The 72,089-nt window shown below is 49.5% G+C and overlaps 2 protein-coding genes across 5 annotated transcripts; both read left to right on the top strand.

The window, feature by feature from the left end:
* The first annotated feature begins 18,567 nt into the window (after positions 1 to 18,567).
* Positions 18,568 to 59,233, top strand: LOC149438178 (uncharacterized). Its single transcript, XM_089660138.1, is given in 14 exon segments — positions 18,568 to 18,890; positions 19,007 to 19,206; positions 19,296 to 19,493; positions 19,604 to 19,810; positions 19,890 to 20,096; positions 20,176 to 20,382; positions 23,076 to 23,217; positions 23,355 to 24,398; positions 24,401 to 24,565; positions 24,568 to 24,654; positions 24,657 to 24,901; positions 29,182 to 30,166; positions 30,219 to 32,212; positions 57,053 to 59,233. Coding segments are annotated over 14 exon segments (7,932 nt in total). The 5' UTR covers positions 18,568 to 18,616; the 3' UTR covers positions 59,030 to 59,233.
* On the top strand, positions 39,911 to 44,020 carry LOC149438179 (uncharacterized). 4 transcript variants are annotated; one of them, XM_089660122.1, is made up of 6 exons: positions 39,911 to 40,185; positions 40,301 to 40,559; positions 40,778 to 41,178; positions 41,268 to 41,492; positions 43,376 to 43,582; positions 43,689 to 44,020. In XM_089660122.1, the coding sequence occupies exons 2-6, from the start codon at positions 40,334 to 40,336 to the stop codon at positions 43,839 to 43,841; spliced, it is 1,212 nt and encodes a 403-aa protein (XP_089516248.1). In that variant the 5' UTR covers positions 39,911 to 40,185; positions 40,301 to 40,333; the 3' UTR covers positions 43,842 to 44,020. The 4 variants fall into 4 exon arrangements, with proteins under 4 accessions (XP_089516248.1, XP_089516249.1, XP_089516246.1 ...); XM_089660123.1 differs by having other exon boundaries at positions 40,877 to 41,178; XM_089660120.1 differs by having other exon boundaries at positions 39,913 to 40,185; positions 40,676 to 41,178.
* Positions 59,234 to 72,089: the final 12,856 nt, after the last annotated feature.

The following is a 72,089-nucleotide window of genomic DNA, read 5'->3' on the forward strand; positions in this document are numbered from 1 at the left end:
AGTCCTCTGACAGCCGGCACTCGGTGGCGTCTCCTGTGTGTGGAGTCCTCTGACAGCCGGCACTCGGTGGCGTCTCCTGTGTGTGGAGTCCTCTGACAGCCGGCACTCGGTGGCGTCTCCTGTGTGTGGAGTCCTCTGACAGCCGGCACTCGGTGGCGTCTCCTGTGTGTGGAGTCCTCTGACAGCCGGCACTCGGTCACGTCTCCTGTGTGTGGAGTCCTCTGACAGCCGGAACTCGGTGGCGTCTCCTGTGTGTGGATTCCTCTGACAGCCGGCACTCGGTCACGTCTCCTGTGTGTGGAGTCCTCTGACAGCCGGCACTCGGTGGCGTCTCCTGTGTGTGGATTCCTCTGACAGCCGGCACTCGGTCACATCTCCTGTGTGTGGAGTCCTCTGACAGCCGGCACTCGGTGGCGTCTCCTGTGTGTGGAGTCCTCTGACAGCCGGCACTCGGTGGCGTCTCCTGTGTGTGGAGTCCTCTGACAGCCGGCACTCGGTGGCGTCTCCTGTGTGTGGAGTCCTCTGACAGCCGGCACTCGGTGGCGTCTCCTGTGTGTGGAGTCCTCTGACAGCCGGCACTCGAAGGCGTCTCCTGTGTGTGGAGTCCTCTGACAGCCGGCACTCGGTGGCGTCTCCTGTGTGTGGATTCCTCTGACAGCCGGCACTCGGTCACATCTCCTGTGTGTGGAGTCCTCTGACAGCCGGCACTCGGTGGCGTCTCCTGTGTGTGGAGTCCTCTGACAGCCGGCACTCGGTGGCGTCTCCTGTGTGTGGAGTCCTCTGACAGCCGGCACTCGGTGGCGTCTCCTGTGTGTGGAGTCCTCTGACAGCCGGCACTCGGTGGCGTCTCCTGTGTGTGGAGTCCTCTGACAGCCGGCACTCGGTGGCGTCTCCTGTGTGTGACAACCAGCACTCGGCAGATCTTTATGGATCTCATTGGATTTCCTTAGTTCTAGTGATTCTATTTTTGTTTCTTATCCTTTATAATTATTTCTGTGATGATTTTACTGATTTCAATATTTATTTTGACAGCTGAATGTAAAAATAAAGGTCCGCAAAAAAAAAAAAAACTATGTGGGGTCCCCCCTCCCATCCACACCAAGCCCTTCGGGGGTCCCCCCTCCCATCCACACCAAGCCCTTCGGAGGTCCCCCCTCCCATCCACACCAAGCCCTTCGGGGGTCCCCCCTCCCATCCACACCAAGCCCTTCGGGGGTCCCCCCTCCCATCCATACCAAGCCCTTCAGGGGCCCCCCTCCCTTCCACACCAAGCCCTTCGGAGGTCCCCCCTCCCATCCACACCAAGCCCTTCGGGGGTCCCCCCTCCCATCCACACCAAGCCCTTCGGGGGTCCCCCCTCCCATCCACACCAAGCCCTTCAGGGGTCCCCCCTCCCATCCATACCAAGCCCTTCAGGGGCGCCCCTCCCTTCCACACCAAGCCCTTCGGGGGTCCCCCCTCCCATCCACACCAAGCCCTTCAGGGGTCCCCCCTCCCATCCACACCAAGCCCTTCAGGGGTCCCCCCTCCCATCCACACCAAGCCCTTCAGGGGTCCCCCCTCCCATCCACACCAAGCCCTTCGGGTCTGGTATGTATATTAATGGGTAACTCCACGCCGAAATAACAAAAAACAGTGTGGGGTTCCCCCAAAAATTCATACCAGACCCTTATCCGAGCATGCAGCCTGGCAGGTCAGGAAATGGGGGGGACGAGCGAGCGCCCCCCGCCCTCCTGAACCATACCAGGCCACATGCCCTCAACATGGGGGCTCACCCAAAGCACCTTGTCCCTATGTTGATGGCGACAAGGGCCTCTTCCCCACAACCCTGTCCGGTGATTGTGGGGGTCTGCGGGTGGGGGGCTTATCAGAATCTGGAAGCCCCCTTTAACAAGTTTAAAGTTCAACTTTAACAAACTTGACTGATTGATGTCACCAAGGAACCTTGATTAAGGTCATCAAGAAATCTTAACTGAGGTCACCAAGGAACCTGATTGATTGAGGTCACCAAAGAACCTTGATTGAGGTCACCAAAGAACCTTGATTGATCGATGGCACCAAGAAACCTTGATTGATGTCACCAAGAAAACTTGATTGAGGTCACCAAGGAACTTTGATTGATGTCACCAAGAAACCTTGATTGATGTCACCAAGGAACCTTGATTGATGTCACCAAGAAATCTTGATTGAGGTCACCAAGAAACCTTGATTGATGTCACCAAGAAACCTTGATTGAGGTCACCAAGAAACCTTGATTGATGTCACCAAGAAACCTTGATTGATGTCACCAAGAAACCTTGATTGATGTCACCAGGAAACCTTGATTGATGTCACCAAGGAAACTTGATTGATGTCACCAAGGAACCTTAATTGATGTCACCAAGAAACCTTGATTAGTGTCACCAAGGAACCTTGATTGGTGTCACCAAGAAAACTTGATTGATTGATGTCACCAAGTAAACTTGATTGATTGAGCTCACCAAGGAACCTTGATTGATGTCACCAAGAAAGAAAACTCCATTAGTGTAGCATCACTGATGTCACCAAGAAGAAAATTCCACAAAGTTAGAAAGCTAGCAAAACAATAAGTAGACTTTTTTCTTCAGAGCTGAAGCATCCAACCACTTAAGATAATAGCAAAAAACAGAAGCTTGCTGGGAGCAGAAGGGGTTACACAGGGACTGGCTTATAGGCGTTCTGTTTGCTCGTGTCCAATACTGCTGAAACTCAGTTCCCGGGTATCTGGTACAAGCCCTGCAGCCCATTGAAGACACTGGGACTTTTGGAGACATCAAGCCATGAACAACGCCATGGACTCTTGCCTCACAGAGGTATGCCTGGGCAGCCACACTACTATAGTTAGCTAGGGGGAAAGATGATGTTCATATTGAACTGTACACTGCAACCCATTCAGTGAAGGATCCTGGTCTGAAGGTATTCAAAGGGGTGAATAATGTTGGTTCTGGTGCATCTAAAGAACACGGGTGTGTATCGCACTGAGGGGTATAAAGTGACATTGTTATAAAAGGGTTAACTCGGCAAGACCAGGAGAGGAGTGTAGTTGCTATGGGTAACCAAGTGAAGGAACAAGCTACAAGCAACCAATTGTTAGGTGTGGTACCTGGTAAGGTGACATGTCCTCTGGTAGCGAGGGGCTCATTGTCTGGCTCCCTCTCTAGCGGTCGGCATCCAACAGAAACAAGATCCAAACTCCCCATTACAGAAATCTATGTCCTGGTCATGAGGTACGGGAAGGAAGGAGCATGCATGAGGTCCATGCTAGGTGCATGGTGGGACTCCATTCTGTTACTGGGAGTGAGGTAACAGAGGTACACTGGACTGGTGGAGTGGGCACAGGCTCAGCATGTCCCTCCTAATACAACATACAAGATACAGCATGTAGTGTCATGAGACAAGTCGCTTTTCAGAGGAACTCTGTGCTTTAATTCCCGCACTCAGTGAAGGTTCATCTCCAAGTCGGGGAACTGCCTTAGTGTTTGACTTTTCACATGACTGCGATCTCCACCTGGTCTCCGGACATCAATGAGCATGCTCCACCCGAAAGCGAGCAGGGCAAAGATGACCCTGCCCATAGGCGGCAGTATAACCTGCCTCCTGTGTCCCTCAATGGACAAGAAAGGAAAATACCTTAGTAGCTTAGAAGAAAGCTAGAGCCCCTGTCAGATTTTTATTCCTGTCTGCTCCTTGTAGAGTTCCCCTGACTTCCTGATTGGTAAATTGTTGTCAGGAGGACAGGAAGTGTAGGAAAATCTCTCAAAGGAGCCCCAGATAGTAAAAACCTGACAGGAGTTCCAATCCTTCCCCACTCCATCCACAATTAATGGTTTGGTCTCCATTTGTAATTTAAATCTGCTTGGCCCAGCCTACCTCTATGGTTACACCCTGAGTAGTAAGCCGGCCAAAACCCCGGACACCCCCCCACCCCCCACACATACATTCACCAGGATACAAATCATTGTCATGTATTGTGTGTTAGAAGGAACAGACACGTCTGATTGTGGACGGAGGTCTGATCTGACCCTATTTAATAAACACAACACAACTGACTCCATGTAAGTCGTCTGTCCAGTCACATCATTGATATATCTTGTCGTATACAATAAAGATTGTATCATTTGTGTCGGTGACTTTGTGCTGGGATAACATTGGTACTGTTGAAAATCTAAGCGGTTATATAATGGGGATAGCTGGATCTGTGAGGTGCATTCATAGGCTTGCTGAGTGGATGTTTATACAAGATGGCTGCCGGGCCCCTCATCCAGGAAAATGTCCCTTGGTGGGGAAATATCTTCTTATCTTCCAGGATTGTCCTCAGACACTCACTCATTACTCTTCTGGCCCCAGATAATATTAACAACAGAAAAATGACTCAAAATTCACCACAGAGAGGTTTCGCCCTTCTTATTGTACAAAAAAAATCAACAGGTTGAGTAGTTTGAGTCCCCCTAGAAGTCCACTTCCCCCTCGTACAGGAGGATTCCGCTGAACACTGTCAGAGGCTCATCAAAATGGGCCAACTTTCCGGTCACCAGGTCAATGCAGACGGTGTCACCCGCACTCAGCTTGTTTTCTACGAGGGGCTTCTTCTCCAGGCCTTCTGGTTGGTAGCCCTCAGAGTCCACCCTGGCAATGCCCAAGTTGGATTTGGAGAGCACAGCTTCAATCTTTTCATCTTTGTAGCTAGTCAAGATGGTATTAAAGAAGTACCTGCCTTCTATTGGGGCAATGAAGATACCTGGGAAGAAATTGAACATGGCTAGTTTGAGATGGGAGACCTGAGACCTAAAACCTTTTTTAGAGACAGGAGACCTGAGACCTAAAACCTTTGTTAGAGACGGGAGACCTAAGACCTAAAACCTTTTTTAGAGACAGTAGACCTGAGACCTAAAACCTTTGTTAGAGACGGGAGACCTGAGACCTAAAACCTTTGTTAGAGACGGGAGACCTGAGACCTAAAACCTTTGTTAGAGGCAGGAGACCTGAGACCTAAAACCTTTGTTAGAGACGGGAGACCTGAGACCTAAAACCTTTGTTAGAGACGGGAGACCTACGACCTAAAACCTTTGTTAGAGACAGGAGACCTGAGACCTAAAACCTTTGTTAGAGACGGGAGACCTGAGACCTAAAACCTTTGATAGAGACGGGAGACCTGAGACCTAAAACCTTTGATAGAGATGGGAGACCTGAGACCTAAAACCTTTGTTAGAGATGGGAGACCTGAGACCTAAAACCTTTGTTAGAGACAGGAGACCTGAGACCTAAAACCTTTGTTAGAGACGGGAGACCTGAGACCTAAAACCTTTGTTAGAGACGGGAGACCTGAGACCTAAAACCTTTGTTAGAGACGGGAGACCTGAGACCTAAAACCTTTGTTAGAGACGGGAGACCTGAGACCTAAAACCTTTGTTAGAGACAGGAGACCTGAGACCTAAAACCTTTGTTAGAGACGGGAAACCTGAGACCTAAAACCTTTGTTAGAGACAGGAGACCTACGACCTAAAACCTTTGTTAGAGACAGGAGACCTGAGACCTAAAACCTTGTTAGAGACAGGAGACCTGAGACCTAAAACCTTTGTTAGAGACGGGAGACCTACGACCTAAAACCTTTGTTAGAGATGGGAGACCTGAGACCTAAAACCTTTGTTAGAGATGGGAGACCTGAGACCTAAAACCTTTGTTAGAGACAGGAGACCTGAGACCTAAAACCTTTGTTAGAGACAGGAGACCTGAGACCTATAACCTGTGTTAGAGACGTGAGACCTGAGACCTAAAACCTTTGTTAGAGACAGGAGACCTGAGACCTGAGACCTTAAACCTTTGTTAGAGATGTGAGACCTGAGACCTAAAACCTTTTTTAGAGACAGGAGACCTGAGACCTTAAACCTTTGTTAGAGATGTGAGACCTGAGACCTAAAACCTTTGTTAGAGATGGGAGACCTACAACCTAAAACCTTTGTTAGAGACGGGAGACCTGAGACCTAAAACCTTTGTTAGAGACGGGAGACCTAAGACATAAAACCATTGTTAGAGACGGGAGACCTGAGACCTAAAACCTTTGTTAGAGACGGGAGACCTGAGATCTAAAACCTCTTTTAGAGACGTGAGACCTGAGACCTAAAACCTTTGTTAGAGACGGGAGACCTGAGACCTAAAACCTTTGTTAGAGACAGGAGACCTGAGACCTAAAACCTTTGATAGAGATGGGAGACCTGAGACCTAAAACCTTTGTTAGAGATGGGAGACCTGAGACCTAAAACCTTTGTTAGAGATGGGAGACCTGAGACCTAAAACCTTTGTTAGAGACGGGAGACCTGAGACCTAAAACCTTTGTTAGAGACAGGAGACCTGAGACCTATAACCTGTGTTAGAGACGTGAGACCTGAGACCTAAAACCTTTGTTAGAGACAGGAGACCTGAGACCTGAGACCTTAAACCTTTGTTAGAGATGTGAGACCTGAGACCTAAAACCTTTTTTAGAGACAGGAGACCTGAGACCTTAAACCTTTGTTAGAGATGTGAGACCTGAGACCTAAAACCTTTGTTAGAGATGGGAGACCTACAACCTAAAACCTTTGTTAGAGACGGGAGACCTGAGATCTAAAACCTCTTTTAGAGACGTGAGACCTGAGACCTAAAACCTTTGTTAGAGACGGGAGACCTGAGACCTAAAACCTTTGTTAGAGACAGGAGACCTGAGACCTAAAACCTTTGATAGAGATGGGAGACCTGAGACCTAAAACCTTTGTTAGAGACGGGAGACCTGAGACCTAAAACCTTTGTTAGAGACAGGAGACCTGAGACCTAAAACCTTTGATAGAGATGGGAGACCTGAGACCTAAAACCTTTGTTAGAGACGGGAGACCTGAGACCTAAAACCTTTGTTAGAGACAGGAGACCTGAGACCTAAAACCTTTGTTAGAGACGGAAGACCTGAGACCTAAAACCTTTGTTAGAGACGGGAGACCTGAGACCTAAAACCTTTGTTAGAGACGGGAGACCTGAGACCTGAGACCTTTGTTAGAGATGGGAGACCTGAGACCTGTGGTGGTTTATGTAATCATTTATTCTAAGTACGTAGGGCGGTGTCAGGTCCCTTTAACAAAATATTGCAGTGCCTCCAGCCGTTAAAATACGGCAAATATTTAAGAAACCAATAGTTTGGACAACTTAGAATTTCCTTCTTGGGATAATATCATTTTTCTTAAGTAACAGCCCAAAAGTCATAACATATCCCCCTTTTGAGATACAAACTCGTATAGAGAGGTGTATGTATTGCAAATCGTGAGTGTGACTTTTGATTACAATGACCGTTGATCTTCTCCGGTGACAAGTTAGCTTTCTTGATAGTCATTCAGATGGTGTGATTGGGTAAAGGGTAATTGTCTTGATGGTACTTTTGGAATTATGTGGCACTTTAATGATGAACATGGCAGTGGGCAATGCTGGGTTTATCGGTGAATGGGAATCTGGGCACTTCTTGGACAAATATTCCTGATGACGGTCCTGGTCTGGCGATGAGGCCAGCCTGCCCTGGCATACACACCCACATCAGGGTCCATAGGATCCTCCGCATGACGGGTCTTTGGTACGGTCTCGTAGGCGGGTTTCTTCCTCTGGATTGGTCCTTAGTGGTCTGGTTTCGTGTCTGGGACATTAGGTTGTTGTCTCCGGATCGATCATTGGCGGTCTGGTCCTTCCCTCAGGACATCAGGTAGTCATCTGATCTTCCCTCTAGGGTCTGGTCATTGACACCTCCGATCGCTGGTCTGGTCATCGTCTGGGCCTTCATTACTAAATGATGGAAAACGAACAGTTTAAGTACCGGATATACATCTGATATGACTTGACCCCGTAAGGCAAATGGTGAATGTACATTTTACAGGAAATTCCATAATGACTTCAATATCTCCAGGTAGGAACTGGTGGGTTAGTCTTCTAACAACTGCAATTGTGACTTTGGATGGCAAGCACGTAATTGATTGATGTGCACCCATCTCTCACTGATCTCACCATTCCGGGGAATACGTCATTTATACACCACCGGGGAAATCTTGTCAACAATGGAGAACGGACCTTTCCAAGACGGAAGGAATTTCCGCTCCTTGATCTGGTCTCTTGCAAAGTTGTATAGATAGACCTTGTCACCAATCTCATATTCCTTCTCGGAGGTTTGGAGATCATAGTATGTCTTAGCTCTAGTTGCGGCTCTTTACAGATTTCGCTGGGCAAAGGTGAAAGCATATTGCAGATGTTTACGTAGATCCTCTATGTATTGGTGTGTGGTGGTGGCATTGATGAAATGTTGATCTGTAGTGCGATACAACAAGTGCTGGGGCAGTACCATCCGTCTACCTGTCATCAGTTCAAAGGATCCCTGAAGAGATGGGTTTTCAGGGTGTGCCTAAAGGTGAGGAGGGTAGGTGACAGTCTGATGGATTGGGGTAGTGAGTTCCAGAGGATGGGGGAAGTCCTGGAGAAGTCCTGCAGTCGGAAGTGGGAGGAGGAGACCAGGGAGCTAGAAAGTAGGAGGTCTTGTGAGGAGCGAAGATTCTGGGTTGGGTGGTATTTGGGTATCAGGTCGGTGAGGTAGTTTGGGGCGGAGTTATGACCATCCCTTTCCTCTATGCTGCTTTTGGAGGTGCACAATTGCTTCTCGATCCTGAATGAACTTTCACTGGATATCAGAGTCCTCATATTTTCAGGATATGTTTGAGCCGTGTGCTGGCAAACAGTGGAGGCAGTTTGTGTTTTGGGCAAAAATTGAGAGCTGGCAGCCATATCTTACCTGTATTTGCCTTATTTTTGTGTTTTGTCAAATAAAGACTAATTTTTGGTGTCACGAATCGCAAGATCGCCGCCACCAACATGCGACAATCCCACGGCCGCTGCCACCAATATGTCACTGTCGCGGCGTCAGACCCCAGACCTCCTCACCAAACTCGTGACCGAAGGACTGGCCGATCCAAACCGCGATGTGACATGCGTAACAATGCAACGCCCAGCTGCACCCTGCACAACGCAGCTAATTGGACACAATCTGTGTACCGGCAGCCTGGGAGCGATTGGTACTGGGTCAGGTTAATTATGCAATTAACCCTTTACACTGCCACCACCTCCTTTTTGATTTGAGAAAGAGGAAACTCAGCAATACACTAGGATGATTGGTTAACCGTCAGTATCCCGCTATCTCTACAGACCGGTTATACAGAGGGTTAATTACTCATAGTAGCGTCTCTTTAAAGGCAGGGATCCATAAATTACATTCAGAAGCTATAAAAACAATTCAACACTTTTAGAAAGTGAGATTTATTACTAAAAGGTCAAAAGGGTGCAGTAGAAATATCTACAAAAAGAAGATGTAACCAATATATATATAAATAAATATACAGAGCACTACAGCCCTGCAAACAGATAACAGAAAGAAGTTTAGTTAAGTGAGTACTTAAAGAATGACCCTGATGAAGTCACGTGGTACTCGTGACGCAACGCGTTGGTACGCCTATCGTTAGTTCCGGGACGCGGTGACGTCCTTTCTGGCGCACCTGCCATATTGGGACTCCATGAAGCCACATGCTATGAGGACAGCTGGCGTTTTCTGATACCTGCTAACATGTAAGTGGGTATTTATTACTTGGATTGAATAAAGGTAACATATTACACTATGGAGCGTATCTATTTGTGTCTCTGGAACCTAAAGGGACGTGAGATATTACCAGAATGGTGGAGTGCAGGAGAAGGTCTGGTCATAACCCTGGCTATTAACCATTACAGTCCAAATTGGAAAGGTGATCCTTGGGAGACCGTTGGGAGGCTATTACAAAGCTGGCTGGCCCTTGTGGTCACTGCAAGGAGGTGAGGGGACACCTAGACCATTTTGGGATCCTTGGCACATATGGCACCTTGACATTTATGAAGTTCTTCTCACTTGTGTGTAAAGTGGACTGATATATCACCATTTGTCACTGATTAAGTGTGGAACACTTACACGAATGATGACTAATTCTATGGTGGGATTCACCGATGTGGATTTCTGGACATTGTGTGTTTTTACTTCTGATCTTTACGGTAACCATGTGATTATGGTATATTCCTCGTCATCACAAATGATTATTTCATTCCTGGTACAAGCATATATGCCAGCTGTATGATTTGTTTGACTAGAATATCAGCGCTACACCATTTATTATTTATTTAAGTGAGTACTTGCCAAACAAATGCTTGGGGTTAAGCAGCTTCCAGTTCTATGAGCGCAAGGATGCTTTCTGCGTCTCGACTGCTCGTTCTCGTTGACTCGTGGCAGGAGACTTTGCTTTTTGTCTGCAGATCTTGTACCGCAGACCGTTCCCTCTCTCTAACTTCAAGAAGAGACGCAGCTCTCTTTATCTAAGACAATCCCTGGAATGTTCCTATCACAGCCAAACCAATACCTTATTTGGCAAAAGGATTATTAGGCAGGCTCAACGTCCTATGCTGCTTGCGTTCCTGAGGGGGGGGGGGGGGAATGAGGGGATACATGAAGCCTCCAAATGCTGGCATAGGAGAGAAATACCCAAAATGTATAAGTTTGGGAGCAGAATGGATGACCTGCACCTCTCCCTGTGTGCATGATTGTGACATTTGGTGTCTTAAAAAAGTGTCCTATCCTCTCGATTCTATTCCCGAGACTTAAGATGGCCAGATAATATGCAATGTGATGAAAAGTCAGTGCAATGTCCTCCACACGCAGCTAAAGTCTGTCATAGGAGGACCTACCAGAACAAGGCATCCATATAGTGGGCCAGGCCCATACACTACATCATGGAGGCTTGCTATGAAGGAACGTTCACGATTGGATACCTGAGATCATGCGGTTTGTGTCCAAATATTTCTGCCCATTGCAGCGTATTGACTATTGCAGCTCAACATAGATCAGGCATACAGAAAAGTGTACCTTGTCCATAGAATGGCCACTGGGAGGTCCTATCTGGGCACACAGATCTGGCCTATGCATAGTTGGGGAAAATGAGAATTCGGATGCTTTATAATACGAAGGGTTAGTTCACGTTTGCTTCAGGGGAAACATTACCAAGAATTGGGGATTTTTTCATAGAAAAACGTATCCGATCCCTAGATACATTGAGGTACATAGCAGAGGTTCAAGATATTCCATAGAAGAAGTTATTGTTCTTCCTAACTATACAGGTGGCACAGACACAAGCATACACCCAGGGCCACTGTTGGATATCACGGGGCCCCGTACAGCATACCTGACAGCCCCCCACCGCCAGAGAAAATATCCAAATTATATATATGGTAAAAATACACATTTTCTTAATGGACATAATCCCAAACAAATTCCTGTGAAATCTAAATGATAAAACTGTACTGAGTTCATAAATCAAGCTGTGTGTGTAATGGAGGTCTTGGGGCTCATTCACATGGGTGCTGTGGCCTGTAGAGTGGGAATCAGTGGTTGGTTTTTGTGGCTGTCGCCGTTTGCAGGCAACCGATGTTACACAATGGAAATGCTGCAGGTCAGAATTTGACAAGCATATGGGTGCAGGTGTACAGCCCTGAACACAGCCAGTGAGCATTCAGGGCCACTTCCGCACGCCTGCACACCTGTCAGATGACAACCTGTGTTCATACAGCTGCTGTGTCCCCATAGTGTAACAGGTGGCTCCACCCACATGAACAACCCACTCATTCATGCTGTACAGGACAGAGGACCTGTGTGAATGGGGCATTTGTGTTTTCTTTTCCTCAGCTCATTAATTTCAATGGGCTGCCTGATGTGTGGGAACATGCAGAGATACTGCAGGCGTGTTATTTTCAAAGTGTGTTGCACCTAACCGCACAATAGTGTGGTGCCATGCGTTTTGGTGGCTGTGAATGGGTCTGTTTTTAATAGACGTATGTAGGTACAATTTCGTTTTCATCATGGTACCTGCGCACATCTGCAAAGGGCATTGCATTTCTTTGCTGTGCTGGAAAATGTGTGTTCTTGCATGCGTTTCTGCACCACCAATGGTGTGAACAAGTCCTAAGGGCCAGTTCACACTATAGAAACAGTCTAGATGTGTTCCTGATGCGTTTTTGCATGCCCTTTTGACATGCATGTTTAGTGTGTTGCAGTACATTTTGGATGCATTTTGGACACGTTGCATTGCATTTTTGTATCCCTTCCAGTTAGTTTTTTCTACTTTCTTTTTATTCAATTTTGTAACGGAACCGGAACCCAGACCACACTGAGTTTTTCCGTTATACCACAGCCTCCCTGTCCAAACACCATCCACGGACCACACCCTCGAAATCCCTCAGGAAATACACAGCAACCAGCTCTTCTTAAAACAGGAAGCCAACACTACTTTATTTTACACAATAACAGGATATATACAGAGGGCGGGAAAACAACCAAGAACAGGAAATACATCATCACCCCTCCCCATCCCACCAAGACACAGAACAATGGGATGAAGCACATGGCAAAGGACATTGACCAACCCCCACACCAATACACAAACAGTACATCCCATAATAGTTGGCTGGACAGGAAGGCACAGCACAATGGGGGGTAGCACATGGCAAAGGACATTGACCAACCCCCACACCAATACACAAACAGTACATCCCATAATAGTTGGCTGGACAGGAAGGCACAGCACAATGGGGGGTAGCACATGGCAAACAGACAATGGACAGCCATGTGGCCTAGACAAAGGACAACACACAAATGCACAATACTGGGACATTCACATGTACACCCTGTACCCCTTAAACATAGAATAGTTACATGATTACAGAGAAGGAAGATATATCATTATATTGGGAACTTAGAACTAGACATTCCAAATTATTTGAGATATAAGTGTGAAAATGTTTAACATTTGACAATAGAATGTATGACATTCATTAGTAAATGCATTAGTTGTCTGATCATTTTGGAGAAACAGCAAAAAAAAAAAAATATAGATGTGCTTTTTATTTTACATTCTAAGTATTCTCATATGCAAACATAAAAACGCCAAAGCCCGCGCTTGTGCGCCATCTAGCGAACATATCCGGTATTGCACTTAAAAATGTGCCAGACGCGATTCCACATTTACTAACAGAAAAGTAGACGCTTTTCAATGAGATTGCTAGACGCTGCTCAGAAGACTGACAGGTCTTAATTGATTTAATTGAGTCTGCCTGAATGGTCAGAGTCTTCTGGTAGACTCAATTCTTAGTAAATCAGGGCCCTATTGTCACCGGATCATCTTTATTGCAGTCTACCAAAGCTCTCTCGTGTGTGGCCAAGGTATCCCCCATGTCCGCAGGGACCTCAGTCTCCACTTTGGACTTTCTGGCTGTTTTTGCTCAGATATCGATGCATTCTGCCCTCAAAGGCTCTAAATGGTCCCCTACAGATTATGTCTGTGATTGGTCTAAAACTTCTATTCATGCTGGTCATGTTGACCTTGTCACTGTCTCTGAGAATTCCAACAGTCTCCCTCTGGTTGGGGTCATTGCAGTCTCCTGAAGTGGACACAGATTTACCGGGGTTGTTTCAAACCTTATAGATGTACTACCCATCATCTGGAGAATCAGCCTCGTGTTCCAGGCCTTGGGGTTTTTTAGAGGTCACTGTTGGGCAAAGTTGCTCATTTCCTTTAGGGCAGGGGTGTCAAACTGGCGGCCCTCCAGCTGTTGCAAAACTACAAGTCCCATCATGCCTCTGCCTTTGGGAGTCATGCTTGTGACTGTCAATCTTGCAATGCCTCATGGGACTTGTAGTTTGGCAACAGCTGGAGGGTCACCAGTTTGACACCTGTGCTTTAGGGATTTAATTCCTCCCCTTATAAGTCAGAATCATTCTCCCTCCCTCATCTTTCAGGGTGTGTAGGGTGCCAAGGGATTACTCTCATAATTTACACTCCCTTTTTCAGTTGTAAGTCAGTCCTTATCAATCCTTCATGCCTGGGAGCCTGAACTTGGGGCGAAACATCCCAATGGTCTCTGTAGACCAAGTACTTCCAGATATTATCTGTCTGCCTTTTTGTCTGAAAGGGGCAGTTTATTCCCTTCACCATGAAAGTCTTCACTTGCAGGGGTGTCCCCATGTCTGGGGCTCCAATCTGTTTCCTGAGAACAGTTCCCGTCTCATCAAGCATCCCCTCCATGACTTGGTACTCTGACATGAGCTCCACTGGAAATCCCTCACGTGTTGAAGAGTCTTCCCCTATGGAAAGGTCTGGGAGTTTTCCCTGTGGCAGGTCTAGTGGCCTAGTCCCTATGCTGTACTACACTGAGAGTGTTACGTTTCACTATGCTGTCCTCCTCGGAGATAAGAATTTGCCGTCTGGTTCTCTTCTGATTCAGTACCTGAAAGCTGTTGATTGATCACCTGGCAGGAAGATTTAATTGCTGGATGTCCCTGTGCTCTCCACATTGTCAGCAAGAAGATCATTCTGGGGTCCTGCTGCTAGTTCCCCCAGCAGGTAGGGAGTCTGCCTGGAGACCTTTGTGGGACCTGGTCACTGGAGGGTAAGTTCTCATTTGATGACAGATGTGCAGTTCCTCCAGACTCCTTCCCTTGCTCCTGATCCTAATCAGGTAGACAATCTAGGATCCCTTCCCCCCTTCCCCTCTCCTCAGCTGAGGATGCTTTGTTGGACCATGCTCCATGATTAGATGTAGGCAGTTTTGGGGCAGTGGTGGGTGTTTAGGTATATGGGTCCCTGTGCATCCTTATGACCTGCTGCTGTTTTGTGCCCCATATGGGTTGTGCCATATTTCTTCTCTCTTCTTACCCCTGTGGAGGTGTCTGGGCACTTTTTCCTCTTCTAGTCAAGCCCTTAGGTACCCTTAGAGTTCTTTCCTACCAGCCTTCAAGAGCTGGCTGGCTGTCTGATATGAAGGACGGGACATTCTGGGTAGTCTGTCTCTCTCTGATATGAAGGACGGGACATTCTGGGTAGTCTGTCTCTCTCTGATATGAAGGACGGGACATTCTGGGTAGTCTGTCTCTCTCTGATATGAAGGACGGGACATTCCGGGTAGTCTGTCTCTCTCTGATGTGAAGGATGGGACATTCCGGGTAGTCTGTCTCTCTCTGATGTGAAGGATGGGACATTCCGGGTCGTCTGTCTCTCTCTGATATGAAGGACGGGACATTCCGGGTCGTCTGTCTCTCTCTGATATGAAGGACGGGACATTCCGGGTCGTCTGTCTCTCTCTGATATGAAGGATGGGACATTCTGGGTCATCTGTCTCAGTCTCTGATATGAAGGACGGGACATTCTGGGTAGTCTGTCTCTCTCTCTGATATGAAGGACGGGACATTCTGGGTAGTCTGTCTCTCTCTCTGATATGAAGGACGGGACATTCTGGGTAGTCTGTCTCTCTGATATGAAGGACGGGACATTCTGGGTAGTCTGTCTCTCTCTGATATGAAGGACGGGACATTCTGGGTCGTCTGTCTCTCTCTGATATGAAGGACGGGACATTCTGGGTCGTCTGTCTCTCTCTGATATGAAGGACGGGACATTCTGGGTAGTCTGTCTCTCTCTGATATGAAGGACGGGACATTCTGGGTAGTCTGTCTCTCTCTGATATGAAGGACGGGACATTCTGGGTAGTCTGTCTCTCTCTGATATGAAGGACGGGACATTCTGGGTAGTCTGTCTCTCTCTGATATGAAGGACGGGACATTCTGGGTCATCTGTCTCTCTCTCTGATATGAAGGACGGGACATTCTGGGTAGTCTGTCTCTCTCTCTGATATGAAGGACGGGACATTCTGGGTCATCTGTCTCTCTCTCTGATATGAAGGACGGGACATTCTGGGTAGTCTGTCTCTCTCTCTGATATGAAGGACGGGACATTCTGGGTAGTCTGTCTCTCTCTGATATGAAGGACGGGACATTCTGGGTAGTCTGTCTCTCTCTGATACGAAGGACGGGACATTCTGGGTAGTCTTTTTCTCTGATATGAAGGATGGGACATTCTGGGTCGTCTGTCTCTCTCTGATATGAAGGACGGGAGATTCTGGGTAGTCTGTCTATCTCTGATATGAAGGACGGGACATTCTGGGTAGTCTGTCTCTCTCTGATATGAAGGACGGGACATTCTGGGTCGTCTGTCTCTCTCTCTGATATGAAGGACGGGACATTCTGGGTCGTCTGTCTCTCTCTCTGATATGAAGGACGGGACATTCTGGGTAGTCTGTCTCTCTCTCTCTGATATGAAGGACGGGACATTCTGGGTAGTCTGTCTTTCTCTCTCTGATATGAAGGACGGGACATTCTGGGTAGTCTGTCTCGGTCTCTGATATGAAGGACGGGACATTCTGGGTAGTCTGTCTCTCTCTCTGATATGAAGGACGGGACATTCTGGGTAGTCTGTCTCTCTCTCTGATATGAAGGACGGGACATTCTGGGTAGTCTGTCTCTCTCTGATATGAAGGACGGGACATTCTGGGTCGTCTGTCTCTCTCTCTGATATGAAGGACGGGACATTCTGGGTCGTCTGTCTCTCTCTCTGATATGAAGGACGGGACATTCTGGGTAGTCTGTCTCTCTCTCTCTGATATGAAGGACGGGACATTCTGAGTAGTCTGTCTTTCTCTCTCTGATATGAAGGACGGGACATTCTGGGTAGTCTGTCTCGGTCTCTGATATGAAGGACGGGACATTCTGGGTAGTCTGTCTCTCTCTCTGATATGAAGGACGGGACATTCTGGGTAGTCTGTCTCTCTCTCTGATATGAAGGACGGGACATTCTGGGTAGTCTGACTCTCTCTGATATGAAGGACGGGACATTCTGGGTAGTCTGTCTCTCTCTCTGATATGAAGGACGGGACATTCTGGGTGGTCTGTCTCTCTCTCTGATATGAAGGACGGGACATTCTGGGTAGTCTGTCTCTCTCTCTGATATGAAGGACGGGACATTCTGGGAAGTCTGTCTCTCTCTCTGATATGAAGGACGGGACATTCTGGGTAGTCTGTCTCTCTCTCTGATATGAAGGACGGGACATTCTGGGTAGTCTGTCTCTCTCTGATACGAAGGACGGGACATTCTGGGTAGTCTTTTTCTCTGATATGAAGGACGGGACATTCTGTGTAGTCTGTCTCTCTCTCTGATATGAAGGACGGGACATTCTGGGTAGTCTGTCTCTCTCTGATATGAAGGACGGGACATTCTGGGTAGTCTGTCTCTCTGATATGAAGGACGGGACATTCTGGGTCGTCTGTCTCTCTCTGATATGAAGGACGGGACATTCTGGGTAGTCTGTCTCTCTCTGATATGAAGGACGGGACATTCTGGGTAGTCTGTCTCTCTCTGATATGAAGGACGGGACATTCTGGGTCGTCTGTCTCTCTCTGATATGAAGGACGGAACATTCTGGGTAGTCTGTCTCTCTCTGATATGAAGGACGGGACATTCTGGGTAGTCTTTTTCTCTGATATGAAGGATGGGACATTCTGGGTCGTCTGTCTCTCTCTGATATGAAGGACGGGACATTCTGGGTCGTCTGTCTCTCTCTGATATGAAGGACGGGACATTCTGGGTAGTCTCTCTCTCTCTGATATGAAGGACGGGACATTCTGGGTAGTCTGTCTCTCTCTCTGACATGAAGGACGGGACATTCTGGAGTACCTATCCTAGAGGAGATTGGATGTTGTATGATCCTGACCCTGTTTTAGCAGTAGATGACCAATAGCTGATGAGACAGGAAAATCTCATATGCGCATGTTTGACGCACTTCTGGTGAGTGCGCATTCTTTATATTGTATCCACTGTGTGGCACACTGGACCCTCGCCCCCACGCACTCTATTAGGATCTACTGGATCCCCACGTGGGCAATTTTTCAGCTATTTGGGACATTTATCCACTTAATTTCACCACAGTGGGAATGACAATTTTGCACTATTTTGCACTTGAATATATTGCTACCATACACTCTATGTTTTTATTCCATTTTGTCTATTTTTTATACATATCTAGCACTGCACCTTTATTTATTGATATTTTTTAAACAGTTGGTTACATAAGAGTTGGTTTATTGTTTCTTACTTTTTATTAGTTATTTTGGCTCCTCCCTGATATCTCTGTAAGGTAATACAATGCAGGAATGGGTATTAGGGGACATTTCTCGGGGCTGCAGTTCCTCTGATCTCCACAAGATGGTGATCTCATTTCTACTACCCAGACTGGACTTCTCTATGGAATACAGACAGGAAGTGATGTCAGGAACAGACAGGAAGTGATGTCAGGAACAGACAGGAAGTGATGTGGAATAAAGACAGGCTGTGCCATTCGGTGTGAAGGAGATCGGAGACGTTGCAGGAAGTAGCAGCAGAGGAGGTAATAAGATGTTATGTTCTATTTACACCCAGTAACCCCCCGTCATGTCCGTTATCTTCCTCCATAGTCATGTCTGTCCTCTTTCTCCATCTTCACGTCCGTCCTCTCCCTCCATAGTCATGTCCCTTCTCTCCCTCCATAGTCATGTGCATCCGCTTCCTCCAGTCATGTCCGTCCTCTTCCTCCATAGTTATTGTGACGTCTTTTTTCTCCAGCAGATTATACACATCAATATTTAGAAGGACACAAGGACCTCTACAAGGACGTCATGATGGAGGACCACCAGAGAGGACACAAGGACCTCTACAAGAACGTCATGATGGAGGACCACCAGAGAGGACACAAGGATCTCTACAAGGACGTCATGATGGAGGACCACCAGAGAGGACACAAGGACCTCTACAAGGACGTCATGATGGAGGACCACCAGAGAGGACACAAGGACCTCTACAAGGACGTCATGATGGAGGACCACCAGAGAGGACACAGGGACCTCTACAAGGACGTCATGATGGACAATCAGCCGCCCCTCACATCACCGGGTAAGAGGAGACTTTATTGTAAAGGAGAGAGCAGTACGGAGGATCCACCTAGATCCCCCATCATCTGATAAACACATAGAAACAATGGATTCAGTCAGTGTGTGTGTTTCCTACAGATGGATCCAGTCATGGGAACCCACCAGAGAGATGTCCCCGTCCTCTGTATTCCCGGGATTCCACACAGGAAGGTCACACCATCCCTCACCATCATCAGGTAGATGGATCCAGTCATGGGAACCCACCAGAGAGATGTCCCCGTCCTCTGTATTCCCGGGATTCCACACAGGAAGGTCACACCATCCCTCACCATCATCAGGTAGATGAGGAACAATCACTGATAGTATCATTAGGATCTGTACATTATCTGCATTGTTACCATTGATGTCATTTTTATTATATATTCAGAGTGGAAACCTGAGAGATTCTACAGTTGAGGTTAAAGAAAAGATAAAAGAGGAGGAGGATGAGGATGGGGGGATAGAAGAGTCAGAGATTCCAGAAGGACACAAAGATCTGTACCAGGACACCATGGTGGAGTCATCCAGCTACAGGAATCCACCAGAGAGATGTCCCCGTCCTCTGTATTTCCGGGATTCCACACAGGTAGGTCACACCATCCCTCACCATCATCAGGTAGATGTGTATAAATCATAACTATTAGTGATTGTTCCTCAAGGGTGTTTGTTACATTGAATTTATTTTTGAATGTTTAGATTGGAATCCTCGGGGATGATAATATTGATGTTAAAGAAGAGTATAAAGAGGAGGATGAGGAGTATGGAGTGATGGAGGAGTTTTCAGAAGGACACAAGGATATGATGGAGCCACCTAATACCAGGAACCCACCAGAGAGATGTCCCCGTCCTCTGTATTCCCGGGATTCCACACAGGAAGGTCACACCATCCGTCACCATCATCAGGTAGATGATGACAATTATTGGTAGGTGGGATTTATACTCGGCATGTTTGTTACAATGAATGTTTTATTATATCTCTCAGAGTGGAATCCTCGGGGATGAGAATATTGATGTTAAAGAAGAGTATAAAGAGGAGGATGAGGAGGATGGAGTGATGGAGGAGTTTTCAGAAGGACACAAGGATATGATGGAGCCACCTAATACCAGGAACCCCCCAGAGAGATGTCCCCGTCCTCTGTATTCCCGGGATTCCACACAGGAAGGTCACACCATCCGTCACCATCATCAGGTAGATGATGACAATTATTGGTAGGTGGGATTTATACTCGGCATGTTTGTTACAATGAATGTTTTATTATATCTCTCAGAGTGGAATCCTCGGGGATGAGAATATTGATGTTAAAGAAGAGTATAAAGAGGAGGATGAGGAGGATGGAGTGATGAAGGAGTGTTCTGAAGAACATAAGGATCTCTATGAGGACTCCATGATGAAGCCATCAAGCCCACCGGAGAGATGTCCTCTGTATTCCCGGTCTTCCACACAGGAAAGCCACAACTATGCACACAATTACAAGGTTGGTTTGATGGAGGATCTAGGCCATGAAAGGGACTCAGCCATGCCAGACAATGTGTGGATCCTACATGATGACGTTCTCTCTGTGGTCTTGCATTATTGAAGTGGCTGAGAACCCAAATTCCAAAAACACAATTTGTTTTGCTTAGTTTAGTAGATGATGTAGTTATAACCTAAATCACATGGTGTGTATCTCTCAATAATGCCTCCTCAATCAGTTGTAGGCCATGTTGAGCTGAGTCCTTCGTTTTGAGTCCCTCTCAGTCTGTGGCATGGTGTCACATGTGGTGCAGCTATTTCCACCATTGGCTTCTCTTCTCCCGGTAGAATTTGAAGTTTCCTCCTCTCTTCTATAGATGTGAAGTCCGGGATGAGAGCAGAGAGTCTCTGGAAGTGAGTGTCCCTCACTGATGAGTACTTGGGGCACTGTAGCAGGAAGAGGTCCTTGTCCTCCAGGACCACCTATTCACATTGTAGCAGGAACGGTCCTCATCCTCCAGATTACCCTGGTCAGATTGCAGCAGGAAGTGGTCCTTATCCTCCAGAACCCCCTATTCACATTGTAGCAGGAACGGTCCTCATCCTCCAGATTACCCTGGTCACGTTGTAGCAGGAAGTGGTTCTCATCCTCCATGACATCCGGTCAGATTGCAGCAGGAAGTGGTCCTTATCGTCCATGACATCCCAGTCACATTGTAGCAGGAAGTGGTCCTCATCCTCCATGACACCCGGTCAGATTGTAGCAGGAAGTGGTCCTTGTCCTCCAGAACCCCCTGGTCACAATGCAGCAGGAAGTGATCCTCATCCTCCAGGACCCCCTGGTCACATTTTAGCAAGAAGAGGTCCTCATCCTCCAGGACCCCCTAGTGACATTGCTGGCACAGTCTACTCTCCCTGGACTTGTAGGTCTGTCTGTGCCGTCCTGATTGGATTTTCAGGCTGTGGGCACTCTACCGGCTCAGGGTCTGTCTGTCTTTGGGGTCTTGTAGCACCTCCAGGTACAGGGTCAGTTTGTAGTCCCTCTGTAGTGACTGGTATACCGTTTCTTGGAGTTGGCTCTTTCATTTCTTCATTCCTCAACATATGTTTTGGGGAATCCTTCATTATGTCTTTATTTGAGATTTTGTCAGGCCGTTTGTTGGGTGTTTGGGGAGGACAAGGCGAGTTGTTGCAGGCCACATGGCTTTGACTGGTCATTATTGGTCAGTAGGGCCTTATGGTGGTACAAGTTAGGACTGCTGTTTTGTAGATGGCCCCAGTATGATAGCGCCCTCTTCTGTACTGCGAGAAGAAAAGGAACTCTGCCCAACTCTGACCAGCAATCACCGTTGGAGGTGCTCTGGTGGACTTGGAGGAGGTGCTTGCAGAATTCTAGATGGAATATTTCTGACGGGCTGAAGTCCCATTTGGATTGGTCTGGGTAGGTGAGAAGACCCTCAATCTTCACTGCTATAAAGAAGGATTGGGGTGATGACTCTATCAAAGATTCTAAGCCAGACTCTTCCCGGAGGTTGAAGGTGGTACAGCTGTCTCCTGATGGCGTAGGAGGTTCTCATGCCTTGTCTTTCAGGGACTCAATGGCTGGCTTGAAATTCTGTGTGTCCCTCCCCCTCTCTCTCCTCCCCCTCTCCTCCTCCCCCTCTCTCCTCCTCCCCCCCTCTCTCCTCCTCTCTTCTCCCCCTTCCCTCTCTCCCCCTCTCTCCTCCTCCTCTCTCTCCCTCCTCTTCTGTCCCTTCTCTGTCTCTCTCCCCTCCCTCCCTCTCTCCCCCCTCTCTCTCCCCTTTCTCCCCCTCTCTTCACCCTCCCCCCCCCCCACCCTCTCTCTCCTCTCGCTCTTTCTCCTCTCTCTCTCCCCCTTCTCTCTCTCTTCTCCCCTTCTCACTCTCTCTTCCCCCCCCTTCTCCCTCCCCCCTTCTCTCTCTCTCTCCCCCCTTCTCTCTCTCTCCCCCCTCTCTCCCCCTCTCTCTCTCCCCCTCTCTCTCTCCCCCTCTCTCCCCCCCTCTCTCTCCCCCTCTCTCCCCCCTCACTCTCCCCCTCTCTCCCCCTCACTCTCCCCCTCTCTCCCCCCTCACTCTCCCCCCTCTCCCTCCCTCTCTTCTCTCCCTCTCTTCTCTCCCTCTCCCCCTCTCTTCCCTCCCCCTCTTCTCTCTCCTCCCTCCCCCTCTTCTCTCTCCTCCCTCCCCCTCTTCTCTCTCCTCCCTCCCCCTCTTCTCTCTCCTCCCTCCCCCTCTTCTCTCTCCTCCCTCCCCCTCTTCTCTCTCCTCCCTCCCCCTCTTCTCTCTCCTCCCTCCCCCTCTTCTCTCTCCTCCCTCCCCCTCTTCTCTCTCCTCCCTCCCCCTCTTCTCTCTCTTCCCCCCCCCTCTCTCTCTTCCCCCCCCCTCCCTCCCCTTCTCTCTCCCTCCCTCCCTCCTCTCTCCTCCCTCTCCCCCTCCCCCCCCCGAGGTGCAGAGCAGCAGCAGACATGCCTCCTTCCCTCCTCCTGTATATATCTCATTATACAGGCTGTCAATCAAGGGCGTGGCCTCAATATTGCGGAGAGGATTGCTGATGGCAGGCTGCTCTTCTACCAGCCACACTACACACCAATGGCTTGCGCTCTTCTTCTTTATTACATTTTATCTTCTATTTTTCTTTGCTTTTTGCAGGTTTCCAGCCACTTTCACTCTGATATTTCCTCTCCTTCTCTTGATGTAGAGTGGAGATCCAATCGATATAGAATTTGAGGTGAAAGCAGAAGAAGAAGAGGCGTATGTGAGGGATGATCAGCAGTCTATGGAGGAGGATGGAATAACGGGGACATTTATAGAGGAGGACACTCCTACAGAGATCAGCACAGGTGGGTCATGAACACTAAATCCATTCCTCCACCCATACTGCTCACTGATTGGTCCAGATGATAAACCTCTCATTGGATCTTTCTCTGGTTTGGGGGAACCAATCAGCTCCTGTCTAGTAATCCTCTTTGTATTTTAGTCCATGGCCGGGAGATGAGGAAAACCTCCGAGGATTGTCTCACTTTGTCTCCAGACTGGAAAGTAGAAGATGAGGACATCACACAGTATAGTCCAGGAGAAAACCCGGCTCCCTCCAATGTCCATCCGGCACCACCCAGTGTAGATGGACCATCGGATTCCTCGTATCCTGAGGAACCTCAGACTGTGCGGGACCGGGCCGCCCTTCCAACAGGGAAGAGCTTGTCCTGTACTGAGTGCGGGAAATGTTTCCAATATAAATCCCGTCTTAATGTGCATATCAGATCTCACACGGGAGAGAAGCTGTATTCCTGTCCTGAGTGCGGGAAATGTTTCCAATATAAATCCAATCTTAATGTGCATAAAAGATCTCACACCGGGGAGAAGCCATATTCCTGTCCTGAGTGCGGGAAATGTTTTGTAGAAAAATCAACACTTATCATACATCAGAGGTCTCACACAGGGGAGAAGCCGTATTCCTGTCACGAGTGTGGGAAATGTTTTTCAAAGAAGTCCTATCTTCACTCACATCAAAGATCTCACACGGGGGAGAAGCCGTATTCCTGTCCTGAGTGCGCGAAATGTTTTTCACAGAAGTCTCATCTTTACTCACATCAAAGATCTCACACGGGGGAGAAGCCATATTCCTGTCCTGAGTGTGGAAAGTGGTTTTCAGATAAGTCCAGTGTTTACACACATCAAAGATCTCACACGGGGGAGAAGCCGTATTCCTGTCCTGAGTGCGGGAAATGTTTCCAATATAAATCCAATCTTATTGAGCATAGAAGATATCACACGGGGGAGAAGCCGTATTCCTGTCCTGAGTGCGAGAAATGTTTTGTAGAAAAATCAACACTTATCATACATCAGAGATCTCACACAGGGGAGAAGCCATATTCCTGTCCTGAGTGTGGAAAATGTTTTTCAAAGAAGTCCCATCTTCACTCACATCAAAGATCTCACACGGGGGAGAAGCCGTATTCCTGTCCTGAGTGCGGGAAATGTTTTCAATATAAATCCAATCTTATTAAGCATAGAAGATATCACACGGGGAGAAGCCGTATTCCTGTACTGAGTGCGGGAAATGTTTTGTAGAAAAATCAACACTTATCATACATCAGAGATCTCACACAGGGGAGAAGCCATATTCCTGTCCTGAGTGCGGGAAATGTTTTTCAGTGAAGTCCTCTCTTTACAAACATCAAAGATCTCACACGGGGAGAAGCCGTATTCCTGTCCTGAGTGAGGGAAGGGTTTCCAATATAGATCCAATCTTATTGAGCATAGAAGATCTCACACAGGGAGAAGCCGTATTCCTGTTCTGAGTGCGGGAAATGTTTCCAATCTAAATCTAAACTTAATGTGCATGAAAGATCTCACACGGGGGAGAAGCCGTATTCCTGTTCTGAGTGCGGGAAATGTAGCAAAATCAACACCTCATACATCACATGTCTCACAGGGGAGAAGCCGTATTCCGGTCCTGAGTGCGGGAAATGTTTTTCATATAAGTCCTATCTTTCCAGACATCAGAGATCTCACACGGGGGAGAAGCCACTTTCCTGTCCTGAGTGAGGGAAATGTTCCTCACTGAAGTCCTGTCCTCCAGTACATCAGAGATTATATCGTGGTAGACAGATCAGACCGGGGTCAGTCCTTATTGGGGGGCGGAATGGGGAAAGATGGGGGGAGGGCTATGGCAGATGGTAAGAAGGTTCCCATGTTACAACCAGTGGAATTGGTACCATTTGTATGAAAATAAAAAATACACAAAATCCGTGTGAACAAGGTGTCAGTGAAGGAGGTGTCAGTGAATGAAGGAGGTATCAGGGAATGAAGGAGGTGTCAGAGAATGAAGGAGGTGTCAGAGAATGGAAGTGTTTTTTCCCCAATGCCAGAAGTCTGCCCAGCACAATAGGTGAGTTGGAAGGTTTGGTGAATGAAGAGAACTAGGATTGGATTGGTATTGCTGAATCTTGGCTTCATTCCTCACATGACTGGGCCATTCATATTCCTGGCTAGGTTCTCTTTCGGAGAGACGGGGTCATAGAAAAGGGGGTGGAGTCTGTCTGGAAAAGGAAAGGGGGTGGAGTCTGTCTAGAATAGGAAAGGGGGTGGAGTCTGTCTAGAATAGGAAAGGGGGTGGAGTCTGGAATAGGAAAGGGGGTTTAGTCTGTCTCTGTGAGAAGTGATCTCAGCGAGTGTGAGAGGACCTAGGTGATGGAGAGTGTGATGAGGCTGAAGTATTATGGGTGGAGCTGCACATGGGGGCGGTACTACAAAGGTCATCATTGGAGTTTGTTATAGGCCTTTCAGTGTTAATGAGGAGGTGGAGACTCAGCTCCTCCCACAGATGGCAAGGGCGGGGACAGTGATAATAACGGGGGATGGTAACTACCTGGAAACTGACTGGAGTAATGGGACTGCAGGAACAGTTAAAGGACAAAAATGTATAAACCTACTACAGGACAATTGTATGGTTCAGTTCATAGAGGCCCCAACTAGGAATGATGCTCTGCTGGACCTGTGTCATAGAGGCCCCAACTAGGAATGATGCTCTGCTGGACCTGTGTCATAGAGGCCCCAACTAGGAATGGTGCTCTGCTGGACCTGTGTCATAGAGGCCCCAACTAGGAATGATGCTCTGCTGGACCTGTGTCATAGAGGCCCCAACTAGGAATGATGCTCTGCTGGACCTGTGTCATAGAGGCCCCAACTAGGAATGATGCTCTGCTGGACCTGTGTCATAGAGGCCCCAACTAGGAATGATGCTCTGCTGGACCTGGTCATAGAGGCCCCAACTAGGAATGATGCTCTGCTGGACCTGGTCATAGAGGCACAAGCTAGGAATGATGCTCTGCTGGACCTGTGTCATAGAGGACCCAACTAGGAATGATGCTCTGCTGGACCTGGTCATAGAGGCCCCAACTAGGAATGATGCTCTGCTGGACCTGGTCATATAGGCCCCAACTGGGAATGATGATCTGCAGGACTTGGTCAGAGAGGTCTTAACTAGGAATGATGCTCTGCTGGACCTGGTCATATAGGCCCCAACTGGGAATGATGATCTGCTGGACTTGGTCAGAGAGGTCTCAACTAGGAATGATGTTCTGCTGGACCTGTATCATAGAGACCCCAACTAGGAATGATGCTCTGCTGGACCTGGTCATAGAGGTCCCAACTAGGAATGATGCTCTGCTGGACCTGGTCATAGAGGCCCCAACTAGGAATGATGCTCTGCTGGACCTGGTCATAGAGGCCCCAACTAGGAATGATGCTCTGCTGGACCTGGTCATAGAGGCCCCAACTAGGAATGATGCTTTGGTGGACCTGTGTCATAGAGGCCCCAACTAGGAATGATGCTCTGCTGGACCTGGTCATCTCCAACCATGCAGAGATTATTATGAATGTCCATATAGAGAACATCTGGGTAGCCGTGACCATAACATGATCTCATTTATTAGCTGTAAACAGCGAGCACATACGGGGAGAATAAAAACGCTGAACTTTAAGAGAGCTAATTCTCCAAGGCTGAGATCTGCTCTCCAAGACTTAGACTGGGAGGAATATTGGCATGGATGAACACAACACAGAAATGGGAGTTCTTCACAAAGACTGTATGACCCTGATTTACTATTGTGGCTGGGCGCATTTCTGTGGACGACCGTCTACTTTTACCCCGCTAAGAGATTTACTATTGAGCAGCGCCCATAAATAGACGCCAATCGAATTTACTAAGCAGACACACACCAGGAATCAGACTCACAAAGCAGACTTGGTAAGAGGCACGTCTGACACCATGAAAGATCACTGCAGAGACCTTCACATGGAAATTTGCTTTGCCAGATATCAGGACTTCACTTCAAACAATATCTGACATTTCAAATAAAATGTAAAATGTGTTTTTTTCAGCAAATCGACACAGTGAGGAACTAGACGCTCGTGCAGCTTATTTGGCGGATATAACTGAGCATGTGCAGAACACGTTAGACGTCCTCTGTGGGCGCTTGCTTTTTAGCAGCTCTTCAATAATAAATCTCAGTGTGGAGTCCTCTGACAGCCGGCACTCGGTCGCGTCTCCTGTGTGTGGAGTCCTCTGACAGCCGGCACTCGGTCACGTCTCCTGTGTGTGGAGTCCTCTGACAGCCGACACTCGGTGGCGTCTCCTGTGTGTGGAGTCCTCTGACAGCCGGCACTCGGTGGCGTCTCCTGTGTGTGGAGTCCTCTGACAGCCGGCACTCGGTGGCGTCTCCTGTGTGTGGAGTCCTCTGACAGCCGGCACTCGGTGGCGTCTCCTGTGTGTGGAGTCCTCTGACAGCCGGCACTCGGTGGCGTCTCCTGTGTGTGGAGTCCTCTGACAGCCGGCACTCGGTGGCGTCTCCTGTGTGTGGAGTCCTCTGACAGCCGGCACTCGGTGGCATCTCCTGTGTGTGGAGTCCTCTGACAGCCGGCACTCGGTGGCGTTTCCTGTGTGTGGAGTCCTCTGACAGCCGGCACTCGGTGGCGTCTCCTGTGTGTGGAGTCCTCTGACAGCCGGCACTCGGTGGCGTCTCCTGTGTGTGGAGTCCTCTGACAGCCGACACTCGGTGGCGTCTCCTGTGTGTGGAGTCCTCTGACAGCCGGCACTCGGTGGCGTCTCCTGTGTGTGGAGTGCTCTGACAGCCGGCACTCGGTGGCGTCTCCTGTGTGTGGAGTGCTCTGACAGCCGGCACTCGGTGGCGTCTCCTGTGTGTGGAGTCCTCTGACAGCCGGCACTCGGTCACGTCTCCTGTGTGTGGAGTCCTCTGACAGCCGGCACTCGGTGGCGTCTCCTGTGTGTGGAGTCCACTGACAGCCGGCACTCGGTGGCGTCTCCTGTGTGTGGAGTCCTCTGACAGCCGGCACTCGGTGGCGTCTCCTGTGTGTGGAGTCCTCTGACAGCCGACACTCGGTGGCGTCTCCTGTGTGTGGAGTCCTCTGACAGCCGGCACTCGGTGGCGTCTCCTGTGTGTGGAGTCCTCTGACAGTACCAGTGCGAACTACTGGAGGTCCCACCCACAGACTGGACTCGACATGTGGTAGGGCTGCTTGACGGAGGGGCTGCTGAAGCCTACCGAATGATGGACCCCCTCAAGAGACGGAACTATGAGGAGATAAAAAGGGCCGTACTGGACTACTCCGCGGTCTCATCGGAGTCATTTCGGGCCCAGTTCCGGACTACCCCCCGCCTCCCAGAGGCCTCCTTCAAAATGTTTGCACACAAGTTGTCGGTAGCCTGCCGCCGGTGGCTGGAAGGGGAGAAGGCAACCTCCCCTGAGCAGATCATCCAGGCCATCCTGAAGGAACAATTCCTTTTTAAGTGCCCCCCCGAGCTCCGACAGTGGGTGCGTGAGCGGAAACCTGCCACCCTGGAAGAAGCTGCAGCCTTAGCGGAGGAGGCTCTCCTCAATAACCTGCAATGGAAGAAGCCTGCGGCCGAGGCACCCCAAGCGGCCAGGATGACCCATCCTACACCGGTGCCCTACATGCCTCCCGATCGCCGGATGGCCCCACAAACAGTGCCAGTGCTATGGCCCTTACTACCACCTCGTTCAGCCACCTCACAACGGGGCCCCAGACCGGCCTTAGATAGGCGATGCTTTGGCTGTGGACAGATTGGTCACTACCAGGCCAGCTGCCCCGCCAAAAAACAGAGTCTCAGGCCTAGCTTGCCCCGGCCAGTGAATTCTGTGGATCTGTACCAAGCTCCCGAGGACTTGCCACCACCCCCTTCAGACTGGGATCTCGCGCCCGCGGACAAGGACACCCCCCCATGAGTCTTTGGCCTACAGCCGGTGGGGGCCCCTACCCAGAGCCTCCAAGGAAAGCACTTGCAAGAGGTCACTGTGGATGGACAAAGGGCCGTGGGCTTCCGAGACTCAGGGGCCTTCCTCACCATTGTGGACCCCCGAGTGGTGCACCCTGACGCTGTACAGCCTGGCCCTGGGATAGTGATTCAACTAGCAGGGGGCACCAAACGCTTCATCCCTCTTGTTACCGTCAATCTGGACTATGGCTTGGGGCCTAAACGCTGCAATGTGGGTGTAATGGGAGGACTGTCTGCAGATGTGCTTCTTGGGAATGATGTGGGCAATCTTCAATGCCACTTTGTGGGAGCCGTCACACGAAGTCAGGCCTGCCGGGAAACCGCTGAGAGGAAGGAGGCACCCCAGAATGTGGACGGACCTCCGCTGCCCGCAGTGAGTGACTCAACTGTGACTGCTGACAATGCTGGGGAGACATGGGACTGGGACAAGTTTCAAGGGGACTTAGCCACCGACCCTACTCTGACTGGTCCGGGGACCGACGAAAAGAGAGTGCAGGAAAATGGGTTGCTGTACCGAGTGGTGGAGACCGACGCCGAAGGGGGGCCCCAGACCGTGGCTAAACATCTGATAGTTCCCCAACAATTCCGGACCCAAATGCTACACCTTGCTCACGATATTCCCATGGCTGGGCATCAGGGAAAGCTACGGACCGAAAGGAGGTTGGCCCAGGCCTTCTATTGGCCTGGGATGTCCCAATCAGTAGCTCGCTACTGCCGTACCTGCGATACCTGTCAGCGACATGGAAGAACAGGTGGCCTGCGGGCCCCCCTACAGCCCCTACCCATTATTGAGGAGCCATTCCAACGAGTAGCTATTGACATTCTGGGCCCCTTAGCTCGCCCCAGCAATTCTGGAAAGCGGTACATCCTGACCATCGTGGACTATGCTACTCGTTATCCCCAAAGCAGTCGCCCTGTCCAGCATCACAGCTCCCAAAGTTGCAGAAGCCATGGTTACCGTTTTCACCCGAGTGGGTTTCCCTGCTGAAATCCTGTCAGATCAGGGGACTCAATTCATGTCAGGCCTTGTTCAGTCCCTCTGGCAGACCTGTGGAGTGCGGACCATCCGGACAACCCCCAATCACCCCCAGACCAATGGACTGTGTGAACGCTTCAACGGGACCCTGAAGGCCATGCTACGGGCCTTTGTAGATCTAGAGCCAGACTGGGAAAGATACCTGCCCCACCTCCTCTTTGCCTACCGGGAGGTGCCGCAGGAATCTACCGGATTTTCCCCCTTTGAACTGCTGTATGGGCGGAAAATCCGCGGCCCCCTGACCCTACTGAAGGAATACTGGGAGGGTCAACTACCAGATACCGGGGTCCCTGTGGTGCCCTATGTCTTGGAACTGCGTGAAAAGATGGGACAACTAGCCGGCCTAGCAGCTGACCATCTCCAAGCAGCCCAGGTCCGGCAAAAGACATGGTATGACCGCAAGGCCCACACCCGGGAGTTTACTGAAAACCAACAGGTCCTCATGATTGTCCCAAATCCCCAGAACAAATTGCAAACCACATGGGAGGGCCCCTTCCGTGTCATTAGGAAAGTGAATGACACTAACTATATTCTTGGGCTAGATGATCGGGGGAGACGGCAGAAAACGGTACATGTCAATATGATCATGGAGTACCATGACCGAAACCCCCTTGTTATGGCTGTCTGTCCAATACCCTCTGAGGAGGAGGAAGAGGCCGTACCGGACCTCCTGGAAGCAGCACGCCATCCAAATGATGTGCACCAGGTGCCCCTGAGTCTGCAGCTGAACCCGGGGCAACAGAGGGCCATGAATGCTGTCCTGGGCCAGCGCAGTTCCGCTTTTTCGGCCTGGCCTGGAAAAACTACTATCACCACTCACCATGTGGAGACCCTGGGAACCCGGCCCCTCCAACAAGCCCCATATTGTGTCCCCAAAGCCGTTAAGAACACTATGAGACAGGAACTGAATGAAATGCTGGATCTGGGAATTATTCAGCCCTCCCAGAGCCCCTGGGCCTCTCCTGTTGTTCTTGTCCCCAAGAAAGATGGTAGCATCCGCTTTTGTGTTGCCTACCGACGCCTCAATGACCACACGGTTAGTGACGCCTACCCGATGCCCCGTATCGATGACCTACTGGACTGGCTGGCTGGAGCCCACTATGTCACTACTCTGGACTTGAGCAAGGGCTACTGGCAAATCCCCTTATCTTCAGAGGGTCGGGAGCGCTCTGCCTTCACCACCCCCTTCGGCCTGTTCGAGTTTCTCAACATGCCTTTTGGCATGAAGAATGCTCCTGCCACCTTCCAGCGTACGGTGGACCAGCTGCTGCGGGGCTGTCATGACTTTGCCTGCGCCTACCTGGATGACATAGCCATCTTTAGTGAAACATGGGAAGACCACCTCCAGCATGTGAGCTTTGTCCTGGACCGAATTGCAGGGGCCAACCTCACCATTCCACCAGACAAGTGCCAGATGGGGATGGCGGAGGTGCAATATTTAGGACACCGGGTGGGAGGGGGTAAACTGCGCCCAGAACCGGCTAAAATAGAAGCCATTAAGGAATGGCCCACCCCCCAGACCAAGAAACAGGTTATGGCGTTCCTGGGCACTGCTAACTATTACCGCAAATTTGTTCCTCATTTCAGCACGATTGCGAAGCCCCTCACAGATCTCACCAAGAAGACCATGCCCCGGATGGTAACCTGGACCCCGGCCTGCCAGACCGCATTTGATCGGCTGAAGAAGGCCCTTTCCCATGACCCCGTCCTAGCAGCGCCCAATTACCATCGAAGGTTCCTCGTACAGACAGACGCCTCCACTTATGGGCTGGGGGCCGTCCTCAGCCAGGTAAATGAGGAGGGGGAGGAGCACCCTGTGGCCTTCCTTAGCAGGAAACTATTAGACCGGGAGGTGGCCTATGCCACCATAGAGAAGGAGTGCCTGGCCATAGTGTGGGCGTTGAAGAAACTTCAACCCTATTTGTATGGCCGGGAGTTCACCATCCTCACGGACCATAACCCCCTCACCTGGCTGAATCGGGTCTCCGGGGATAATGGCCGCCTCTTACGATGGAGCCTGGCCTTACAACCTTACAATTTCGATTTCCAATACTGACGGGGAAGCCAGCACCACAATGCAGATGGGCTGTCCCGTCAGCAAGACCCCCAGTAAATGCAGTCCACAAGTGCCTCTACGGGAACCTGTTGAGGTTCCCCTGGCGGCACTTGTAGAATGGAGGGGGGAGGGGTTGTCACGGAGCTGGTCCTTTCTTCCCCATCCTCCAGGTTTGCCGGCTGCCACCCTTCTGTCCCATCCATGCTGGGACTTCTAGTCCTCTTTGTCCCTGACACAGGCAGACCTCAGCAGCCCCTCACCCCCCTGGCTTGCAGCCTGGCCTCCTGCTGAAGGAATCCACAAACAGGCCATCTCCTCCCTTCCCCCTCATGCACAAATTCCTGGGCTCCCTGGGCCGGTCTGGAGACCAGAGACAGGACCCATTGCCATGCTAACCCGATAGGAAGTGTCAAGTTACCAGCTCTATACTTAAGGGTGAGCAGGAAAACCCCCATTGTGTTCTCCTGGCTGTGTGTGTGAGGGAAGGCTATGCTGAGGGCCAGCTTCTCTCATCCAAAAATCCCCCGTCCTCCTCCTCATCTCCTGGACTGTCTGTGCTGCCTGGGAGCCCTGCACTCTGGAGGGATCTTCTGCTGTCCCCGTGAACCTGCCTGGCTGGATCTATCCCCTGCCTGGACTTAACCCCTTGTTCTCCGTGAACCTGCCTGGACTTAACCCATCCCTGCCTGGAGCCTCCTGTGTGGACTAACCCTGTGGATTACATTACCCCTGTTGTTCCATATTGCCTTACAGAGAACTGTACTGTGTTGCTGTGTCTGGTGTGGATCTGTGGACTAAAGGAACTGTTGTCTGTGCCCCAAAAACCTCCCCAATAAAAGCATGTTGGGTTCCGTGCAATCTGTCTCTGTGTGCTCTCTGGTTCTCTTGACAACATACACATTCAGGACAAGTCATTTGCAAAACATAAAACCCGTAACTACCAGTCCATACACTTACCACCTGGACCTCGGTGTCACACAACAAATTATCTTATACTTTACGTGACAGAAAGATAAGCAACAGAATTTTGGCAGCCCAAACCTACCAGTGTCAATATTTTCTTATTTCTTGGACAACCCGTGTCCCTAGACATCCAATGTCCTCAAAAGTACTTACCAAAAGTACCTGTATTCACCAAAAGTACATACACATTTTCTGGACAACCCGTGTCCCTGGACATCCAATGTCCTCAAAAGTACTTACCAAAAGTACATACACATTTTCTGGACAACCCGTGTCCCTGGGCATCCAATGTCCTCAAAAGTACTTACCAAAAGTACCTGTACTTACCAAAAGTACATACACATTTTCTGGACAACCCGTGTCCCTGGACATCCAATGTCCTCAAAAGTACTTACCAAAAGTACATACACATTTTCTGGACAACCCGTGTCCCTGGACATCCAATGTCCTCAAAAGTACTTACCAAAAGTACATACACATTTTCTGGACAACCCGTGTCCCTGGACATCCAATGTCCTCAAAAGTACTTACCAAAAGTACCTGTACTCACCAAAAGTACATACACATTTTCTGGACAACCCGTGTCCTTCAGTACTTCCCAAAAGTACTTATGCCGGCTGGCAATCTTTTACACTATAACCCTTTCATTAAAACATACTTCCAAAGTATGTGGGCATCGGAACTCAGCCAGAGCCTAGTCACGGTAAATATCAGAACATACAACTCAAATACTTACCGGATAGGATGACTCTCCGATCCCGGGATGAGCCCCCAATCTGAAAGGAATTTGTGCTTCTAATCAATCACTGGTAGGTTTCGGTTCCCCCATTAGGCCTAAGAGACCGTGTTCTGGAATGAGAGAAATTAGCATGCGCACACAGGTTTCCAGAAGACGATCTGAATCGTTATTCGTAGGTTCTTCCTCTTATATTGTAACAAAGAAAACCATACAATAGAATTTCGCTAGATACTTGTCAAGGCTGTGAACATGATTTTTCTCAGGCCTTGAAATCAGTTACAAGTAACCAACAGTTATTTTCCCATAAGACAGAAGTATTGGACTTTTAACTATATCATAGCAGAAACAGGTGCTGTTAGTACAAAGAAATAATTGGATACTTTCCCCGCCTCTACCAAGGCTAAGCTAAGATAAAAAACTAAAGAATATTGTGAGTGCAGTTCTATAATACATAGAGAGCTTTTACATGCACATCTTCATATTTTCATTAACTCATTCTGGGTATAATACAAAAACAATTAATAATACAAAAAACAACATGGAGTGATACATTTCCCTTCAACCTCAATTAGGTTTTCTTGCTGACCTTAATCAAGGTTCCTTGGTGACATCAATCAATCAAGGTTCCTTGGTGACATCAATCTATTAAGGTTCCTTGGTGACATCAATCAATCAAGGTTCCTTGGTGACATCAATCAATCAAGGTTCCTTGGTGACATCAATCAATCAAGGTTCCTTGGTGACATCAATCTATTAAGGTTCCTTGGTGACATCAATCAATCAAGGTTCCTTGTTGACTTCAATCAATCAAGGTTCCTTGGTGACATCAATCAATCAAGGTTCCTTGGTGACATCAATCAATCAAGGTTCCTTGGTGACATCAATCTATTAAGGTTCCTTGGTGACATCAATCTATTAAGGTTCCTTGGTGACATCAATCAATCAAGGTTCCTTGGTGACATCAATCAATCAAGGTTCCTTGGTGACATCAATCAATCAAGGTTCCTTGGTGACTTCAATCAATCAAGGTTCCTTGTTGACTTCAATCAATCAAGGTTCCTTGGTGACATCAATCAATCAAGGTTCCTTGGTGACATCAATCAATCAAGGTTCCTTGGTGACATCAATCTATTAAGGTTCCTTGGTGACATCAATCAATCAAGGTTCCTTGTTGACTTCAATCAATCAAGGTTCCTTGGAGACATCAATCAAGGTTCCTTGGTGACATCAATCAATCAATCAAGGTTCCTTGGTGACATCAATCAATCAAGGTTCCTTGGTGACATCAATCTATTAAGGTTCCTTGGTGACATCAATTAATCAAGGTTCCTTGGTGACTTCAATCAATCAAGGTTCCTTGGTGACATCAATCAATCAAGGTTCCTTGGTGACATCAATCAATCAAGGTTCCTTGGTGACATCAATCAATAAAGGTTCCTTGGTGACATCAATCAATCAAGGTTCCTTGGTGACATCAATCAATCAAGGTTCCTTGGTGACATCAATCAATCAAGGTTCCTTGGTGACATCAATCAATCAAGGTTCCTTGGTGACTTCAATCAATCAAGGTTCCTTGGTGACATCAATCAATCAAGGTTCCTTGGTGACATCAATCAATCAAGGTTCCTTGGTGACATCAATCAATCAAGGTTCCTTGGTAACATCAATCAATCAAGGTTCCTTGGTGACATCAATCTATTAAGGTTCCTTGGTGACATCAATCAATCAAGGTTCCTTGGTGACATCAATCAATCAAGGTTCCTTGGTGACATCAATCAATCAAGGTTCCTTGGTGACATCAATCAATCAAGGTTCCTTGGTGACTTCAATCAATCAAGGTTCCTTGGTGACATCAATCAATCAAGGTTCCTTGGTGACATCAATCAATCAAGGTTCCTTGGTGACATCAATCAATCAAGGTTCCTTGGTAACATCAATCAATCAAGGTTCCTTGGTGACATCAATCAATCAAGGTTCCTTGGTGACTTCAATCAATCAAGGTTCCTTGGTGACATCAATCTATTAAGGTTCCTTGGTGACATCAATCAATCAAGGTTCCTTGGTGACATCAATCAATCAAGGTTCCTTGGTGACATCAGTCTATTAAGGTTCCTTGGTGACATCAATCAATCAAGGTTCCTTGGTGACATCAATCAATCAAGGTTCCTTGGTGACATCAATCAATCAAGGTTCCTTGTTGACTTCAATCAATCAAGGTTCCTTGGTAACATCAATCAATCAAGGTTCCTTGGTAACATCAATCAATCAAGGTTCCTTGGTGACATCAATCAATCAAGGTTCCTTGGTGACTTCAATCAATCAAGGTTCCTTGGTGACATCAATCTATTAAGGTTCCTTGGTGACATCAATCAATCAAGGTTCCTTGTTGACATCAATCAATCAAGGTTCCTTGGTGACATCAATCTATTAAGGTTCTTTGGTGAACTCAGATGATATCGATCAGCTATCCTGATCACTGATTTTGAAGCCAGACCCTCCTGGACTGTACATGTAAGACTTGCCTGGAATGTAACCTTTGGGCACTGGGCTTTTCATTGTGGTGCTCTCCAGGACAGGGTGTACTGTGTTAGTTAGCTGAGGAGTGCTTTCGGGTCCAGAGCTGTCCTGTGGTCACAGGTGTGACCCTGTCTTTGAAGACTCACTTAGTAAGCAGAGCCAGTTGTGATGAAGCATTGATGGCCACCATTTTAAATTTCCCACCACTTTTTAACAGAGTAAGAGTTAAGGCCAAGGAATCAACTGCTGGATCATCACGTGGATCTCCCTTCCTACACTTACTTGGTCACCCCCGGCCACCTGAAACTCTCAGCCCCAGATGCCTGGGTTTATGAGACTTAAAACATTGCCTCACGTTGGGCCTAGTTGAATTACTGCTGTACAAACACATGTCTTCACTAAGACAGCCAGGACTGTCCCACTGCCAAGGATGAACTCAGCTTATAGTCCTAGAGTGCGTCCTGCCCAGAAGGAATTGACACCTGTAATTCAGAATCTTGGACCCCTATTGTCACTGGATCATCTTTATTGCAGTCTACCAAAGCTCTCTCGTGTGTGGCCAAGGTATCCCCCATGTCCGCAGGGACCTCAGTCTCCACTTTGGACTTTCTGGCTGTTTTTGCTCAGATATCGATGCACTCTGCCCTCAAAGGCTCTAAATGGTCCCCTGCAGATTATGCCTGTGATTGGCCTAAAACTTCTATTCATTCTGGTCATGTTGACCTTGTCACTGTCTCTGAGAATTCCAACAGTCTACCTCTGGTTGGGGTCATTGCAGTCTCCTGAAGTGGACACAGATTTACCGGGGTTGTTTCAAACCTTATAGATGTACTACCCGTCATCTGGAGAATCAGCCTCGTGTTCCAGGCCTTGGGTTTTTTAAAGGTCACTGTTGGGCAAGGGTGCTCATTTCCTTTAGGGCAGGGGTGTCACACTGGCGGCCCTCCAGCTGTTGCAAAACTACAAGTCCCATCATGCCTCTGCCTTTGGGAGTCATGCTTGTGACTGTCAATCTTGCAATGCCTCATGGGACTTGTAGTTTGGCAACAGCTTGAGGGTCACCAGTTTGACACCTGTGCTTTAGGGATTTAATTCCTCCCCTTATAAGTCAGAATCATTCTCCCTCCCTCATCTTTCAGGGTGTGTAGGGTGCCAAGGGATTACTCTCATAATTTAGACTCCCTTTTTCAGTTGTAAGTCAGTCCTTATCAATCCCTCATTCCTGGGAGCCTGAACTTGGGGCGAAACATCCAAATGGTCTCTGTAGACCAAGTACTTCCAGATATGACGTGTCTGCCTTTTTGTCTGAAAGGGGCAGTTTATTCCCTTCACCATGAAAGTCTTCACTTGCAGGGGTGTCCCCATGTCTGGGGCTCCAATCTGTTTCCTGAGAACAGTTCCCGTCTCATCAAGCATCCCCTCCATGACTTGGTACTCTGACATGAGCTCCACTGGAAATCCCTCACGTGTTGAAGAGTCTTCCCCTATGGAAAGGTCTGGGAGTTTTCCCTGTGGCAGGTCTAGTGGCCTAGTCCCTATGCTGTACTACACTGAGAGTGTTACGTTTCACTATGCTGTCCTCCTCGGAGATAAGAATTTGCCGTCTGGTCCTCTTCTGATTCAGTACCTGAAAGCTGTTGATTGATCACCTGGCAGGAAGATTTAATTGCTGGATGTCCCTGTGCTCTCCTCATTGTCAGCAAGAAGATCATTCTGGGGTCCTGCTGCTAGTTCCCCCAGCAGGTAGGGAGTCTGCCTGGAGACCTTTGTGGGACCTGGTCACTGGAGGGTAAGTTCTCATTTGATGACAGATGTGCAGTTCCTCCAGACTCCTTCCCTTGCTCCTGATCCTAATCAGGTAGACAATCTAGGATCCCTTCCCCCCTTCCCCTCTCCTCAGCTGAGGATGCTTTGTTGGACCATGCTCCGTGATTAGATGTAGGCAGTTTTGGGGCAGCGGTGGGTGTTTAGGTATATGGGTCCTTGTGCATCCTTATGACCTGCTGATGTTTTGTGCCCCATATGGGTTGCCCCATATTTCTTCTCTCTGCTTACCCCTGTGGAGGTGTCTGGGCACTTTTTCCTCTTCTAGTCAAGCCCTTAGGTACCCTTAGGGTTCTTTCCTACCTGAAGAACGGGACATTATGATTCGTCTGTCTCTCTCTGATATGAAGGACGGGACATTCTGGGTAGTCTGTCTCTCTCTCTGATATGAAGGACGGGGCATTCTGGGTAGTCTGTCTCTCTCTGATATGAAGGACGGGGCATTCTGGATAGTCTGTCTCTTTCTGAAAGGAAGTAAGGAAGATTCTGGGTAGTCTGTCTCGGTCTCTGATATGAAGGACGGGGCATTCTGGGTAGTCTGTCTCTCTCTGATATGAAGGACGGGACATTCTGGGTAGTCTGTCTCGGTCTCTGATATGAAGGACGGGACATTCTGGGTAGTCTGTCTCTCTCTCTGATATGAAGGATGGGACATTCTGGGTCGCCTGTCTCTCTGATATGAAGGATGGGACATTCTGGGTCGTCTGTCTCTCTCTCTGATATGAAGGATGGGACATTCTGGGTCGCCTGTCTCTCTCTGATATGAAGGATGGGACATTCTGGGTCGTCTGTCTCCCTCTGATATGAAGGATGGTACATTCTGGGTAGTCTGTCTCTCTCTGATATGAAGGACGGGACATTCTGGGTAGTCTGTCTCTCTCTCTGATATGAAGGACGGGACATTCTGGGTAGTCTGTCTCTCTCTGATATGAAGAACGGGACATTCTGGGTAGTCTGTCTCTCTCTGATGTGAAGGACGGGACATTCTGGGTAGTCTGTCTCTCTCTGATATGAAGGACGGGACATTCTGGGTAGTCTCTCTTTCTCTGATATGAAGGACGGGACATTCTGGGTAGTCTGTCTCTCTCTGATATGAAGGACGGGACATTCTGGGTAGTCTGTCTCTCTCTGATATGAAGGACGGGACATTCTGGGTCGTCTGTCTCTCTGATATGAAGGACGGGACATTCTGGGTAGTCTGTCTCTCTCTGATATGAAGGATGGGACATTCTGGGTCGTCTGTCTCTCTGATATGAAGGACGGGACATTCTGGGTAGTCTGTCTCTCTGATATGAAGGACGGGACATTCTGGGTAGTCTGTCTCTCTGATATGAAGGACGGGACATTCTGGGTAGTCTGTCTCTCTCTCTGATATGAAGGACGGGACATTCTGGGTAGTCTGTCTGATTTTGGGGGTCTCTGTTTTATTCTGTATACCTTTGTTTCTATCTTGTGTTCTGTGTCTTTAAGACTTTTCTATCTGCAGTAAAATATATTTGTTAAACAGTTGGTTACATAAGAGTTGGTTTATTGTTTCTTACTTTTTATTAGTTATTTTGGCTCCTCCCTGATATCTCTGTAAGGTAATACAATGCAGGAATGGGTATTAGGGGACATTTCTCGGGGCTGCAGTTCCTCTGAACTCCACAAGATGGTGATCTCATTTCTACTAACCAGACAGGACTTCTCTATGGAATACAGACTGGAAATGATGTCAGGAACAGACAGGAAGTGATGTCAGGAACAGACAGGAAGTGGTGTCAGGAACAGACAGGAAGTGATGTGGAATAAAGACAGGCTGTGCCATTCGGTGTGAAGGAGATCGGAGACATTGCAGGAAGTAGCAGCAGAGGAGGTAATAAGATGTTATGTTCGATTTACACCCAGTAACCCCCCGTCTTGTCCTTCCTTTTCCTCCAGTCATGTCCGTCCTCTTCCTCCATAGTCTCTGTGACGTCTTTTATCTCCAGGAGATGATACACATCAATATTTAGAAGGACGTCATGATGGAGGACCACCAGAGAGGACACAAGGACCTCTATAAGGACGTCATGATGGAGGACCACCAGAGAGGACACAAGGACCTCTACAAGGACGTCATGATGGAGGACCACCAGAGAGGACACAAGGATCTCTACAAGGACGTCATGATGGAGGACCACCAGAGAGGACACAAGGACCTCTACAAGGACGTCATGATGGACAATCAGCCGCCCCTCACATCACCGGGTAAGAGGAGACTTTATTGTAAAGGAGAGAGCAGTACGGAGGATCCACCTAGATCCCCCATCATCTGATAAACACATAGAAACAATGGATTCAGTCAGTGTGTGTGTTTCCTACAGATGGATCCAGTCATGGGAACCCACCAGAGAGATGTCCCCGTCCTCTGTATTCCCGGGATTCCACACAGGAAGGTCACACCATCCCTCACCATCATCAGGTAGGTGGATCCAGTCATGGGAACCCACCAGAGAGATGTCCCCGTCCTCTGTATTCCCAGGATTCCACACAGGAAGGTCACACCATCACTCCCCATCAGGTAGGTGGATCCAGTCATGGGAACCCACCAGAGAGATGTCCCCGTTCTCTGTATTCCCGGGATTCCACACAGGAAGGTCACACCATCCCTCACCATCCTCAGGAAGATGGATCCAGTCATGGGAACCCACCAGAGAGATGTCCCCGTCCTCTGTATTCCCGGGATTCCACACAGGAAGGTCACACCATCCCTCACCATCCTCAGGAAGATGGATCCAGTCATGGGAACCCACCAGAGAGATGTCCCCGTCCTCTGTATTCCCGGGATTCCACACAGGAAGGTCACACCATCCCTCACCATCATCAGGTAGATGAGGAACAATCACTGATAGTATCATTAGGATCTGTACATTATCTGCATTGTTACCATTGAAGTCATTTTTATTATATATTCAGAGTGGAAACCTGAGAGATCCTAAAGTTGAGGTTAAAGAAGACATAAAAGAGGAGGATGAGGATGGGGGGATGCAGGAGTCAGAGCTTCTAAAAGAACACAAAGATCTGTACCAGGACACCATGGTGGAGTCATCCAGCTACAGGAACCCACCAGAGAGATGTCCCCGTCCTCTGTATTCCCGGGATTCCACACAGGAAGGTCACACCATCCCTCACCATCATCAGGTAGATTATTATTATACAGGATTTATATAGCGGCAGAAGGTTTGCTCAGCGCTGTACATTATAGTGGGGACAGAACATGAGACAATACAGTAACAATACAATACACGAGGGGTGCGAGGGCCCTGATCCTGGGAGCTTACAATCTAGGAGGGAGGGGGTAGTGGTACAGGAGGAAGTGGCTGTGGGGGATGGAGTGGTAGGAGGAGTGGAGGTGATCAGCTGTTAGGTGAGGGTGGGGTAGGCTTCCCTGGAGAGATGGGTTTTCAGGGTGAGCCTGAATGTGAGGAGGGTAGGGGACAGTCTGATGGATTGGGGTAGGGAGTTCCAGAGGATGGGGGAAGTCCTGGAGAAGTCCTGCAGTCGGGCGTGGGAGGAGGAGACCAGGGAGCTAGAAAGTAGGAGGTCTTGTGAGGAGCGAAGATTACGGGTTGGGTGGTATTTGGGTATCAGGTCGGTGAGGTAGTTTGGGGCGGAGTTATGAATGGCTTTGTATGTCAGAGGGGGGGTGGAGGACACTGAGTGGAGGCCAGTGGAGGGATTGGCAGAGGGGGGTGGAGGACACTGAGTGGAGGCCAGTGGAGGGAATGACAGAGGGGGGTGGAGGACAGTGAATGGAGGCCAGTGGAGGGATTGGCAGAGGGGGGTGGAGGACACTGAATGGAGGCCAGTGGAGGGATTGGCAGAGGGGGGTGGAGGACACTGAATGGAGGCCAGTGGAGGGAATGACAGAGGGGGGTGGAGGACACTGAATGGAGGCCAGTGGAGGGAATGACAGAGGGGGGTGGAGGACACTGAATGGAGGCCAGTGAAGGGAATGACAGAGGGGGGTGGAGGACACTGAATGGAGGCCAGTGAAGGGAATGACAGAGGGGGGTGGAGGACACTGAATGGAGGCCAGTGAAGGGAATGACAGAGGGGGGTGGAAGACACTGAATGGAGGCCAGTGAAGGGAATGACAGAGGGGGGTGGAGGACACTGAATGGAGGCCAGTGAAGGGAATGACAGAGGGGGGTGGAGGACACTGAATGGAGGCCAGTGAAGGGAATGACAGAGGGGGGTGGAGGACACTGAATGGAGGCCAGTGAAGGGAATGACAGAGGGGGGTGGAGGACACTGAGTGGAGGCCAGTGGAGGGAATGACAGAGGGGGGTGGAGGACACTGAGTGGAGGCCAGTGGAGGGAATGACAGAGGGGGGTGGAGGACACTGAATGGAGGCCAGTGGAGGGAATGACAGAGGGGGGTGGAGGCCAGTGGAGGGAATGACAGAGGGGGGTGGAGGCCAGTGGAGGGAATGACAGAGGGGGGTGGAGGCCAGTGGAGGGAATGACAGAGAGGGGTGGAGGCCAGTGGAGCGATTGGCAGAGGGGGGTGGAGGACACTGAGTGGAGGGAATGACAGAGGGGGGTGGAGGACACTGAGTGGAGGTCAGTGGAGGGAATGACAGAGGGGGGTGGCAGAAGCGGAGCTGTTGGAGAGGTGGATGAGTGGCCGCTGAGTTCAGGATAGACTGAAGCGGGGATGGCCGGTGAGGAGGGATCACTGGTGAGGAGGGAGGCCGGTGGTGCGGGATGGCCGGTGAGGAGGGATGGCCGGTGAGGAGGGATGGCCGGTGAGGAGGGATGGCCGGTGGTGCGGGATGGCCGGTGGTGCGGGATGGCCGGTGAGGAGGGATGGCCGGTGAGGAGGGATGGCCGGTGAGGAGGGATGGCCGGTGAGGAGGTCGGCTGGTGGTGCGGGAGGCCGGTGATGAGGTCGGCCGGTGAGGAGGCAGTTGCAGTAGTCCACACGTGGGATGATAATGGGGTAGATGATGACAATTATTGGTAGGTGGGATTTATACTCGGCATGTTTGTTACAATGAATGTTTTATTATATCTCTCAGAGTGGAATCCTCGGGGATGAGAATATTGATGGTAAAGAAGAGTATAAAGAGGAGGATGAGGAGTATGGAGTGATGGAGGAGTTTTCAGAAGGACACAAGGAGATGATGGAGCCACCTAATACCAGGAACCCACCAGAGAGATGTCCCCGTCCTCTGTATTCCCGGGATTCCACACAGGAAGGTCACACCATCCCTCACCATTGCAAGGTTGGTGGGATGGAGCATCTAGAACATGGATTCATACAGACAATGTGTGGAGTTTCTGTGACCTTCTATCTTCCAGATGATATTTCCTCTCCTTCTCTTGATGTAGAGTGGAGATCCAATCGATATAGAATTTGAGGTGAAAGCAGAAGAAGAAGAGGCGTATGTGAGGGATGATCAGCAGTCTATGGAGGAGGATGGAATAACGGGGACATTTATAGAGGAGGACACTCCTACAGAGATCAGCACAGGTGGGTCATGAACACCAAATCCATTCCTCCACCCATACTGCTCACTGATTGGTCCAGAGTAGGGCGGGGGCGGGGTGATATCAGCCTGTAATACATCAGAAGAAACAATGCCGTCCCGATTGATCCGGTAAACGTATCTGGATTATATCTGCGACTCACTTCAATAAAAGCGTGGATTGTAAACCTGAAATACTGGAACTCAGAAAAAATGGCGGCTGACTGGCGCTTTACCGCCCACAAAGTGGTTCCTTCCATCCCATGCGGAGTCATGTGACCTACAAACGTCCAATGCCATGTTGTATGTATTAGATCACACGGCTCATAGAAAGGTTGTCATTCACATGGTGGACGTGCTGTAATCATAGAGGGGAGTGGAGGGAATGACAGAGGGGGGTGGAGGGATTGGCAGAGAGGAGTGGAGGTCAGTGGAGGGATTGGCAGAGAGGGGTGGAGGTCAGTGAATGGAGGTCAGTGGAGGGATTAGCAGAGAGGAGTGGAGGTCAGTGGAGGGATTGGCAGAGAGGGGTGGAGGTCAGTGGAGGGATTGGCAGAGAGGGGTGGAGGCCAGTGGAGGGATTGGCAGAGAGGGGTGGAGGTCAGTGGAGGGATTGGCAGAGAGGGGTGGAGGTCAGTGGAGGGATTGGCAGAGAGGGGTGGAGGTCAGTGGAGGGATTGGCAGAGAGGGGTGGAGGTCACTGATTGGTTGGTAAGGTGTATGAGTCTAGCAGCAGCATTCATAATAGACTGAAGGGGGTGTGGCCTGTGTCAGGGCTCCAGGGTATGACCAGAGGTATGTGAACTGACGCAGGGAAACGCAGGCTTCAGATATGTTATAAACAATATAATTTATTAATACTAACAATACAAAACGCAGTGCAATACTAAAACATAACACAGTGCAAACAAACCAAACCAACCACCCACAGATAACAGTACATACAATGCAAGCGTCGTCAGGCAGGCCGGGTCACTAACAATCGGGCAGGTAGGAACAGGAGGAGCAGGCAGAGAGTAGTCAGGTCACGAGCCGGGTACAGCAACTAACGGGCAGGTAGGTACAGGGGGTCAGGCAGAGAATGGTCAGGGTCACAAGCCAGGGATCAAACAGGAGAAGTCAGCAGAGGTCCGGATCAGGCAGGGTCAGCAGCGAGTCAGTCAGACAGGAACAGTAATGCAAGTAACAAGATACAGGGCCCAGGAAAAAACACACACCAAGGCCCAGACTGCAGGTCTGGCCATCCCTTAAATACACCTGCATGATCAACTTCAGGTGTTTGGCTGGCTGCAGGGTTGAGTCTCTGATTGCTGGGAGCACCCGCTGGCCAGCCCTGGTACTGCAGCCCACAAGGCAGGTGAGTCCCACCATTACTGGCAAGTCCATTCCTGACAGCCTGTGTGACGGTAGACCAGTGAGGAGGGAGTTGCAGTAACGGAGGCGGGATATAACAAGGCATGGATGAGTTTGTGGTGTCATTGGTCAGGAAGGGGCGGAGTTTGGCGATGTTCCTGGGGTTGAGGCGGCAGGATTTAGCTGGTGATTGGATGAGGGGGCCGGAAGGAGGGGTCAGAGTCTAGGGTGACGCCCATCCCCCCAACATGAGGGGCTTATTAGAGGCTCAGTGCGCTTCCTCTAGGGGTGTATGAGACCTGCGTCCCGTATCACTGACCGTATACAACATAGTATATACTATATACCACCTAGAGCCCAAACATTTCCCTCACACTCGGGCTGCAGGCAGAACAACCAACGTTCCCGATTCCCATCTAAAGTCACTCAGCCAATCAGACTGTTACTGGCCACCGGAGGAAGTGAGCCGTGTCTCTGAAATCACCCAAAAGACTCCTTAGAACGGTTGCCTCGTCATATTCTAGATTGCCTCGTGCTCATCCAAGATGGAGCTGCATCTCATGCCTCTTCCCTCCTCGTGGATACCGCACTCTATGAAGACGCCCAGCGTGATGACGTCATATCCCGTTTCCCTGCATTCATCATTTTTCCATGATTTCATCCCTCGGAGGTAATACATACAACATGGCATTGAAGGTTTGTAGGTCACATGACTCCGCATGGGATGGAATGAAGCACTTTGTAGGCGGTAATGCACCAGTCAGCCGCCATTTGTTCTGTGTTCAGCCTGTAATCCCGGGTCACTTCCCTGAGCTGTGTCCCCCGTCCTGTATTCCTGGATTTCTCTCCCATAATCTTCCTTCTCTGTGATGCAGACACAATTTACAGTGGGGATGGAAAGTTTGGGCACCCCAGCTAAAAATGTGTATTAATGTGCATAAAGAAGCCAAGGAAAGATGGAAAAATCTCCAAAAGGCATCAAATTACAGATTAGACATTCTTATAATATTTCAACAAAAGTTAGATTTTATTTCCATCATTTACACTTTCAAAATAACAGAAAACAAAAAAATGGCGTCTGCAAAAGTTTGGGCCCCCTGCAGAATTTATAGCATGCACTGCCCCCTTTGCCAAACTGAGACCTGCCAGTGTCATGGATTGTTCTCAATCATCGTCTGGGAAGACCAGGTGATGTCAATCTCAAAGGTTTTAAATGCCCCGACTCATCTGACCTTGCCCCAACAATCAGCACCATGGCTTCTTCTAAGCAGTTGTCTAGAAAACTGAAACTGAAAATAGTTGATGCTCACAAAGCTGGAGAAGGCTATAAGAAGATAGCAAAGCGTTTTCAGATGTCAATATCCTCTGTTCGGAATGTCATTAAGAAATGGCAGTCATCAGGAACAGTGGAAGTTAAAGCAACATCTGGAAGACCAAGAAAAATATCAGACAGAACAGCTCGCAGGATTGTGAGAAAAACAATTCAAAACCCACGTTTGACTGCACGATCCCTCCAGAAAGATCTGGCAGACACTGGAGTTGTGGTCACTATTCCACTATAAAGAGATACTTGTACAAATATGGGCTTCATGGAAGAGTCATCAGAAGAAAACCTCTTCTACGTCCTCACCACAAAAATCATCGTTTGAACTTTGCAAATGAACATATAGACAAGCCTGATGCATTTTGGAAACATGTTCTGTGGACCGATGAGGTTAAAATTGAACTTTTTGGCCGGAATGAGCAAAGGTACGTTTGGAGAAGAAGGGGCACAGAATTGAATGAAAAGAACCTCTGTCCAACTGTGAAGCATGGGGTTTGATCAATCATGCTTTGGGGTTGTGTTGCAGCCAGTGGCACAGGGAACATCTCACGAGTAGAAGAAAAAATGGATTCAATCAAATTTCAGCAAATTTTGGATGGTAACTTGATGCCATCTGTGAAAAAGCTGAAGTTAAAGAGAGGATGGCTTCTACAAATGGATAATGATCCTAAACACACCTGGAAATCCACGGGGGATTACATCAAGAGGCGTAAACTGAAGGTTTTGCCATGGCCTTCACAATCTCCTGACCTCAACATCATTGAAAATCTATGGATAGACCTTAAAAGAGCCGTGCGACAGACAGCCCAGAAATCTCAAAGAACTGGAAGACTTTTGTAAGGAAGAATGGGCAAAGATACCTCAAACAAGAACTGAAAGACTCTTGGCTGGCTACAAAAAGCGTTTACAAGCTGTGATACTTGCCAAAGGGGGCAGTACAAGATATTAACTCTGCAGGGGGCCCAAACTTTTGCAGACGCCATTTTTTTTGTTTTCTGTTATTTTGAAAGTGTAAATGATGGAAATAAAATCTAACTTTTGTTGACATATTATAAGAATGTCTAATCTGGAATTTGATGCCTTTTGGAGATTTTTCCATCTTTCCTTGGCTTCTTTATGCACATTAATACACATTTTTAGCTGGGGTGCCCAAACTTTCCATCCCCACTGTATGTCTCTAGACTGGATTTATGGAGGTTCTGGGGTTCAGCCGGCAGCAAAATGTTGATTGTTACTCTAAGCATTGCATAATGTAGGCACCCAGGACATGTGACTGGGGTCTCCTGCCTTGTGCCGGACTCCTCCAGGGGACCTTCTCTGTTATCTGCTGGCTGTGCCGGGTGGAGGGATATGTCTGGAGTGTCTCAGCCCCAAGTCACTGAGTGCAGTCTCAGGAGATGGGAGGCAGCGGTGTGGGACCTACATAGTTACATAGTTAGTCTGGCTGAAAAAAGACATCCATCTAGTTGTACCATTAATAATAAAAGTTATAATCCGACACCCACAGCTGATCCACCAGAAGGCAAAACCCAGCAAAGCACGATCCGATCTCCTCCTGCAGGAGAAACATTCCTCCCTGACCCCCCCGAGAGGCAATCGGATATTCATGGGATCAACTTTCCATATAAATGTTATATCCAGTTATATTCTGTGTATCCGAGAAAGGATCCAGGACTTTCCTACAGCAACCCCCCCTTATGTATTATACATGGAGATCATATCCCCCCCTTATGTATTATACATGGAGATCATATCCCCCCCTTATGTATTATACATGGAGATCATATCCCCCCTTATGTATTATACATGGAGATCATATCCCCCCTTATGTATTATACATGGAGATCATATCCCCCTTATGTATTATACATGGAGATCATATCCCCCCTTATGTATTATACATGGAGATCATATCCCCCCTTATGTATTATACATGGAGATCATATCCCCCCCCTTATGTATTATACATGGAGATCATATCCCCCCTTATGTATTATACATGGAGATCATATCCCCCCTTATGTATTATACATGGAGATCATATCCCCCCTTATGTATTATACATGGAGATCATATCCCCCTTATGTATTATACATGGAGATCATATCCCCCCCTTATGTATTATACATGGAGATCATATCCCCCCTTATGTATTATACATGGAGATCATATCCCCCTTATGTATTATACATGGAGATCATATCCCCCCCTTATGTATTATACATGGAGATCATATTCCCCCTTATGTATTATACATGGAGATCATATCCCCCCTTATGTATTATACATGGAGATCATATCCCCCCCTTATGTATTATACATGGAGATCATATCCCCCCCTTATGTATTATACATGGAGATCATATCCCCCCCTTATGTATGATACATGGAGATCATATCCCCCCTTATGTATTATACATGGAGATCATATCCCCCCTTATGTATTATACATGGAGATCATATCCCCCCTTATGTATTATACATGGAGATCATATCCCCCCCTTATGTATTATACATGGAGATCATATCCCCCCCTTATGTATTATACACGGAGATCATATCCCCCCCCTTATGTATTATACATGGAGATCATATCCCCCCCTTATGTATTATACATGGAGATCATATCCCCCCTTATGTATTATACACGGAGATCATATCCCCCCCTTATGTATTATACACGGAGATCATATCCCCCCTTATGTATTATACACGGAGATCATATCCCCCCTTATGTATTATACACGGAGATCATATCCCCCCTTATGTATTATACATGGAGATCATATCCCCCCTTATGTATTATACATGGAGATCATATCCCCCCCTTATGTATTATACATGGAGATCATATCCCCCCTTATGTATTATACATGGAGATCATATCCCCCCTTATGTATTATACATGGAGATCATATCCCCCCCTTATGTATTATACATGGAGATCATATCCCCCTTATGTATTATACATGGAGATCATATCCCCCCTTATGTATTATACATGGAGATCATATCCCCCCTTATGTATTATACATGGAGATCATATTCCCCCCTTATGTATTATACATGGAGATCATATCCCCCCTTATGTATTATACATGGAGATCATATCCCCCCTTATGTATTATACATGGAGATCATATCCCCCCTTATGTATTATACATGGAGATCATATCCCCCCTTATGTATTATACATGGAGATCATATCCCCCCCTTATGTATTATACATGGAGATCATATCCCCCCCTTATGTATTATACATGGAGATCATATCCCCCCCTTATGTATTATACATGGAGATCATATCCCCCCTTATGTATTATACATGGAGATCATATCCCCCACTAACCCCTTCCATACCATGCACTTTTACCCCCCCCCCCCCCAGGCCATTTTTCAGGCTTCAGCGCTCTCACACTTTGACAATTGTACCCAAACTAAAATTTGGAGGATGTCTGTCCCGTCCTGACATTTGGGGGATCTCTGTCCCGTCCTGACATTTGGGGGATCTCTGTCCCGTCCCGACATTTGGGGGATCTCTGTCCCGTCCCGACATTTGGGGGATCTCTGTCCCGTCCCGACATTTGGGGGATCTCTGTCCCGTCCTGACATTTGGGGGATCTCTGTCCCGTCCCGACATTTGGGTGATCTCTGTTCCGTCCCGACATTTGGGGGATGTCTGTCCCGTCCCGACATTTGGGGGATCTCTGTCCCGTCTCGACATTTGGGGGATCTCTGTCCCGTCCCGACATTTGGGGGATGTCTGTCCCGTCCTGACATTTGGGGGATCTCTGTCCCGTCCCGACATTTGGGGGATGTCTGTCCCGTCCCGACATTTGGGGGATGTCTGTCCCGTCCCGACATTTGGGGGATGTCTGCCCCGTCCCGACATTTGGGGGATGTCTGTCCCGTCCCGACATTTGGGGGATGTCTGTCCCGTCCCGACATTTGGGGGATGTCTGTCCCGTCCCGACATTTGGGGGATGTCTGTCCCAATATTTGGGGGATCTCGGTCCCGTCCCGACATTTGGGGGATCTCTGTACCGTCCCGACATTTGGGGGATCTCTGTCCCGTCCCGACATTTGGGGGATCTCTGTCCCATCCCGACATTTGGGGGATCTCTGTCCCATCCCGACATTTGGGGGATCTCTGTCCCGTCCCGACATTTGGGGGATCTCTGTCCCGTCCCGACATTTGGGGGATCTCTGTACCGTCCCGACATTTGGGGGATCTCTGTCCCGTCCCGACATTTGGGGGATCTCTGTACCGTCCCGACATTTGGGGGGATGTCTGTCCCAATATTTGGGGGATCTCGGTCCCGTCCCGACATTTGGGGGATCTCTGTCCCGTCCCGACATTTGGGGGATCTCTGTCCCGTCCCGACATTTGGGGGATCTCTGTACCGTCCCGACATTTGGGGGATCTCTGTCCCGTCCCGACATTTGGGGGATATCTGTACCGTCCCGACATTTGGGGGATATCTGTCCCGTCCCGACATTTGGGGGATCTCTGTACCGTCCCGACATTTGGGGGATCTCTGTCCCGTCCCGACATTTGGGGGATCTCTGTCCCGTCCCGACATTTGGGGGATCTCTGTCCCGTCCCGACATTTGGGGGATCTCTGTCCCGTCCCGACATTTGGGGGATCTCTGTACCGTCCCGACATTTGGGGGATATCTGTACCGTCCCGACATTTGGGGGGATCTCTGTCCCGTCCCGACATTTGGGGGATATCTGTACCGTCCCGACATTTGGGGGATCTCTGTCCCGTCCCGACATTTGGGGGATCTCTGTACCGTCCCGACATTTGGGGGATATCTGTACCGTCCCGACATTTGGGGGGATCTCTGTCCCGTCCCGACATTTGGGGGATATCTGTACCGTCCCGACATTTGGGGGGATCTCTGTTCCGTCCCGACATTTGGGGGGATCTCTGTCCCGTCCCGACATTTGGGGGATCTCTGTCCCGTCCCGACATTCTTGGACCTCAGGAAATGAGATTGGCTGTCAGTCCTTCAGGATTGATCAATACTCAGATATCTCCCATAGTTTGTGAACTCTATAACTTCCCTTCAGACTAAATCATAAATCCTAATTTGGGTTTTTTCACCCCAGAAATGGAGCAGAAAACATCTCGGCCTAAATTTCTGAAGCACAATTATTTATTTGTAAACTTTTATAACAGAAACAAAGAAAAACATTTTATTTTCAACATTTTTGGTCTTTTGGAAAGAAAATGAAGCCATCCATTGTATACAACTGTCATGTGATCTGCAGTGATTGGTCTGAGCAGGTCACATGGTACTGACAACGGGGCGGTACACAGATCTGTCATTGGCCGTGTCCGAGGTACGTGGTCGGTGACAGATCCCGCCGCTGCACGGCTCTGCGGGGAGGCAAACTGCGCATTCCTGGAAGGACTCCATATGGCTTCCACCCGGAGGGACGAGGTGCTCACCCCGCCACCATCTGACCATAGTCCGGGCGGGTTACCCCACTAATCACACTGAGCCTTGGGGTACCCCACTAATGACACTGACCCTTGGGGTACCCCACTAATGACACTGACCCTTGGGGTACCCCACTAATCATACTGAGCCGTGGGGTACCCCACTAATCATACTGAGCCTTGGGGTACCCCACTAATCACACTGACCCTTGGGGTCCCCCACTAATCACACTGAACCTTGGGATACCCCACTAATGACACTGAGCCTTGGGGTACCCCACTAATAACACTGAACCTTGGGGTACCCCATTAATAACACTGACCCTTGGGGTACCCCACTAATCACACTGACCCTTGGGGTACCCCACTGACACCCCCAGACCATGCAGAGTATGAATCATTATCCACTACTCTCTGAATACGATCTTTCAGCCAGTTTTCTATCCATTTATATTCGGATTATTCCAGACTTTACCTTACACATTAGCCGAGTGTGGGGAACTCCATCCGAGTATACCACGTCCACCGCCACCCCTCTGTCCAAGTATACCACGTCCACCGCCACCCCTCTGTCCGAGTACACCACGTCCACCGCCACCCCTCTGTCCGAGTATACCACGTCCACCGCCACCCCTCTGTCCGAGTGTACCACGTCCACCGCCACCCCTCTGTCCGAGTGTACCACGTCCACCGCCACCCCTCTTTCCGAGTGTACCACGTCCACCGCCACCCCTCTGTCCGAGTGTACCACGTCCACCGCCACCCCTCTGTCCGAGTGTGCCACGTCCACCGCCACCCCTCTGTCCGAGTGTGCCACGTCCACCGCCACCCCTCTGTCCGAGTGTGCCACGTCCACCGCCACCCCTCTGTCCGAGTGTGCCACGTCCACCACCACCCCTCTGTCCGAGTGCGCCACGTCCACCGCCACCCCTCTGTCCGAGTACACCACGTCCACAGCCACCCCTCTGTCCAAGGATTTGCTCACCTCCAATCTAACCCATTCCATGATGGTTTAATCCCAGCTCACCTCTACATGTTGTCTACAGTAAACATTTCAGCTTCACTGATTACAGAATACTAATACTGAGAGTCCTGACCCTTATACTATATAACTTGTACATTACATCCTCCTGACCCCTGCACTATATACTCTATGTTGTACATTACATACTCCTGACCCCTGCACTATATACTCCGTGTTGTACATTACATCCTCCTGACCCCTGCACTATATACTCCATGTTGTACATTACATCCTCCTGACCCCTGCACTATATACTCCATGTTGTACATTACATACTCCTGACCCCTGCACTATATACTCTATGTTGTACATTACATCCTCCTGACCCCTGCACTATATACTCTATGTTGTACATTACATCCTCCTGACCCCTGCACTATATACTCTGTGTTGTACATTACATACTCCTGACCCCTGCACTATATACTCTATGTTGTACATTACATACTCCTGACCCCTGCACTATATACTCTATGTTGTACATTACATACTCCTGACCCCTGCACTGTATACTCCGTGTTGTACATTACATCCTCCTGACCCCTGCACTATATACTCCGTGTTGTACATTACATTCTCCTGACCCCTGCACTATATACTCCATGTTGTACATTACATCCTCCTGACCCCTGCACTATATACTGTATGTTGTACATTACATCCTCCTGACCCCTGCGCTATATACTCTGTGTTGTACATTACATACTCCTGACCCCTGCGCTATATACTCCGTGTTGTACATTACATCCTCCTGACCCCTGCGCTATATACTCCGTGTTGTACATTACATCCTCCTGACCCCTGCGCTATATACTCCGTGTTGTACATTACATACTCCTGACCCCTGCACTATATACTCCGTGTTGTACATTACATCCTCCTGACCCCTGCACTATATACTCCGTGTTGTACATTACATACTCCTGGCCCCTGCACTATATACTCTGTTGTACATTACATACTTCTGACCCCTGCTCTCCCCCCTCCCCCACTGCTATATATACACATCATATGTCTTCTCCTCTGTCCCCCCCATTTCCTCCCAGCTGGACATTTTATATCGGATGATGTGATTGGAGCACAGACTTTTACATGGTGATAATAATGTGATAACATCCTCCAACCAGAAAGTGATAATGAGGGAGGAGCCAATACCCCAATGATGGTGGTCTACAGGATGAGGGAGGAGTCAATACCCCAATGATGGTGGTCTTCAGGATGAGGGAGGAGTCAATACCCCAATGATGATGGTCTTCAGGATGAGGGAGGAGTCAGTACCCCAATAATGGTGGTCTTCAGGGTCAGGATGAGGGAGGAGTCAATACCCCAATGATGGTGGTCTTCAGGGTCAGGATGAGGGAGGAGTCAATACCTCAATGATGGTGGTCTTCAGGATGAGGGAGGAGTCAATACCCCAATGATGGTGGTCTTCAGGATGAGGGAGGAGTCAGTATCCTATATTAGTGGTCTTAAGGGTCAGGATGAGGGAGGAGTCAATACCTCAATGATGGCCCTCTTCAGGAAGAGGGAGTAGTTAATACCCCAATGATGGTGGTCTTCAGGGTCAGGATGAGGGAGGAGTTAATTCCCCAATGATGGTGGTCTTCAGGATAAGGGATGAGTCAATACCCCAATGATGGTGGTCTTCAGGATGAGGGAGGAGTTAATACCCCAATGATGATGGTCTTCAGGATGAGGGAGGAGTCAATAACTAATGATGATGGTCTTCAGGATGAGGGAGGAGTCAGTACCCCAATAATGTTGGTCTTCAGGGTCAGGATGGGGGAGGAGTCAATACCCCAATGATGGTGGTCTTCAGGATGAGGGAGGAGTCAATACCCCAATGATGGTTGTCTTCGGGATGAGGGAGGAGTCAGTACCCCAATAATGGTGGTATTCAGGATCAGGATGAGGGAGGAGTCAATACCTCAATGATGGTTCTCTTCAGGATGAGGGAGGAGTTAATACCCCAATGATGGTGGTCTTCAGGATGATGGAGAAGTTAATACCCCAATGATGGTGGTCTTCAGGATGAGAGAGGATTCAATACCCTAATGATGGTGGTCTTCAGGGTCCGGATGAGGGAGGAGTCAATACCCCAATGATGGTTGTCTTCAGGATGAGGGAGGAGTCAATACCCCCAATGATAGTAGCCTTCATAATGAGGGAGGAGTTAATACCCCAATGATGGTGGTCTTCAGGGTCAGGATGAGGGAGGAGTCAATACCCCAATGATGGTGGTCGTCAGGGTCAGGATGAGGGAGGAGTTAATACCCCAATGATGGTGGTCTTCAGGATGAGGGGGGAGTCAATACCCCAATGATGATGGTCTTCAGGATGAGGGAGGAGTCAGTACCCCAATAATGGTGGTCTTCAGGGTCAGGATGAGGGAGGAGTTAATACCCCAATGATGGTGGTCTTCAGGATGAGGGAGGAGTTAAAACCCCAATGATGGTGGTCTTCAGGATGAGGGAGGATTCAATACCCCAATGATGGTGGTCTTCAAGGTCAGGATGAGGGAGGAGTCAATTCCCCAATGATGATGGTCTTCAGGATGAGGGAGGAGTTAATTCCCCAATGACGGTGGTCTTTAGGGTTAGGATGGGGGAGGAGTCAATACCCCAATGATGGTGGTCTTCAGGGTCAGGATGAGGGAGGACTCAATACCCCATTGATGGTGGTCTTCAGGATGAGGGAGGAGTTAATACCCTATTGATGGTGGTCTTCAGGATGAGGGAGGAGTCAATACCCCAATGATGGTGGTCTTCAGGGTCAAGATGGGGGAGGAGTCAATACCCCAATGATGGTGGTCTTCAGAAGCAGGATGAGGGAGGAGTCAATAACCCACTGATGGTGGTCTTCAGGATGAGGGAGAAGTTAATACCCCAATGATGATGGTCTTCAGGGTCAGGATGGGGAAGGAGTTAATACCCCAATTATGGTGGTCTTCAGGATCAGGATGAGGGAGGACTCAATACCCCAATGACGGTGGTCTTCAGGATGAGGGTGGAGTCAATACCCCAATGATGGTGGTCTTCAGGATGAGGGAGGAATTAATACCCCATTGATTGTGGTCTTCAGGATGAGGGAATATTCAGTACCCCAATGATGGTGGTCTTCAGGGTCAGGATGAGGGTGGAGTCAATACCTCGATGGTCCTCTTCAGGATGAGGGAGGAGTTAATACCCCAATGATGGTGGTCTTCTGGATGAGGGAGAATTTATTACCCCAATGATGGTGGTCTTCAGGATGAGGGAGGATTCAATACCCCAATGATGGTGGTCTTCAGGGTCAGGATGAGGGAGGAGTTAATACCCCAATGATGGTGGTCTTCAGGATGAGGGATGAGTTAATACCCCAATGATGGTGGTCTTTAGGGTCAGGATGAGGGAGGAGTCAATACCCCAATATTTGTGGTCTTCAGGGTCAGGATGAGGGAGGTGTCAATACCCCAATGATGGTGGTCTTCAGGGTCAGGATGGGGGAGAAGTCCATACCCCAATGATGGTGGTCTTCAGGATGGGAGAGGAGTCAATACCCCAATGATGGTGGTCTTCAGGATGAGGGAGGAGTCAATACCCCAATGATGGTGGTCTTCAGGATGAGGGAGGAGTCAATGCCCCAATGATGGTGGTCTTCAGGATCAGACCAGTCTTTATCTTGGTTGTTCTCCCCCATCCTCACTCTCTGACCTCTGGTGGGGCTCAGCTCCGCTGTTCTTCATGACTAAATCATGGAGTAAATCAGGAAGTGCAGTACTTCTTGTGTTGGGAAGATGGCGATGAGTGATAGAGGGGGTGGGGACCCTCGTCCTATAATCCCCTCATCACTGTCCCTCCTATAAAAGACAGTTCTGGTTGTTTCCTCCCTCTCTGACTAAGGTCCATGAATAAAGAAATGACCTGGTAGGAGATCAGAGGAGCCATTTCCTAGTTCCCTTGAGGGTGGAATTGTAAGCTCCTCAGAGACCAAGCTGCCTGATGTGGGCGGAGTCCTGGTTTGGGGGAACCAATCAGCTCCTGTCTAGTAATCCTCTTTGTCTTTGTATTTTAGTCCATGGCCGGGAGATGAGGAAAACCTCCGAGGATTGTCTCACTTTGTCTCCAGACTGGAAAGTAGAAGATGAGGACATCACACAGTATAGTCCAGGAGAAAACCCGGCTCCCTCCAATGTCCATCCGGCACCACCCAGTGTAGATGGACCATCGGATTCCTCGTATCCTGAGGAACCTCAGACTGTGCAGAATCGGGCCGGCCTTCCAATAGGGAAGAGGTTCTCCTGTCCTGAGTGCGGGAAATGTTTCCAATATAAATCCGTTCTTAATGAGCATATAAGATCTCACACGGGGGAGAAGCCGTATTCCTGTCCTGAGTGCGGGAAATGTTTCCATTATAAATCCAATCTTAATGAGCATATAAGATTTCACAGGGGGGAGAAGCCATATTCCTGTCCTGAGTGCGGGAAATGTTTCCGATCTAAATCTAAACTTAATGTTCATAAAAGATCTCACACGGGGGAGAAGCCGTATTCCTGTCCTGAGTGCGGGAAATGTTTCCAATCTACATCTAAACTTAATGTTCATAAAAGATCTCACACGGGGGAGAAGCCGTATTCCTGTCCTGAGTGCGGGAAATGTTTTGTAGAAAAATCAACACTTATCATACATCAAAGATCTCACACGGGGGAGAAGCCATATTCCTGTCCTGAGTGCGGGAAATGTTTTTCAGTGAAGTCCTATCTTCACACACATCGGAGATCTCACACGGGGGAAAAGCCATATTCCTGTCCTGAGTGCGGGAAATGTTTTTCAGCTAAGTCCTCTCTTTACAAACATCAGAGATCTCACACGGGGGAGAAGCCATTTTCCTGTCCTGAGTGTGGAAAGTGGTTTTCAGATAAGTCCAGTCTTTACACACATTGGCAATCTCACACGGGGGAAAAGCCGTATTCCTGTCCTGAGTGCGGGAAATGTTTCCAATCTAAATCTAAACTTAACAGACATGAAAGATCTCACACAGGAGAGAAGCCGTATTCCTGTCCTGAGTGCGGGAAATGTTTCCAATCTAAATCTAAACTTAATGTGCATAAAACATCTCACACGGGGGAGAAGCCATATTCCTGTCCTGAGTGCGGGAAATGTTTTGTAGAAAAATCAACACTTATCGTACATCAGAGGTCTCACACAGGGGAGAAGCCACATTCCTGTCCTGAGTGCGGGAAATGTTTTGTAGAAAAATCAACACTTATTATACATCAGAGGTCTCACACAGGGGAGAAGCCATATTCCTGTCCTGAGTGCGGGAAATGTTTCCAATCTAAATCTAAACTTAGTAGGCATAAAAGATCTCACACGGGGGAGAAGCCATATTCCTGTTCTGAGTGCGGGAAATGTTTTATAGCAAAATCAACACTTCTCATACATCAGAGGTCTCATACAGGGGAAAAGCCATATTCCTGTCCTGAGTGCGGGAAATGTTTTTCCTATAAGTCCTATCTTTCCAGACATCAGAGATCTCACACGGGAGAGAAGCCGTATTTTTGTCCTAAGTGCGGGAAATGTTTTTCACAGAATTCCTATCTTCACACACATCAGAGATCTCACACGGGGGAGAAGTCATATTCTTGTCCTGAGTGTGGGAAATGTTTTTCACAGAATTCCTATCTTCACAGACATCAGAGATCTCACACGGGGGAGAAGCCGTATTCCTGTCCTGAGTGCGGGAATTGTTTTTCACAGAAGTCCCATCTTCACTCACATCAAAGATCTCACACGAAGAAGCCATTTTCCTGTCCTGAGTGCGGGAAATGTTTTTCAGATGAGTCCAGTCTTTACACACATCAGAGATGTCACACAAGGGAAAAGCCGTATTCCTGTCCTGAGTGCGGGAAATGTTTTTCCTATAAGTCCAAACTTAACATACATCAGAGATCTCACACGGGAGAGAAGCCGTATTCCTGTCCTGAGTGCGGGAAATGTTTTTCACAGAAGTCCGGTCTTTCCAGACATCAGAGATCTCACACGGGGGAGAAGCCACTTTCCTGTCCAGAGTGAGGGAAATGTCCCTCACTGAAGTCCTGTCTTCCTGTACATCAGGGATTATATCGTGGTAGACAGATCAGACCGGGGTCAGTCCTTATTGGGGGGCGGAGTGGGGAAAGATGGGGGGAGGGCTGTGGCAGATGGTAAGAAGGTTCCCATGTTACAAACAACCAGTGGAATTGGTACCATTTGTATGAAAATAAAAAATACACAAAATCTGTGTGAGCAAGGTGTCAGTGAATGAAGGAGGTGTCAATGAAAAAGGTGTCAATAAATGAACAAGGTGACAGTGAATGGACAAGGTGTTAATGAATGAACAAGGTGTCAGTGAATGAAGGAGATGTCAGTGAATGGAGGTGTTAGTGAATGAACAAGGTGTCAGTGAAAGGAAGTGTTTGTTCCCCAATGCCAGAAGTCTGCCCAGCACAATAGGTGAGTTGGAAGGTTTGGTGAATGAAGAGAACTAGGATTGGATTGGTATTGCTGAATCTTGGCTTCATTCCTCACATGACTGGGCCATTCATATTCCTGGCTAGGTTCTCTTTCGGAGAGATGGGGGAAATAGAAAAGGGGGTGGAGTCTGTCTGGAATAGGAACGGGGGTGGAGTCTGTCTGGAATAGGAAAGGGGTGGAGTCTGTCTATGTGAGAAGTGATCTCAGCGAGACCCCAACTAGGAATGATGCTCTGCTGGACCTGTGTCATAGAGGCCCCAACTAGGAATGATGCTCTGCTGGACCTGTGTCATAGAGGCCCCAACTAGGAATGATGCTCTGCTGGACCTGTGTCATAGAGGCTCCATCTAGGAATGATGCTCTGCTGGACCTGGTCATAGAGGCCCCAACTAGGAATGATGCTCTGCTGGACCTGATCATAGAGGCCCCAACTAGGAATGATGCTCTGCTGGACCTGTGTCATAGAGGCCCCAACTAGGAATGATGCTCTGCTGGATCTGTGTCATAGAGGCCTCAACTAGGAATGATGCTCTGCTGGACCTGGTCATAGAGGCCCCAACTAGGAATGATGCTCTGCTGGACCTGCATTATAGAGGCCCCAACTAGGAATGATGCTCTGCTGGACCTGGTCATAGAGGCCCCAACTAGGAATGATGCTCTGCTGGACCTGTGTCATAGAGGCCCCAACTAGGAATGATGCTCTGCTGGACCTGGTCATAGGGGCCCCAACTAGGAATGTTGCTCTGCTGGACCTGGTCATCTCCAACCATGCAGAGATTATTACGAGTGTCATATATAGAACATCTGGGTAGCCGTGACCATAACATGATTTCATTGTTAGCTGTAAACAGCGAGCACATACGGGGAGAATAAAAACGCTGAACTTTAAGAGAGCTAATTCTCCAAGGCTGAGATCTGCTCTCCAAGACTTAGACTGGGAGGAATATTGGCATGGATGAACACAACACAGAAATGGGAGTTCTTCACAAAGACTGTATGTGACCACACTGTAGAATATATCCCCGTGGGCACCACGTATAAAAGGCTTTATAGAATCCAGCTCTGTCATCTCACAGCCATTGTTTCTCATTTTTAGGGACTCTTTAATGACTGGCATAGTACCACGGGATTGGTGTAAGGCCAATGTGGGGCCAATATTTATAAATATATAAATATAATTATAAAGCTGTTAGTGTCACTTCTGTAGTTGGGAAGATACTGGAGAGTTTAATAAAAGACCACAGAGAGGAGTTCTTGCTGGAAACAAATATTGTAAGCCACGGACAGCGTTGTCACTCAAATCTGATTTCTTTTTATGAGGAGGTGAGCAAAACCTTGGACAGAGGGGTGATGGTGGACGTGGTATACTTGGACAGAGGGGTGATGGTGGACGTGGTATACTTGGACAGAGGGGTGGCGGTGGACGTGGTATACTTGGACAGAGAGTTGGATATAGTATACTTGGACAGAGGGGTGGCGGTGGACGTGGTATACTCGGACAGAGGGGTGGCAGTTGATGTGGTATACTTGGACAGAGGGGTGGCAGTGGATGTGGTATACTTGGACAGAGGGGTGACGGTGGATGTGGTATACTTGGACAGAGGGGTGGCAGTGGTATACTTGGACAGAGGGGTGGCGGTGGACATGATATACTTGGACAGAGGGGTGGCGGTGGACGTGGTATACTTGGACAGAGGGGTGGCAGTGGATGTGGTATACTTGGACAGAGGGGTGCTGGTGGATGTGGTATACTTGGACAGAGGGGTGATGGTGTACATGGTATACTTGGATGGAGGGGTAGCGGTGGGCGTGGTATACTTGGACAGAAAGGTGACGGTGGATGTGGTATACTTGAACAGAGGGGTGGACGTGGTATACTTGAACAGAGGGGTGGCTGTGGATGTGGTATACTTGGACAGAGGGGTGGTGGGGGACGTTGTATACTTGGACAGAGGGTTGGTGGTGGATGTGGTATACTTGGACAAAGGGGTGGCAGTGCATGTGGTATACTTGGACAGAGGGGGAGCTGAGGACGTGGTATACTTGGACAGAGTTGTGATGGTGGATGTGGTATACTTGGACAGAGGGGTGATGGTGGATGTGTTATACTTGGACAGAGAGGTGGATGTGGTATACTTGGACAGAGGGGTGGCGGTGGATGTGGTATACTTGAACAGAGGGGTGGCTGGGGTTGTAGTATACTTGGACAGAGGGGTGGCGGTGGACGTGGTATACTTGGACAGAGGGGTGGTGGGGGACGTGGTATACTTGGGCCGAGGGGTGCTGGTGCATGTGGTATAGTTGGACTGAAAGGTGGCGGTGGACGTGGTATACTTGGACAGAGGGATGGCGGTGGATGTGGTATACTTGGACAGAGGGATGGCGGTGGATGTAGTATACTTGGACAGAGGGGTGGCGGTGGACGTGGTATACTTGGACAGAGGGGTGGCGGTGGACGTGGTATACTTGGACAGAGGGGTGGCGGTGGACGAGGTATACTTGGACAGAGGGATGGCGGTGGATGTGGTATACTTGGACAGAGGGATGGCGGTGGATGTGGTATACTTGGACAGAGGGATGGCGGTGGATGTGGTATACTTGGACAGAGGGATGGCGGTGGATGTGGTATACTTGGACAGAGGGGTGGTGGTGGATGTGGTATACTTGGACAGAGGGATGGCGGTGGATGTGGTATACTCGGACAGAGGGATGGTGGTGGATGTGGTATACTTGGACAGAGGGGTGGCGGTGGACGTGGTATACTCGGACAGAGGGATGGTGGTGGATGTGGTATACTTGGACAGAGGGGTGGTGGTGGACGTGGTATACTCGGACAGAGGGATGGTGGTGGATGTGGTATACTTGGACAGAGGGGTGGCAGTGGATGTGGTATACTTGGACAGAGGGGTGGTGGTGGATGTGGTATACTTGAACAGAGGGGTGGCTGGGGTTGTAGTATACTTGGATAGAGGTGTGACGGTGGATGTGGTATACTTGGGCCGAGGGGTGCTGGTGCATGTGGTATACTTGGACAGAGGGATGGTGGTGGATGTGGTATACTTGGACAGAAGGGGAGCTGAGGATGTGGTATACTTGAACAGAGGGGTGGCTGGGGTTGTAGTATACTTGGACAGAGGGGTGGTGGGGGACGTGGTATACTTGGGCCGAGGGGTGCTGGTGCATGTGGTATAGTTGGACAGAAAGGTGGCGGGGGACGTGGTATACTTGGACAGAGGGATGGCGGTGGATGTGGTATACTTGGACAGAGGGATGGCGGTGGATGTAGTATACTTGGACAGAGGGGTGGCGGTGGACGTGGTATACTTGGACAGAGGGGTGGCGGTGGACGTGGTATACTTGGACAGAGGGGTGGCGGTGGACGAGGTATACTTGGACAGAGGGATGGCGGTGGATGTGGTATACTTGGACAGAGGGATGGCGGTGGATGTGGTATACTTGGACAGAGGGGTGGCAGTGGATGTGGTATACTCGGACAGAGGGATGGCGGTGGACGAGGTATACTTGGACAGAGGGATGGCGGTGGATGTGGTATACTCGGACAGAGGGATGGTGGTGGATGTGGTATACTTGGACAGAGGGATGGCGGTGGATGTGGTATACTCGGACAGAGGGATGGTGGTGGATGTGGTATACTTGGACAGAGGGGTGGCAGTGGATGTGGTATACTTGGACAGAGGGGTGGTGGTGGATGTGGTATACTTGAACAGAGGGGTGGCTGGGGTTGTAGTATACTTGGATAGAGGGGTGGTGGTGGATGTGGTATACTTGGATAGAGGTGTGACGGTGGATGTGGTATACTTGGGCCGAGGGGTGCTGGTGCATGTGGTATACTTGGACAGAGGGATGGTGGTGGACGTGGTATACTTGGACAGAAGGGGAGCTGAGGATGTGGTATACTGGAACAGAGGGGTGGCTGGGGTTGTAGTATACTTGGATAGAGGTGTGACGGTGGATGTGGTATACTTGGGCCGAGGGGTGCTGGTGCATGTGGTATACTTGGACAGAGGGATGGTGGTGGACGTGGTATACTTGGACAGAAGGGGAGCTGAGGATGTGGTATACTTGAACAGAGGGGTGGCTGGGGTTGTAGTATACTTGGATAGAGGTGTGACGGTGGATGTGGTATACTTGGGCCGAGGGGTGCTGGTGCATGTGGTATACTTGGACAGAGGGATGGCGGTGGATGTGGTATACTTGGACAGAGGGGTGATGGTGTACATGGTATACTTGGATGGAGGGGTAGCGGTGGGCGTGGTATACTTGGACAGAAAGGTGACGGTGGATGTGGTATACTTGAACAGAGGGGTGGACGTGGTATACTTGAACAGAGGGGTGGCTGTGGATGTGGTATACTTGGACAGAGGGGTGGTGGGGGACGTTGTATACTTGGACAGAGGGTTGGTGGTGGATGTGGTATACTTGGACAAAGGGGTGGCAGTGCATGTGGTATACTTGGACAGAGGGGGAGCTGAGGACGTGGTATACTTGGACAGAGGGGTGATGGTGGATGTGGTATACTTGGGCCGAGGGGTGCTGGTGCATGTGGTATACTTGGACAGAGGGATGGCGGTGGATGTGGTATACTTGGACAAAGGGGTGGCAGTGCATGTGGTATACTTGGACAGAGGGGGAGCTGAGGACGTGGTATACTTGGACAGAGGGGTGATGGTGGATGTGTTATACTTGGACAGAGAGGTGGATGTGGTATACTTGGACAGAGGGGTGGCGGTGGATGTGGTATACTTGAACAGAGGGGTGGCTGGGGTTGTAGTATACTTGGACAGAGGGGTGGCGGTGGACGTGGTATACTTGGACAGAGGGGTGGTGGGGGACGTGGTATACTTGGGCCGAGGGGTGCTGGTGCATGTGGTATAGTTGGACTGAAAGGTGGCGGGGGACGTGGTATACTTGGACAGAGGGATGGCGGTGGATGTGGTATACTTGGACAGAGGGATGGCGGTGGATGTAGTATACTTGGACAGAGGGGTGGCGGTGGACGTGGTATACTTGGACAGAGGGGTGGCGGTGGACGTGGTATACTTGGACAGAGGGGTGGCAGTGGACGAAGTATACTTGGACAGAGGGATGGCGGTGGATGTGGTATACTTGGACAGAGGGATGGCGGTGGATGTGGTATACTTGGACAGAGGGATGGTGGTGGACGAGGTATACTTGGACAGAGGGATGGCGGTGGATGTGGTATACTCGGACAGAGGGATGGTGGTGGATGTGGTATACTTGGACAGAGGGGTGGTGGTGGACGTGGTATACTCGGACAGAGGGATGGTGGTGGATGTGGTATACTTGGACAGAGGGGTGGTGGTGGACGTGGTATACTCGGACAGAGGGATGGTGGTGGATGTGGTATACTTGGACAGAGGGGTGGCAGTGGATGTGGTATACTTGGACAGAGGGGTGGTGGTGGATGTGGTATACTTGAACAGAGGGGTGGCTGGGGTTGTAGTATACTTGGATAGAGGTGTGACGGTGGATGTGGTATACTTGGGCCGAGGGGTGCTGGTGCATGTGGTATACTTGGACAGAGGGATGGTGGTGGATGTGGTATACTTGGACAGAAGGGGAGCTGAGGATGTGGTATACTTGAACAGAGGGGTGGATGGGGTTGTAGTATACTTGGACAGAGGGGTGGCGGTGGACGTGGTATACTTGGACAGAGGGGTGGTGGGGGACGTGGTATACTTGGGCCGAGGGGTGCTGGTGCATGTGGTATAGTTGGACAGAAAGGTGGCGGGGGACGTGGTATACTTGGACAGAGGGATGGCGGTGGATGTGGTATACTTGGACAGAGGGATGGCGGTGGATGTAGTATACTTGGACAGAGGGGTGGCGGTGGACGTGGTATACTTGGACAGAGGGGTGGCGGTGGACGTGGTATACTTGGACAGAGGGGTGGCGGTGGACGAGGTATACTTGGACAGAGGGATGGCGGTGGATGTGGTATACTTGGACAGAGGGATGGCAGTGGATGTGGTATACTTGGACAGAGGGATGGCGGTGGATGTGGTATACTTGGACAGAGGGATGGTGGTGGACGAGGTATACTTGGACAGAGGGATGGCGGTGGATGTGGTATACTCGGACAGAGGAATGGTGGTGGATGTGGTATACTTGGACAGAGGGATGGCGGTGGATGTGGTATACTCGGACAGAGGGATGGTGGTGGATGTGGTATACTTGGACAGAGGGGTGGCAGTGGATGTGGTATACTTGGACAGAGGGGTGGTGGTGGATGTGGTATACTTGAACAGAGGGGTGGCTGGGGTTGTAGTATACTTGGATAGAGGGGTGGTGGTGGATGTGGTATACTTGGATAGAGGTGTGACGGTGGATGTGGTATACTTGGGCCGAGGGGTGCTGGTGCATGTGGTATACTTGGACAGAGGGATGGTGGTGGACGTGGTATACTTGGACAGAAGGGGAGCTGAGGATGTGGTATACTTGAACAGAGGGGTGGCTGAGGTTGTAGTATACTTGGATAGAGGTGTGACGGTGGATGTGGTATACTTGGGCCGAGGGGTGCTGGTGCATGTGGTATACTTGGACAGAGGGATGGTGGTGGACGTGGTATACTTGGACAGAAGGGGAGCTGAGGATGTGGTATACTTGAACAGAGGGGTGGCTGGGGTTGTAGTATACTTGGATAGAGGTGTGACGGTGGATGTGGTATACTTGGGCCGAGGGGTGCTGGTGCATGTGGTATACTTGGACAGAGGGATGGCGGTGGATGTGGTATACTCGGACAGAGGGATGGTGGTGGATGTGGTATACTTGGACAGAGGGGTGGTGGTGGACGTGGTATACTCGGACAGAGAGATGGTGGTGGATGTGGTATACTTGGACAGAGGGGTGGTGGTGGACGTGGTATACTCGGACAGAGGGATGGTGGTGGATGTGGTATACTTGGACAGAGGGGTGGCAGTGGATGTGGTATACTTGGACAGAGGGGTGGTGGTGGATGTGGTATACTTGAACAGAGGGGTGGCTGGGGTTGTAGTATACTTGGATAGAGGTGTGACGGTGGATGTTGTATACTTGGGCCGAGAGGTGCTGGTGCATGTGGTATACTTGGACAGAGGGATGGTGGTGGATGTGGTATACTTGGACAGAAGGGGAGCTGAGGATGTGGTATACTTGAACAGAGGGATGGCTGGGGTTGTAGTATACTTGGACAGAGGGATGGCGGTGGACGTGGTATACTTGGGCCGAGGGGTGCTGGTGCATGTGGTATAGTTGGACAGAAAGGTGGCGGGGGACGTGGTATACTTGGACAGAGGGATGGCGGTGGATGTGGTATACTTGGACAGAGGGATGGCGGTGGATGTAGTATACTTGGACAGAGGGGTGGCGGTGGACGTGGTATACTTGGACAGAGGGATGGCGGTGGACGTGGTATACTTGGACAGAGGGGTGGCGGTGGATGAGGTATACTTGGACAGAGGGATGGCGGTGGATGTGGTATACTTGGACAGAGGGATGGCGGTGGATGTGGTATACTTGGACAGAGGGATGGCGGTGGATGTGGTATACTTGGACAGAGGGATGGTGGTGGACGAGGTATACTTGGACAGAGGGATGGCGGTGGATGTGGTATACTCAGACAGAGGGATGGTGGTGGATGTGGTATACTTGGACAGAGGGGTGGTGGTGGACGTGGTATACTCGGACAGAGGGATGGTGGTGGATGTGGTATACTTGGACAGAGGGGTGGCAGTGGATGTTGTATACTTGGACAGAGGGATGGCGGTGGACGAGGTATACTTGGACAGAGGGATGGCGGTGGATGTGGTATACTCGGACAGAGGGATGGCGGTGGATGTGGTATACTCGGACAGAGGGATGGTGGTGGATGTGGTATACTTGAACAGAGGGATGGCGGTGGACGAGGTATACTTGGATAGAGGGGTGGCTGTGGATGTGGTATACTCGGACAGAGGGATGGTGGTGGATGTGGTATACTTGGACAGAGGGGTGGCAGTGGATGTGGTATACTTGGACAGAGGGGTGGTGGTGGATGTGGTATACTTGAACAGAGGGGTGGCAGTGGATGTGGTATACTTGAACAGAGGGATGGCGGTGGACGAGGTATACTTGGACAGAGGGGTGGCAGTGGATGTGGTATACTTGGACAGAGGGGTGGTGGTGGATGTGGTATACTTGAACAGAGGGGTGGCAGTGGATGTGGTATACTTGGACAGAGGGGTGGTGGTGGATGTGGTATACTTGAACAGAGGGATGGTGGTGGACGTGGTATACTTGGACAGAAGGGGAGCTGAGGATGTGGTATACTTGAACAGAGGGGTGGCTGGGGTTGTAGTATACTTGGATAGAGGGGTGGTGGTGGATGTGGTATACTTGGATAGAGGTGTGACGGTGGATGTGGTATACTTGGGCCGAGGGGTGCTGGTGCATGTGGTATACTTGGACAGAGGGATGGTGGTGGACGTGGTATACTTGGACAGAAGGGGAGCTGAGGATGTGGTATACTTGAACAGAGGGGTGGCTGGGGTTGTAGTATACTTGGATAGAGGTGTGACGGTGGATGTGGTATACTTGGGCCGAGGGGTGCTGGTGCATGTGGTATACTTGGACAGAGGGATGGTGGTGGACGTGGTATACTTGGACAGAAGGGGAGCTGAGGATGTGGTATACTTGAACAGAGGGGTGGCTGGGGTTGTAGTATACTTGGATAGAGGTGTGACGGTGGATGTGGTATACTTGGGCCGAGGGGTGCTGGTGCATGTGGTATACTTGGACAGAGGGATGGCGGTGGATGTGGTATACTCGGACAGAGGGATGGTGGTGGATGTGGTATACTTGGACAGAGGGGTGGTGGTGGACGTGGTATACTCGGACAGAGGGATGGTGGTGGATGTGGTATACTTGGACAGAGGGGTGGTGGTGGACGTGGTATACTCGGACAGAGGGATGGTGGTGGATGTGGTATACTTGGACAGAGGGGTGGCAGTGGATGTGGTATACTTGGACAGAGGGGTGGTGGTGGATGTGGTATACTTGAACAGAGGGGTGGCTGGGGTTGTAGTATACTTGGATAGAGGTGTGACGGTGGATGTTGTATACTTGGGCCGAGGGGTGCTGGTGCATGTGTTATACTTGTACAGAGGGATGGTGGTGGATGTGGTATACTTGGACAGAAGGGGAGCTGAGGATGTGGTATACTTGAACAGAGGGATGGCTGGGGTTGTAGTATACTTGGACAGAGGGATGGCGGTGGACGTGGTATACTTGGACAGAGGGGTGGTGGGGGACGTGGTATACTTGGGCCGAGGGGTGCTGGTGCATGTGGTATAGTTGGACAGAAAGGTGGCGGGGGACGTGGTATACTTGGACAGAGGGATGGCGGTGGATGTGGTATACTTGGACAGAGGGATGGCGGTGGATGTAGTATACTTGGACAGAGGGGTGGCGGTGGACGTGGTATACTTGGACAGAGGGGTGGCGGTGGACGTGGTATACTTGGACAGAGGGGTGGTGGTGGATGAGGTATACTTGGACAGAGGGATGGCGGTGGATGTGGTATACTTGGACAGAGGGATGGCGGTGGATGTGGTATACTTGGACAGAGGGATGGCGGTGGATGTGGTATACTTGGACAGAGGGATGGTGGTGGACGAGGTATACTTGGACAGAGTGATGGCGGTGGATGTGGTATACTCAGACAGAGGGATGGTGGTGGATGTGGTATACTTGGACAGAGGGGTGGTGGTGGACGTGGTATACTCGGACAGAGGGATGGTGGTGGATGTGGTATACTTGGACAGAGGGGTGGCGGTGGACGAGGTATACTTGGACAGAGGGATGGCGGTGGATGTGGTATACTCGGACAGAGGGATGGTGGTGGATGTGGTATACTCGGACAGAGGGATGGTGGTGGATGTGGTATACTTGGACAGAGGGATGGCGGTGGATGTGGTATACTTGAACAGAGGGATGGCGGTGGACGAGGTATACTTGGACAGAGGGGTGGCTGTGGACGTGGTATACTCGGACAGAGGGATGGTGGTGGATGTGGTATACTCGGACAGAGGGATGGTGGTGGATGTGGTATACTTGGACAGAGGGGTGGCTGTGGATGTGGTATACTCGGACAGAGGGATGGTGGTGGATGTGGTATACTTGAACAGAGGGGTGGCAGTGGATGTGGTATACTTTAACAGAGGGGTGGCGGTGGACGAGGTATACTTGGACAGAGGGGTGGCAGTGGATGTGGTATACTTGGACAGAGGGGTGGTGGTGGATGTGGTATACTTGGACAGAGGGGTGGCAGTGGATGTGGTGTACTTGGACAGAGGGGTGGTGGTGGATGTGCTATACTTGGACAGAGGGATGGTGGTGGACGTGGTATACTTGGACAGAAGGGGAGCTGAGGATGTGGTATACTTGGACAGAGGGGGAGCTGAGGATGTGGTATACTTGGACAGAGGGGGAGCTGAGGATGTGGTATACTTGAACAGAGGGGTGGTGGTGGACGTGGTATACTTGAACAGAGGGGTGGCTGGGGTTGTAGTATACTTGGATAGAGGGGTGACGGTGCATGTGGTATACTTGGACAGAGGGGTGGCAGTGGATGTGCGGCAGCGGCAGTTTCAAGGAGAAATATGCCAGTGAGACCAGATTCATGGCGATGAGGAAGGATGTCAAATTGACTGCAGATGAGGATATCGCTCCATCCCACTCTGGGGATTCTATGGATATCGCTGAGGAGGAGGCAAGCCAGCAGGCTGGAAAATGTTTGCAACAGAGTGGGGCTGCGGCTGTGTCAGTCCCCATGGAGGACTGATCACAGCTTCTTACCCCTGGTCAGGTAACCCAGGAGTGGGGGGCGGATGACCAGGATGACTGTGCAGGGGCTTTGCAGGTGACACGAGAGCTGGAATCTCCTTTGAGTGGGAGAAAGTTCAGGTTTACAGAGAAGTTGTGTGAAGAGGAGGGAGCAGAGGAAGATGGAGTCCCGAGGAAAGCCCGGGTGAGGGTTAAGGAAAAGACTGTGTATAGACTCCAGCCTGCTGCAGGGGGAGGTGCTGTTACACAGGTGCGCGCCGAGCTGGGTGGGTCCGCAGCCGGATTGTCAGCTCCTGCGGCCGGGACTGGTATGTGTAAAACTCTGTGTGCTGTTGAGTCATCTGCCGGGACTGGTGTCAGTAAACCTGTATGTGCTACTGTGTCATCTATGGGACTGGGGGCAGCCGGTCCCCTCCGGGCCGCTGATAGTGCACTGTCTGTGCCCCTGTCTGGTCTCGGGAGTGCGGGGGGTGGAGCCTGCCGTGGTGTCGGGTGCAGGTCGCGCTGTTGTTGGGCAGGCCGAGGGCTTATTTACTGGAACTGCTGCAGCGGCCGTGGGGGTAGTGAAGAGCGGCCCCCCCAGTGGGTCTTTTGCCGGCAGGGTTTCCTTTGCTGAGGCAGTATCGGAAGGTGGGCAGCCCAAAATTAGCTACGCTGCTATGCTTGGCAGCTCGGGGGGAGGGGCCCCCCCGCAAGTGTCTCAGTCGGGTGCCCGGCCAATTGGGGGTGGATCCTTTGCACGGAGGAATGACGTTCAGTTGAGGTGGGTGGGGGGAGGCACCCCGCCTTCTAGAGGATCTGTGGCTAATAAGATCCTGGGCTTCAGGGTTGCTGAAATCTTTGCCCTGATTAATCCTGTTGGGTCTAATGAGTATGATCTGTCATTTGTCAAGCCAGAAAGCTTGGACCTCTTCTGGGAGAGGTATGATAGGTCCTGCAAGTCTTCCAAGGAGTGGGAGGGTTTGTCCCCTAGAGTGGTGTCTAGGCAACCATTAACCACTTCCTGTCCGGACACTTTTACCCCCTTCCTGTCCAGGGCAATTTTCAGCTTTCAGCGCTATCACACTTTGAATGACAATTGCGCGGTCATGCAATACTGTACCCATATGAATTTTTTACCATTTTTTTGAGACAGATAAAGCTTTATTTTGGTGGTATTTATTCACCGCTGGGATTTTTATTTTTTTTACTATGTAAATGAAAAAGTCCAAAAATTTTGAAAAAAAGTGTTTTTTTTTAATAAAATTTTGCAAATAAATAATATTTCATCCTAAATCTTGGCCAAAATTTATTCCGTTATTTTTTTAGTAAAAAAAAAAAAATCCAAATTAGTTTATAACCAAACATTATAATTTTTAAACATTTTTTTTTACATTTTTATTTTATTTTTTTTTATATTATTTTTTATTTTTATTTTTTATTTTTACATACTGTCACCCTAGCAGTACAGTGTCACCATGGTGACACTGTACTACTTGTGGGGGGTGATGAAGATTTTTTTTTTTTTTTTTTACACTGATTGCTTTTACACCCATATAGGATGTAAAAGCAATCATTTCTCTTTCTCTCTGTCTGCATTCTTGCAGTCATTGAGAAATACTGAGTGAGCTGTGATTGGTCACAGCTTGTCACATGGTACAAGGCTGTTGTGAATAGCCTTGTACCATGTGACCTCTGTGATCATTCACAGATTTCACACGTAGTAAGCAATGATGTCACAAGTGACATCTTGCTTACTACTTTGCATGTGATCACTGATTCGCCAATCAGTGATCAC

This window comes from Staurois parvus, unplaced genomic scaffold (genome assembly GCF_062004578.1).
Source record: "Staurois parvus isolate SC_StPar_1 unplaced genomic scaffold, SC_StPar_1.0 ptg001207l, whole genome shotgun sequence".
NCBI classification, from domain to species: domain Eukaryota; kingdom Metazoa; phylum Chordata; class Amphibia; order Anura; family Ranidae; genus Staurois; species Staurois parvus.

Bases quoted from the DNA above. Each gene is read 5' to 3' on its own strand.
- LOC149438179 (XM_089660120.1), top strand. From the start codon at position 40,334: ATGATGGAGGACCACCAGAGAGGACACAAGGACCTCTATAAGGACGTC. The intron at 40,560-40,675 runs GTAAGAGGAGAC...TGTTTCCTACAG, and splicing joins GCCGCCCCTCACATCACCGG to ATGGATCCAGTCATGGGAAC. The intron at 41,493-43,375 runs GTAGATTATTAT...TATATCTCTCAG, and splicing joins CCATCCCTCACCATCATCAG to AGTGGAATCCTCGGGGATGA.